Source organism: Cyprinodon tularosa, unplaced genomic scaffold, assembly GCF_016077235.1.
Source record: "Cyprinodon tularosa strain WSP-4 unplaced genomic scaffold, ASM1607723v1 ctg117, whole genome shotgun sequence".
NCBI lineage: Eukaryota > Metazoa > Chordata > Actinopteri > Cyprinodontiformes > Cyprinodontidae > Cyprinodon > Cyprinodon tularosa.
Genome location: NW_024037970.1, coordinates 986983 through 1059071, shown reverse-complemented (window position 1 = coordinate 1059071; position 72089 = coordinate 986983). Strand labels below are relative to the sequence as shown.

The 72089-nt window shown below is 37.0% G+C and overlaps 2 protein-coding genes across 4 annotated transcripts; both read left to right on the top strand.

Annotated features, from left to right (window-relative positions):
* The first annotated feature begins 14682 nt into the window (after positions 1 to 14682).
* On the top strand, positions 14683 to 28011 carry tlx2 (T cell leukemia homeobox 2). 3 transcript variants are annotated; one of them, XM_038308226.1, is made up of 5 exons: positions 14691 to 15800; positions 21380 to 21592; positions 21876 to 22113; positions 26558 to 26738; positions 27228 to 28011. In XM_038308226.1, the coding sequence occupies exons 1-5, from the start codon at positions 15347 to 15349 to the stop codon at positions 27237 to 27239; spliced, it is 1098 nt and encodes a 365-aa protein (XP_038164154.1). In that variant the 5' UTR covers positions 14691 to 15346; the 3' UTR covers positions 27240 to 28011. The 3 variants fall into 3 exon arrangements, with proteins under 3 accessions (XP_038164162.1, XP_038164148.1, XP_038164154.1); XM_038308220.1 differs by lacking the exon at positions 27228 to 28011 and having other exon boundaries at positions 14685 to 15800; positions 26558 to 26789; XM_038308234.1 differs by lacking the exons at positions 21380 to 21592; positions 27228 to 28011 and having other exon boundaries at positions 14683 to 15800; positions 26558 to 26789.
* A 10577-nt stretch (positions 28012 to 38588) lies between these two features.
* Positions 38589 to 67311, top strand: npm1b (nucleophosmin 1b). The gene is made up of 11 exons (XM_038308210.1): positions 38589 to 38689; positions 38979 to 39061; positions 40865 to 40984; positions 41151 to 41244; positions 41532 to 41623; positions 41873 to 41946; positions 42049 to 42112; positions 51443 to 51541; positions 61908 to 61997; positions 62075 to 62149; positions 66349 to 67311. The coding sequence occupies exons 1-11, from the start codon at positions 38641 to 38643 to the stop codon at positions 66400 to 66402; spliced, it is 894 nt and encodes a 297-aa protein (XP_038164138.1). The 5' UTR covers positions 38589 to 38640; the 3' UTR covers positions 66403 to 67311.
* The last annotated feature ends 4778 nt before the right edge of the window (positions 67312 to 72089 follow it).

Sequence of the window (72089 nt, the reverse complement as noted above, 5' to 3'; positions counted from 1 at the left end):
TACACTTAAGTTCAAATAAATATGATTTTGAGTCCAAAATAAATATGACATGCTGATTTTTTTACTTGCTGTCAAATGAGTGATATCCCAAATACATGCATCAACAAACAATAAAGTGGATTTCTTTGGTGTGAAAAGTGGTGCATTTAGTCCAGGGAACGCTCTTCCCTCATCATTGGCTAAGGTTCAGTTCCTCTCCTGCCCTCCCTGTTGCATTCACCACCCTCCTATAGCCTCAATAAAGAAAACGTGCATGTGAGAGGACCGGCCAACACTCTAATTAGAGGAAGAGAAGAAAAGAAGAAAAACACAAGCAGCAATTGACTAACAGCAACCTGAGATGGCAGGATCTCATCCATCACTCTGCATGCGCACAATTGCCATATGAAAACACAAACAAGCAATCAATTGTTTTGCTCACAGCTTGAGGCCTCCTAATAGAGCACATTTATTTGACGCCGCGGTGGTAGCCCCAGCAATACTTTAATTTGTGAGACATTATGTTGTGTTAATGCCTACCAGGTTGCTGTTCAACCGGGGGGACTTGGCACACTTGGCGGCGATGTAAAAGCCAGCATCATGCTGTATTGTGCAGGGGAGCTGTGATGTAAATGATCTCACCCGCTGTATTATAATGGGCTGCTGGAATGAATTTATGTGGGAATCGTTGCAGAGGAATATTGCACTGTATCACACCGTAATTAGGGAGCAAGAGGAGCACTACACTGAAGCAAGGCCTCGGCGAGGTGGCAGACTCTGGCCTTTGACCGCCTCTGTGAGCTGGATGAAGAGCGTCTGGTGGGGTGGGGGTGGGCATGGGAAGGTAGAAATGGAAAGAAAGGGAGGGGAGACGGGCTCTCTAATAATGATGTACCCTCAGGCCTAATGTGCCATCTTTCCCTCTGTGCTGGTGTAGAAAACAAACTCACACAGCAGCGGTGTACATCTCTGCCTCCTCCTCAGAGTGGTTTGATTCTAGTAAAGTCTTAATCTATTTATTAAATATATATACAAATATATAAATATGTTGTATATATAAATAATGAGTTTTAAAAATATGCATCGAAACATGTTTCGATGTATATTTTTAAAACTCATTATTTTAATCTTTTAAACAAAAACAAGAGCTGATCAGATAAAGTCAGATTTTTTTTTTTTATATCAACCAAAAATAACCATTAATCTTCTAAGATTTTTAAGCTTCGAATGTTTTGGTTTTTGGTGAGAATTCTTCTTCTTCTTTGCTGTTTCAAAAAAACTAAGCTTTAAGTTTTAACTGTATTTGTTTGTTTTGTTTTTTTTCCAGGTAATTTGTATATAATATAACATCATCACACTAATTTGCTCCCTTCCTTCTTTAGATCAGTTTTGTTTTTGTACCTAATAACATATATGGGTTTAATGTGGATTAGGAGTGGAAGAGATTGTTGAAAACTATTTTTCCTTAAACATTAAAATTTCTGCTGCCTTTATTTTTCCAGAAATTATGCTCTTGTTGTAAATTACTGAACTTTCAAACTCCGACTGTTAAGCACAATAGATTAAAAACCAATTAGGCTATTCATAATTCCACCTTTTTATAAAATGTTTTCTTCTCCAGAGTGAAAATCTGATGATACCATAAAACAGGATTATTTGTTTGAAAGCTAATAAAACATAATTGGTATACCGGTAATATGCTATATGAAAGTATGTTATCTTAACAATTTGCATTCAGATTTTCTTGCTGATGGAAATACCAGAGAGAATTAACATCATTCAAAAGCCTATCAAACTATTTGAAGTTACCAATTTTCCCTGCATCATCAACAGCCCATTTCTCTGAAGCTGTATTCTATTCTTTCAGAGCATATCATTCATATTGACTTTTATTTGGAGGCAGATGTCACACTCCACCCCTCTACCCTGTCCTCCTCCCTCTGCAGAATGGCCCCGGGGCCTCTCCTGCCCTCTGCTCGGGGAAAGAGAGGCTGTGCTCGGCCTGACAGGCGGCTGGTGGCGCTTCAATGCGGTGGAGGAAATTAAATTACAGCTCCTGTTGTCCGCTTTGTAAACAACACAAAAGCCAATGATACGGCCAATTACACTTAAATACAGCACATGTGTACATGGAGGGGCTTCAGTCCGAAGCGTTAAGGGATGCTGGAAATGATGAACTAAACCTGGGAGGAAAATTTGTCAAAATTTTTTTTTTGTCTAATGCTGACAATACACAGCAAAACATTGAAATTTAAATAAGTCATTTTTTCCTACGATAAGTGCATTTTTTCTTGAATTGGGGAGGTAAGTGAGACACTTTGCCAATGGAACAAGATAATTCACATTTAAAATAATTAAAAACAGTTGCACTGTCATATTTCAAGTGCATATTATCTAATGATCTTATTTTAAGAGTTAAAATGCTCATTCCATTGGCAAATCATCTAATTAACCTACTCAAATTAAAAGTAAATACACTTTATTTAAGACATTTTTGCTCATTTTTAGATCGTTTTTGCAGTGTAATGAAAAAATGTGCATTTAAAAAACAACTTAAATAAGAAACAATAGAAAAATCTCCTTATATCCATATCAAAATAATACAAAAATGCAATGAAATAATAATAATTTGCCAATAAACACATGCATTTTTTTAGCTTGTATTTTTAGTGCTATACAACAGATATATAAAAACATGCTTATTCATTTTTCGTTGGCTTATTAGAAATTAAAACAGGGTTTTTCTCCTTCTCAACGTGCAAAGCAGGAATTTGCTAGGTGTAAAATCAATCCTTTATGCTGCTGTTTGCTGCTGGAGATGCTGAAGAAGAGGAACTGGAGATTTCCAAATCCTGCAAAAAAAGAAAAGAAAAAAATATCAGATTATTTTCATACTACTACTATAATAATAATGATAACAGTGATAATAATGAACTTGAACAAGACAAAAATAATTGCCATGTCTCCCAATAAGAACAAACCTGCGATGAAAATGGCTATCAGAGTAAATAAAATAGATGGTCTTTATCAAAGTAAATTAGATTCACCTAAATAGTTCACCGGAGGGGCAGAGCAGTTCCTGTAATTCACTTTAAGGCTCACCAACTTACTCAATAAAGCGCAGGCTTAGAATCTAACTGATGTCTAATCGATAGGTTTATCCGAGGCAAACAGGCGAGAAGAGCGAAATGAAACGGTTTGCATTGAAAGAAAACAAGGAAAAGTCCAGAAATCTGACAACAGGTCATAAAAATCATAATAATAACAATATTAGAAATAATAAAAAATAGTAATAATTAAAATTAGAATAATAATAATGACCTTTCTTTGTCGTTAATAAAATCTTCTGTCCATCCCTCCAGTTCCAGGGCTGCATTTCATCGCGCTCTGCTCTTTTTTTTTCCAGTTTTCCTCCCCCCCCTCCTCCTCCTCCTACTCCTCCTCCTCCTCCTCCTCCTCCTCCTCCTCTCTTCTCTCCCGTTTCGAGTCGTCTGATGCGGGCAGGAGGCGCCAGGTTTTCCCCTGAGGGAGGCGAAGAGTCAAGGACTGAACCCTCCGAAAGCAGAATAATGTAATTCTACCCTCTCAATAAAAAGGGTTCCGCGGCGCGCGGCGCGGCTTGATGGGCTCCATAATTTGTTGCAGGACAGCAGCGGCTCTCCATGCAGCAAATTGGTGATTCTTCCTGAATGCTCTGCATGTTTAGAGCCTCTCATGCAGCAAACATGAACAATTGGGTCACAGTTTGACTTACAAGTGTTTAGTTTTGATTTTATGGCACAAACACCTGCCTTTTTGTTTTTCTGCTCCTTCTTGTGAATTGCAGATAAACTGTTATTTATATATTAAACTTTAAATTTGAAGTAGGCCTATATTTCTTTGACAACAAACAAACGGACGAATCCCTGTTTTGTTAAATGCACCTCTGCTAGAACTAGTGCATTTTTTTCTTCTATTTAAAATGGTTGGAGTGTGGTGGAATAACCATTAACATTAGACTGTTATTATTTACTCAGATTTTATTCACAAACCCTTTCGAAATTTAAATTATAAGAATTTAAAACATCTGTTTTATTCTGTTTTTGGATAGAAACAAACAAACAAACAAATAACACCTTTTGCGTATGGAGCATCTTGGTCTAATGGGCAATTCAATTAATTTCTTCAATAAAAAAAAACTTGGAAGAGCTTAGATAATAAAGCACAAATTATTTTGTCTGGAAACGACTTTGTTTCTACTTAGATACTTGTGTGATGTTAACATTTGAGCTGTTTTTGCCTTTCATGGGGTGATCATTACTAGATTCCTATCCTAAATTATGAATAACTTTTCAATAAATGAAATAAATGATCAAACTAAAGACATTATAGGACGCATAAGACTCTTTTATTTTATTTCTGCTCTGAAGTTTAGAGCAGATTCCAACAGGACCTGGGAGAGGAGAAGATGACAGCCTCCATCACAGTAAAATCTGACATCCTGATCCCCCCCTCCCCCATCCCCTTCAGTACTGGGATCATTTTAGCTGTCAATTTAAATGAGTGTGTTATCAGACAACTTAGCAAGTGGACATCCATTATCAGGACGTCCCTACTGTCTGGTGTAGCTTTTCCCAGGTTTTCTTTAGATCTTTGTCTTCTTAAATTTCCAGATGATTGTCTATAGGTCTGCTATATTTATTTTCGGGTGATTAAACTGTATAAAAGGTCGCATCTGTGCAGGATTGGCACATTTTTTACATCAAGTTTTCCTGTCTGATAGGGGGGCCCTCATAAGATAAACATAAAAAAACAGGTAAAATAATAATAAAAATACAACAACAACAACAATAATAATAATAATAATAATAATAACAAAAAGATGTATATACTGTATTAGGGAGAAAAAAAACCTAACCAAAATGGTGCAATGACTTCATGTTAAAACCAGAAGCTCTTTAATTGGTCTGCTGCTAATAAATTATATCACCATAAATCTTTTTTTAAATTTATTTTTATTTTAATATGTTTTATTGAATCCACATTGAGATTCTTTTAGATTTCCCTGATCAAACATCTAAATAAATACCGAATACTTTATGAGGTGTTCTATCATTTATTAGTCTGCTTAGCTCGACTGAATGCGTTTCTGCTAAATCCAAACTCTTTTTTATTATTATTGTTATTTTATCAGTGCCTGCTGTCCATCTTTAATGTAAATAAGACATTTTAACTGACTGATTCCTACTGACTGTAGTTGGACCGCTAAGTTCCAATTGCGCGTCCTGCAGAAATATGCCGCAGTGAAAGGTCACCTGGAAATGAATAATGTGGTTAGTTTGAGAGGAATGTATCTGTTTAGGCCTAGGAGGCAGCGTTTATTTAAAATAAAAATAAATGAACCTCTTCCCAAAGCTTTACCCCCGGCATAACTTTGTTCTTCTGCTTCGTTCATTTTAATTTGGTGCGCACAAACCCTCCCCTCTCTCCAGCCCTCCAAAATAAACCAAAGCTAAATCAGCCGGTAGGTCACTAATATACCGGGTGGTGGAGGAGAGGGGTTTGGTGGGGGGGGGTGTAGCTGTGACAAATTCCTTTTGTCTCCGCTTTGCTGGTACTTTATTACCCAGGCGAGTAGCATCGCCTGGAGATAACGATTCATCACGCACAGCCGGCAACCATAGACAACGCCTTTGGGCAAAGTCAGCAAGGGGCTTTCATTTGAAAACAGAGGGGGGAGTGTGCACGCGCCGCTGTGTGAGTGCACGTGTAGAGTTTGGGGGTGGGGGGGCTGTATCTTAATTGGCTACTCGTTTTTATTGCATTAGTAAAAATGCAGCAGCAGTCCTTCACTGCATCACCTTTGCTTTTCCAACCTCAGGGAGATCAAGAAGCTGGAATGATGGAAAGCCTTATCATGCTTACAGGTTCTGTAGTGGAATATTGCTAGCCATGGTGTGGGGAATGTGGGTCACATTAAGCAACAAGATGGGAGCAAGGGGTGATTGCCAAACACCCTCTATTTAGAGTTGGAGAGTTTTCAATAATCAGACAAATCGGTATGATTTATTTTATAGTTTCTTAGCTATTGCAATTCTGGTCACCTGTCAAAGATGACCAGATTTAAAACAAAGCTTCCCCATTTGGGAGTATTGGTAAGCATTATTATATTTTGCATTATACGCAACTCAGCTTGAAGCTAGAGGTGTGGGATATTGATATTATGGTATTGATTCCTTACTAAATAAGTACAGGGAAGCATCACTGATTTCGATACCAATAATTTTTCATTTGAATTTGATATATCATCCATATTCTGATGTTTAAATGGTTTGTGGTTTTACCTTTGTTCAGTATTTGGACAAATGTCACAGGTGACACCTTCATGCTGGGAAAGGGTGCAAACCTGGCTGTTGCATTTTTTGACAATACAGCATCAGTGCATGAAAGAGTGAATTTGAAACTAAAGCATCGATCAATCTCACCAGAATAGGATCGATCTGATACTGATACCAACTTGGTATTGATCTGACCTAATGATAACTAGTACTTTATGGATGAATTTGACTGGATATGTCAGCATGTGTTCACTGACACATCTATCACTAATAAGACAAAGGCTAGCTGTAGACATTTTAACTTTAACATTTAAATGTCCAGTGTGGTTCTTTAAAGCCTTCCTGAGCTCAGAAAAGAAAATGGATGCAATATTTTTTGTCATTTTAATTTTTGGATTTGAAAACATATTTAGTCTTACACTGAAAAAAAACAGATCATAAAAGTAAAAAAATATATATTGTAAGCATTTGTACACAAATTATTTAAGTAAAATTTAATGCTGTAATATCAATTAACACTCACATGCCAGTATCAGGTGAGTTTTATTTTCCATAAGACAGTTATAAAGTTATGAAGTAAAATTTACTTAATTACTTCCAATTTGTAAGTTAGATTTATCTAAACTGATTAAGAAAAGTATACTTGTTTTGCATAGGCACAAATAGCGTTTTACTCAAAAATCTAAGGCAACACAGAGACAAACAACCATTCATGAGCACACTCAACCCTTAGGATAATTTAGAGAAGCCAATTAACCTAACAGTCATGTTTTTGGACTGTGGGAGGAAGCTGGAGTACCCAGAGAGAACCCAAGCATGCAAAAGACCCAGAGCTGGGAATCAAACCCAAAACCTTCTTGCTGCAAGGCAGTAGAGACTGACACGGGAGTGGATTTTCACTCCTGTCCCATCCCACTCCCACAGAAAAAAATGGTGTCCCGTCCCGATCCCGGGCCAGAGTAGAAATCTAAATCCTGTCCCGTCCCACTCCTGGTGAAATTACTCCCACTCCCATCCCGCTCCCATTCAGAATGACTCCCGCTCCTGCACCACTCCCATTCTTGTTGTCTTTGAGCGCGGGTGAAAAACTCAGAGCGGAAGTTACTATTGGTTTGCTCCCGCTCCCGTCTGCTCCCGTTAATGTTTAATCCTGTACCGTCCCGTGATCGTTACTAATACTGACTCCCATCCCACGGGAATCCCACGGGAATCCCGTGACCCGCGGGATTCCCGAAAAAATGTCAGTCTCTACAAGGCAGCAGTGCTACCCATTGCTCCACTGAGCAGCCCTCTAGCAGGAATCATACTTTTCAAATATGCAATAGAAACTGAGAGTTCAACTTTCATTACAGAAATATACTAATATCTAAGATCAAGAATATTTAACTTACACAAATATGCTCAAAACAACTTCTGGGTGAGGGTCAATACAGAAACAGCCACCTAAACTTAAATCATTGGTGTAAAGATTATGTATGCCTCTTTTTAAATGAAAAAAAAAACATGTGCAAATATAGCATTAATAGTAAAAGTTCATTATGTTGTACTGCATCAATTTGTACCGGAAAAAAAGAAAAGGTTGCTATGACTTGTAAACAACAAATACACAGTATTTCATATACACCACACCCAACACAGATCTGGTAATACAGTCACTACTCAAATATGCGATACAAATTTTTTACAAACCTACACACTGAAACAGTGCAATTTCAATATTTAAACCAGTCATCCAGACTAGGTGACTTCTAAGAATGCAATTACAACATTAATGAAACTAAATCAACACAAGTAGAAATTAAACTGTCTAACCATTCTCAATGAAGAATAAAATCTATACTTGATATTTAAATAAAGGTATCTGTTATTTTTTTGCGAAATAACAGATACCTTATTTGTAAAAAAAATAAAGAACATTAATGACAGGGGACCTTCCCCTAAGATTAACTGGAACCCATTGCTAATTCTTGGCATTTGATGCCACATTTTCCTCCCCTAAGATGACAAAGTCATGAATGCATTCAGGAAAGCAACTTCAACTTCAAGGTTTTTACTTTTGGGGACAGTTTAAATCCAGCCAATCCCAGGAAAAGTTTTTGGGAGACTTCAAAAGTGTAGCGCAAAATGGGAGGGTATGCCAACTTCAGGGCTTATATCAGTCCCATGAGCAGCGAGCAGGCTTTTGCAGTACTGTTGCACCCTGCCAAAATCACTGTAGTCGGGACTACCTCTTGCTTTGTGTGTGAGCAGAATCAGTCCAGTCGTGAGCTACAGTGCTTGCATTCAAAACGCTACATGTAAAGTCTATGTACTATTTTTAGGTTTATGTACATACTGCTATTAAACATTTAAATAGTATAAGGAAATCTAAGTAAAAGTTAGTCTTTCCCCAAAAAATTTTATTACATAAAAAGGTTTAATTTTACTTCAAAAACTATAGTTTTCACTGAAGCTTAAAAATAGAGTAGAAATTATGACTAATACTCTAATAGAGTTTACTGCAACAAAAAGACACTTTTTTAGTGTATCTGGCTTTAATGTTAAAGAAAAATATGGATATTTTATAACTAAACTATTTCCAGAATCTGAGGCTTATTTTACAACAAATTATATATATATATATATATATATATATATATATATATATATATATATATATATATATATATATATATATATATATATATATATATATATATATATATATTGGTTTTGATATGATATGTTAACAAATAGAGATTGGTAGAGTATCCAGATATTGCATTTAAGTAAGAGTAGTGTTACCTTATTATGTTTTTACTCAAGAAAGATTAAAAAGTATCCATCAAAGGATTTAATCAAGAGTAAAAAAATATTTGGTAAAAAGGTTGCTCAAGTACTGAGTAATTCTTCATAACATGTGATATCTAGAATGATGCAATAAAACCAGACCTAAAGTTTATATTTTAAAGACAATGATACAATAATTTAAATAAATATAATTCAAGCTGCAGACAAAAGCTGTTATTAGAAAGTTTTATTAACATGAATGAAATAAGTTATTTTGCACTTGGGCCTCGGCGGAAGACTTTGATGCAATAAACCGACCTTCGCTTGGACCCTCGCTTGGATGACTAACCTAGGAAAAGGACCCACCTATAGTTACAAAAGAGCTGATATTTTCTGGGACTAAGAGAAAAACTGACTGTGAAATTCACAAAAAAGCCTGTAATTTACCGATCTGCTCCAACACAAGCAGCTTAAATTATCAAATTAGCTTTACATTATTGCACCTGCTGCACCCTAAATGCACCAGGGAGCGTTATCACAGATCCTTCCTCCCAGCAGCTGGAAGACTTTATAACCACCACTGTTCCCAACAACCTCAATATGTTGTTACATTCTGATTTTTGCACAGTTTCTACCTTAGTCAGTTAAATAACATGCTGGATCATTTTGCAAATCCCTAATGTTGCTCCTATTTTCGAACATTCATTACATAAAAAATGTCCATAGCTGTATATTGGTTATTTATTCACCATGTTCACAGTTTTATATTGTTAAAAGACTTACCGTACAGTATTTTATTGTTTATCTTTAAACTTTTCACTATTATGTTATTCTTGTAAATTTTTTCTTACGTTCACATTCATGTGACCATTTTTTCTATAACCTTTTGCTGCAATAAACACCAGAATTTCCCCATTGTGGGACAATAAAGGGATTTTCTAATCTATTCTATTCTATTATTACTCTTTATCATATTAATGTTTCCATGTATGTCATTGAGACAATGTCCTTTATGAATTCAAAGCCAGCAGAGAGGACAAAGTTGCACAACAAACTTCACAAGACTGGCTCTGGACTTGTCTGTCTGGGAACTGCTCTAAATATGAATTATTTTCTAAGACATGTCCTTAAAATTGCACATGTTGTGGTGCTTTTAAAACGATTGAATAAAATCCTCTCATCACAATCCCAAAATACCCAAATCAATACAAACACATTCACACTCATCCAGAAAGAGTCCCAGACTGCACATTAGAAATGAGATAACTTTAAAACAAATCTCTGTCATCCCCTGATACTTCCCTCCAACAGCAGACGCGGGAGCTAATCACGGCCAACAGCCTGAACTGGTGAGAATAATGAAAAGAGACACTTGGTGTCCTGATGAGGACGGATCGGCTTGTCAGCCTCAATAAAGAGATCTGTGATATTGCTCCTGTTGGTTACAGGTTTAACAGCTGCGCTCAACGTGCAAATAGACAAACATCCGGCTGCCGAGCTGACTCATAAAATGGATTTTGTTAGAATTTCAGTTTTTCAAACAAAATAATTTAACATAAAAGTATGCTTAGCAAGAGCCTGTTCAAGGTTTGATGGGGCATTAAGCAGAAATTAATTAGAGGCCCAAACTGCTGTTAAATTCATCATAATAGTTGCTTCTGGCACATCGATTGCAAATCATTAATACTTTCAAGGGTTTTATCTATTTACTTGAGTTGCTGTGTTAGAATTTTATTTTTTAATCCTAAATTAGATGTTTTAATCTGCAAGTTAATGTTTTCTGTAAACTACATAAGAAAGATCCATCTAAATTACTGAAAAATTAAAATCCAACTAATCAAAGCTTAATTCTTGATTCTTCCTTCATGTATAAAACAAAATATGCATGATACTGATATTGAAGCCAACAGGCGTAGCATTTACTCCCATCTTAGTAAACCAATAACACCTGTTCATGTCTACCAACATGACAGCTGTTAGAAAATCTTATAAATAACATTATTTATCTTAGTTAAAATACTAAGCTGGTGATTATTCATTATCTGTGGTAAAATAATGTATATGATCTGACCCAATAAAGTGACATAATAACATTTTTTTAATGTTACAGTCATCTTAAAATCTTTGAATATGTTAAGAAAGCTTGTTTTTAAGGAAAAAAATGTATTTTGGGATTTTAGTTTTCCATTTTTTATTGGTTCATATATCTTAAAAGATTATTGGTTATTTACCAGTGTAGATTTAATGCTTACATGGCGACTTTAATGCAAAAATGCAGCAAAATAATTTGAATAATTGGAAATTTATTAATGGATTTTTTTAACCAATGATTATAAACTGCAGATGAGAAAGCTTTCAATATTAGAGGAGGCAAACGTCCTTGGATAAAGTGTCACCTTTATAAAAAACAGCAAGTTCAAATAGAGAATGTTCACTTTGATTTGCTAAGGGTTACTTGTGGTGTATCACAAGTCTCAGGACTTGGTCCCACATCTTTGTGAATAAACGGTATATAGTGTATCAAATATTCACAAACACTGTTTAAGTTTTGAATAACTTCTGGATCAGGAGGTTTGTTATATATTAAGGGATTTATATGGTTATAAATTAATTATATAAACCATGAAATTGCAAAATTAAACAATGAGTAAAGATAAAAAGTGTATTTATGAATAATATAATAATTATATCAGATTGTATTTGACTGGTCATTAACAATAGGTCTAAAATGCACTGCTATTGCTTTATTTGCCTAGAAAACCAAAGTGACTTTGACTAATTCCATGAAGTGTGAGGTAACATGAACTAAAACTTTTATGTGTTATAGAAAAAAGAAAAACAAATGTTCTTATAAACTGTTTGGAACTAAAGAAATAAAACGGATTAAAATAAATATTTAAAGCATGTACTGACAAAGGTATAATTAAACTGCTTTTGCCTTGGGTCGGGTATAGGCTATTTGTAATAATAATAATTTAAAAAAACCTGGATTAATCCGCAGACAAAGGTGCACCTCATTAAATGCATATTTATTAATTGTGGACCAATTTATTGTAATATAGACCTACAAATCAGTTTAGACTAAATACAGATTTTCTCCCATTTTTTTTTGACTGTTGCTTACTTCTTCCAGGTGTGAAAGGGAAACCCTGCTCCTTCCTTCATGCGTGGGTTTGCAATGGCAGACGTCACATATCTGCAGCTGCATCAGCCGAAAGAGGGATAGTTTACGGACCAGTAGACTATCAAACACTGTTTTCCCTCCTCCTGCCCATAGATCTTCCTGTTTTTGCATAAACGGCCAATTACCTCCCCAGTAAGCTGATCTGATGCTCCGTGAATCCTCTCCTCCCTGTTCAATTCATTTCCCTGTGACGCGCAAACATAAACAGGCCGAGCAGCGGCGATGTTTTCCTCCGCAGCCGTTCATCGTGCGCGCACCCCGTTATTGATATGGCCTCAGCATCCACACAATTGATTTTTATGCTTCCCTCTAGCCACCTTGTGCAGTTGAGAGATATCTTTATTCGCACGGAAAGTGAAATAAGTGCGTAATAAAACGGTGATATATTAAATTCGTTTTTCCCCGTGTCGCGCTTTTATTATGAGCCATTTTTCATCTTTATTGAATTGAGACCCCGGCGATCAACGTCGTCGCTTCAGGCGGAGAAAGGTTAAATAATCTGTGCAAATCAGATGGACCACTTTTCACAGCGGCTTGCATATGTTTAACATCTATCTATCTATCTATCTATCTATCTATCTATCTATCTATCTATCTATCTATCTATCTATCTATCTATCTATCTATCTATCTATCTATCTATCTATCTATCTATCTATCTATCTATCTATCTATCTATCTATCTATCTATCTATCTATCTATCTATCTATCTATCTATCTATCTATCTATCTATCTATCTATCTATCTATCTATCTATCTATCTATCTATCTATCTATCTATCATGTAGTGAAATGAGCCCATCAGTGCCTTTTAAGCAGACCTATATGTGCTGCACACTTCCCGACAATGGCAGCTAATTTATGGCTTCATTCTCCCTCAAAGTGCAACAAATTATTGCTTCAACCCGCCTAACTCGCATAAATCTGCCCACTGCGTTGTAGCGCAAGCACCGCGCTAAATGCATTGGTGCAAACGTGCAGGGCTCCAAACAATCTTGGTCTGGTCATGATAAAATGCCCTGTTGGCCTCGTTGGACTTTGTATGTGCTGGTTTTCCTTTTTTTGTGCAGCTTTCTTTATACTATATTATAATTTATGCTGGATTATCATTATCTCGATTTTGAATGGAAAACATGCAAAGTGGGTCATGATCTTTAAAAAAGTATCTGCCCTTAAGTTTCCAAAAACAAATGCAGCGGCTTATGCCTTCAGGTATCCAAATACTTCAGTGACCCTTGCTCCCTTCAGTCTGGTGACCCAGTTACTGAACCACACAGATCAGTGTTCCTGAAATGAATTTATATAATGTTGATACTGATGGAAAAAAGGAGAAGAAAAAGGGTTTGTTTGTTTTAATATATTTATTTACTGCAAATGTTCTATGGAGCTCCAAAAGTGTCACAGTATCTATAATGTTCATATTAAATGATAGCTGAAATGTTTCTATAATAATAATAATAATAATAATAATAATTTTAAAATCAATTTTGAGATAATACTTAAACATATCTTGCATCTGCTTAGTTGGGCATATGAGGGATTGAAGATGCTCTAGTGAAGATCAAAGGTGGGAAGTGAACTGCTTTTGCAAATTAACCAAACAGAATCACGCTGTTGTTGTTATTTTAAAACAAAATTAACAAAAATATCTCAAATTTTCAGTCAGTTAGTTCAAATTTTAATAAATGGCTTCATTTTTAATTTTAGAGTGAGAATTCATTTAATTTTTTTTATATATATATTCTGAATGCATTCAAATTAGTGTTTATTTCTTTGTTCATTTTGGGATGAAATGTCTAACTTACAGTAACTTATTTATTCAGGAAACCTTTAAATTATTGAACGTACACATAGAAAATTTGAGTTCAATTTTTTTTTCTTTTATTAAAATGGAGTATTTCAATTCAGTGATGCACTAGGCAGGCTTTTCATGGTCAATGTTATTTTTAGCCAAAATCAATTCACTTTTGACTTAATCTTTTTATCATTCTAAGCACTATAAAATATTTTAGAAGAAAAGGGTGTTTCAGGTTATTTCATACATGCAGTAAGTTTAAATCAAGCTAAAAATGAAGGGGTAACATATTTATCCTTGTTTATGCTGTGCAAGAACATTATCCAACAATAAGCGCACGCATTTTGTGATGCATGCAGAGGGAGACAACCCTACTATTTTTATGGGTTGACCCATTTATCCATAAAGACAGAAATCCAATTTTGATCTACCGAAATACTGATCTTCAGATTGCGTCTCAGTTTCAATTTGAACGCGCAATAATGTTGAATTATAATGCGCAAATCATTAAACACCCGAAATGCTGCACAAATACATGCTGCGGCCTCTTTAAGACATCCTAGCAAAACAACTATCCTGATGGTGGAGGAAGGAGGAGGAAGAGGAGGAGGAGATGGAGGGAGGGCTGCTTGGAGGACCGAATGGCTGCCTTTTACGCTGTTACGCAGAGGGCAGTCTCACCTGCTGAAACGCTTGCGAGCGCACTTCGCCATTCAGCACCACAGAGCCCTCTTTCAGCGCTCACTTCCAATTAATACCCAAGCCTGCGAGGTCAGCGCTTTATTATTATTGTTGTTGTTGTTGTTTTCATCTGTTCTTCCCTTCCTTCTGGTGTCAGCCAGTTGTTTCTGTTTTTGAGGAACTCGATTATTTTGCCATGTCTCCTGCGTATGGATTGCCTCTGCCAGAGTAGGCGAACAAAGCGCATCAAGTCTCTCCAGAGAGCTGCTTCATCTCAGAATCGCGGATTTTGGTCAGTGAGTAAACTTCTCTGGATATTCGTCACCCATCGACGACGGGTTTTCCTCGCTTCCCTGCTTTGTAATTCACTTGGATAGGGAGCGCTGTTAAAGATGGATAGGCTCAGATTTTTCTCAGCCAGACGGATTGGCATTTAATTTAGGAAACACCCGATCCAACTGCTGGACAGAAATAATGGCATGATTTCGGACAGCATTGGACGCGTTGTTGGTTTCCTTGGAGTTTAATTAAACAGAACAATCCTGTAAGAGCGCCTGTTTTATTTCCCAAGACTCATAAAAAATACTACTTCTAGCGAGGTCATCGTTGAAATAAAGGTATGGAGCAGACTGGGATCGAGGAGGTGAACCAAACGCACCAGGAGCAGCATGAGCCCATCAGCTTCGGAATTGACCAAATCCTCAACAGCTCGGACCAGTCCAGCGGCTGCATGCTGCCCAACCGGACTGGAGACCCGGATTACGCGCTGGCCCCCAACGTCTACAGCAACGGCTACAACAGCGTCTACAACCCGGCCTGCTCCTACAACGTCAACATGAACATGAACGTCAGCATGAACATGAACGTGAATGTGAACTCCGGGAACTCGGGCGGGGTGATCCGTGTGCCGGCGCACAGACCCATGCCGCCTCCGCCTCCACCGTCAGCGGCCGCCGCGCCTCATCCACCCCCCGGAATCCCCGCGGTGGCCGGGATGGGGATGGGGAATCCGGCCAACTTCACCTTTCCGTGGATGGAGAGCAGTAGGAGGTTTGCCAAGGACAGACTAACAGGTAAAAAAAAAAAAAAAAAAAAAAAGATTTATGATGATTTTGCTATATGTATATATATTTCATTCCTGTAAAATTCAGTTTTACGCACTGACTATAATAAATATCAAATGAGAGATCAGTAGCGCAGGCTTGGAGAGGATCTCACTAAAGCGTAGCGGGTGTTTTAATCTTTAGGTTTTAATCTATATGGAATCATACAGACGCTCAGAGAATCACTTTTATTATGCTGGAAGGACAGCCTGATGAACGAGAGCAGAAATTGACACAGACGTGCTGATGAATCAGTATTGGACAATCACTCTCCATTTACTGCGGATGACTGATAGCGGCGCTCCTCCGTTTTTTTCTTTTATGAGGATGATTTTTTTTCTTCCTCTAAATAAATTAGAGAAGGCAGAAGCATGAGTCGTAGAAATAATAATCTGTGATTAAAACTGTTATTTCATTCATAATATTTTAGATATAAACGGATTCAATATTTTACGGCATTTTTTTCTGTGTGACGACACATTTTAAATACAACTATTTATGTATTTTCACTTGTTTCTAAATTGTAGACTAAATAAATTATATTTAAAAAAATAATATTTCTAATTTTGCAAAATTATAAAACTTTAATGTATTTCTTATTTTCTATATATTTTTTTTTTAACAAAAAAATACACTGAAAAAATGTAACCTTTTTTTTCATTTACTTAATCAGTTACTTTAACAGAATTGTTCATGTTACCAGAGTAGGACATAAAATATGATTGAGTAAATGCCAAAGAAAAAAAAATGGTTAGAACTGTACATTTACAGTCATTGTTACTATTTTTCAAGGCTGCCCTTTTAAAAAAAAAAGAAATTGTCCAGTGAGCTGTTTCCAAACAAAATTTCTTTTTGTTTTACACTTTTGTAAACAAAATGAAAAACAAAATCTGTCTAAAGTCTAAAGTCTAAAAACGGTTGCAGATTATTTTTCAGTGTAATATAATTTTCCAAATGAAAGTCATTTTCTACATTTTATGTCTAACGTTATGATTTAATTTATTTCTATGTCACACAGAGCGCTTTCTTTTACAAATAAAACTAAAGTCTGAGTAAAATATCCAAAGAATGTTTCATTCATATATATATAAATTTTACTCTCTAACTATAAATACAAACAAAGCGCTATCAGATCTGAAACTTGTAGGAAAATATTTAAACAAATGAGATAAGCGTTTATCATAAAATTCCACAAGTCGATTTTTATTTTTTTTTTAATAAGCTCTTGATTTTTCGAATGAAACATCCTGGAAATGCGCCCTACTCTACATGCATTAAATATTCATATTTCACCTCCTTCTACCTGATTAATTATTCAGTACTGGTGGACGATATGTCATCTGCAAAAAGATACAGTGTAAATAGACTTATCAGTTTTACTCATAGTCACAGAGGGCCCCTCGTTTAATTTCTCCTGGCTTTGTGTAATTATTTCCCTGCATCTATCCTTCCCTCTGTATTGATCAGCAGAAGATCCGCACCATCGCCCCGTGATCCTCTCTCCAACAGGACATAGAAACATCTCAGTGTTTGTTTTAAAAACCCTATAAATCATCCCTCTGCTTGGTGGGTTTTACTGTTTCTGCTCACCCCCCCCCCCCTCCTCCACCATCGCCCCTCCAAGGTGAAACTGGAGGAGACAAAGTGCGCTCCAGCGCGGCTCAATCATTGCGCCTTTTGGGCTGCAAGTCTGGCGCTCATTGGAGCTGCTTTTGCAGGGATGTAAACGAAACCCGCTAAACTGCGAAGCAGATTCTCGTTTTTCACCTTATATGGGACAGAAATTCAGTACCGTTCATTACGGTGGCCAACGCAGTCAGCCAGACCCAAAAAAAAAAAGAAAAAGAAAAAAAAGAAATGAAGATGTATAGGACGTTATAAGCCCAAGTAATGCGCCTGTAAAATGGGCTGAGAGTTATAATCTAATACCCAATCAGTCAGAGCTGATTTATGTCCTATTTTACGTTTATTTTCCATGGATATGATCAATTCATCCCCTAATGTGAAATAAAACGTGTCTTTTTAAAAATTGAGTTTAAATCTTGAAGTTATTGTTTCCTTATTATCTCATTCTGGAAAATGCGCACCTGCTTAATATTAAATTGGACCAAATAATTATAGAAAGCAGGAATAAATAAATAAATAAATAAATCAAGAGAAGTCTAAATATTTTTTTAATAGTCAGTCCACATTTTTCATTAAGCTAAATTAAAAACGTGAATTTAAACATCAATAAAAAAGGAAAAGTTATATGATATATATATGTTTTCATTTTAATATACAATAAAAAATGTATATCCAATAAAAAAGGTTAAAAATCTTAATAATTCCAAGCAAAATTTAAATAATCCAGGAAATGAGCATTTTTTTATCTTCACATCCGCTAATAATAATAATGTTTTTGACTTTCATGCATCAATAATGTGGATTATTGACGCATTTCAGTGTGAGGATCCAGATGAGCAGCTCCATAATTCACCCAGCAGCAATAAAGCATAATTACAGCATTTCTCTCTGCAGTAAATTTCTGCTTCAGAGCTGCATAACTCCTCCCTGCGCTGCTTGTTTTTCCATCAGTGTGACGGAAAACAGAGTCCTCTCCTTTTTGTTCCGTGTTGTGTAATAAATAGCAATGTATGTTCACGTTATATTTCAATATCCCCCCTTAGAATCCTTCGCGGATATATTTATTAGATTGCTGCAGAGGTAATATCCGCAGTGGGGAAGGGAGGCGCTGTCACCGAGAAGTGTTATTAAGTATAAGTGGTTTTATTATGGGAAACATATTCTCCACGGTGGCATTTTATTTTTTCGATAATGCGTATGCTAAATTGTGTTACAGAGGAAGGAGATTTTCTTTTTTCCAACGCATTTCTTTTTTTTCCTTAATTTTTCGATTTTTAATTTGATAAAAGAGTGAAAGTGAAATCGATCTGCAGAATTTCTATTATTTGCTTTTACATTGAAGGGTTTTAATGTGATCCTTCCTAATCATCAGCTCCATAGACTCATTACTGAGCTGTTAAAGTGATTAGATGATCTTATGTCGGCGCTATTAAATAAGTAATTATGAGATAAAATAGCTAAAAGCTTTTATTACTATTAGAATAATATTTATTTTATACATTACTGTTTGTGGTCATAGTTCTTTACTGAGACCTACTTTAAAATAGCATTTTATGTGATTTTGAATAATACTCAAAGGCAAATGGTAAAAAAAAAGACCTTATTATCCTTATAAAAAAAATGTGTTTTGGATATTAGATTTCCATTTTATTTTAATATACTCATATTCTTCAGATTATACCACCTTTTACATCTGGCTCATACATCACAACAGCACACATGTAAAACAAGTTCAGCTGCGTTTCAGACGCTGTAAAGTAATGCCTTGCTGCAGTTGGCATCCCCAAAAGAGCCTGCAGCTTGTTTGGTTGCCTCTGAACGTGCTCGTATGCGCCTGGCCCATTAGTTAGGCCGCAGATGGCCTGAAATAGCCTCCTAATGCAGGATTATTTGGCCAGACCTGCTGCTGGGAGCAACAGCAGGCCTCCTCTGTGCTCTCCCTCCATGACCTGCAAGGCATCAAGCTGATTTAGGCAACAATTTCTCTAAAAGTCAGTCATTATGACTGTAAAGGTGTTGCAAACCACTTCCAGTGAAGTTAAAGAAATAAAAGTGTTTATTTTCGTTTTGTTTATGTAAAGTTTTGATTGGATACAGGAGAGGGTTTTGCATGCCCCAAAAGGTGCATCAGTTGGGTGCAATTGCAATTTTATTATTACTGACCGCTTATCAATGTAGACGTAATGTGAAGCTGTATTATGATCCAATAAAAATATAATAGAACATTAAAAATATAAGAGAAGTGAGCAGAGAGGTCAGGGTTAGGCTGGCTGCAAGTGTGCAGCTCTCCATGTCATATCCCCAGCGTGTGTTGCTTATTTACGTAACGTTGATGTAAACTTTATGTGACCCACCGTTAGAGCAGAATCTAGTTGCTCATCTTTTCTTTACAAATCATTCGCTGGTGTGTGCCTCAATTTGCCAATCGTGTTCAGCACCACCAGGGGACTCTGGCAGCTCCTTGGAAATGACTGCAGAGCGGGTAATAGCTTCATGTTCCATTTCCCATCCAAATTGTCATTGTGTCTGTGGGCAAATGAATTTTTAGCTCGCTGAAACTCTGGTAGCAGCACGCAGCCCCGGGGGGGACACCTATGCAGATGTTTTCATATTCATTTCTGCTCCTGGTGAGCTTCTCTGACAAAACAAATAAACACCCTGTAAGCAAGATAGCAAACAGCTTGCCGGGAAAGAACGACACAAACATCCGCAGCTTTTAAAAAAAAATAGCATTTAAATTTTCATTTACTTTTGACTTTCCATTCAGAAGGAGACTGTAGCTGCAGAGTGGATCTTTGGCCAACGATCTCGTTACATTTATCGATCATCTGTTTACCCAGGGCTGACAAAATAGACAGGATTCATAGATATTTTATGATGCAGGGGATATGTTGTCATTAATAACCAGCATGTGAAAACGCAGAAAAGAAAAACACCAACTGTAAGATCTTTATTTTATCATTTTAAAGGGATGCACATGGAGAAAAAGAAACTGAAAGTTGTGTTTCTCTTAATTTAGGCCAGGCTTTAATCCCTAAAATGGAAATTAAAAGGCTTAAAGCAAAATAAGGCTTTTCTGCATCTTGAAGTGTATTTAAAATAACCCAGTTCATGTGTGACCAGTAGATGGATTTACGCTTTTGAACCAGAACTGATTTTTATTTTTATAGCTCCAGTTTACAGCTGAAACAGTCTCCAAAACCATAGAACGTATTAAAAAACCTTTTAAACAGGGGCATGTTCCAAGCTGTGAATTAGATTCCTTTAAGCCTCATTGCATAGCTGCAATCTGCAGCCGTATATTTATTAACTCTGACCAGCATCTCACCATTTACCGGACATGCAAAACAGCAATTGAAAAGTTCTCGTTGGCGTAATGGATAAATAGTTGTCCATTACACCCTGCAGGAAGTGTGCCCTGGGTTGTTAGCCATATCACCCATATCAAAAACCACCACATCAGACCTGCGGTGGAAATCTGAAGCATATGCATGTTTGGAAAAGATGTAACCACTTAAGAGCTTAATGACGTAATTCATGTTTGTGCAAATACTGAGTTTGTTTTTAATCAGTTATTATGTATTTTGTTGAAGGACAATCTGCTCCTAGCTTCTGTATTTCATTAGTTTTTCATTCTAACATTAAAAGCTCATTCAAAGTTCTTTTTATAGACAGCCTGTTTGTGTTTGATTTATCTTTATAACCCTGTAAGTCCTCTCTCGTTTTTCTCTGAATGAGACATATCTCATTTTGTGGTTATAAAGACCAACTTTTAGAGAGCAGCAGTAAATGTCATTAAAGTAGAGTCTGTTCATCATTTAGGCCTCCTTCATATGATTAGCTGCTATGGGTCGGTGCCAGCCCGGCTGCTGCTGCTGCTGTACTCCAGATGTGGGACCTGACTGTGTCTCCCTTTCCTTTAGGGGAGGAGGCAGAGGAGAACCGAGCTGGGGAGGCCACAGGGGGGCCGGAGGCTGCCGGGTCCCTCTGTCCTCTCCCCAAGGCAGACATCGGGAGGGTCCCTGTCTGGAGCACGGTGGAGACATTAGCTAAATGCTATTATCCTGAGCTTGCTCACCTGAGAGACAGCAATGGTCTTCTGGCAGACTATCCTTTTCCAAAGGGGGCTTGCCCAGGTGAGTCACCCCCAACCACTAAATAACCATGTTTCACTCTTTCAGCTGATCTGTTTTAAAGCATTACATTGCCTTTGCTAATTTTGTGGAATCAGTCATAAATATTCATCTACATTTTGTATTAGAACATTTTCAGCATTCAGACAAAACAGGCATTAGAAAATAGCTTTTTATATTTTGTGTCTGTGACTTTCTACTAATCAAGTTTCAGAAACAAATGAAATGATCAAGCTGAATTTTGTGAAAGTCAAACCTTTTTTTTTTTTCCCGCCCAATTTTCCAGCCGCCCTCTCACCTTTCTCTGTGACCCGCCGCATCGGCCACCCGTACCAGAACCGGACGCCGCCCAAGAGAAAAAAGCCCCGCACCTCTTTCAGCCGGGTGCAGATCTGCGAGTTGGAGAAACGCTTCCATCGACAGAAGTACCTGGCGTCAGCTGAGCGTGCCACTCTGGCAAAAGCCCTGAAGATGACGGATGCACAAGTCAAGACCTGGTTTCAGAACAGGCGGACAAAATGGCGGTAAGACTGCAGCGAGGGGGGAAGAAGTTTTCCTCCACTGTGGAATTGAAGCATGTTCATTGTCTTTTTCAAGTGCTACATTGTGTTTTTTTGTCCTTGGATCAAATTCCTTAAAGCAAAACTAAAAGATTGAAGTCAATTTAACCAGCAAGGGAATCACATCTTATTCTTGTCTTAAACTGGCAGCTCAGGATGTCACCTTTTAAACTGATCTGTAACATTTTACCCTACCTAAAGACAAATTATTGAAGGGCTTGTAAAACAAAACACCTATTCTGCTTAGCTTAGCTGCCTGTCCAGGTCAGTTTACTTGACCAAGCACAATTACTGGTGAGCCTCCTGAAAGGCCTTTTAGAAACCTGCTGTCCAAAGCAATACTGAAACACTCACAGGAGGAGCCGTCTGCCAAATCCACACACAGACACACACTTTCTCATCATTCTTACTGTTGTTTATAGCCAATCGGAGGTAAACGAGTAGATAATCAAATTATAATGCCCTGCCTATTGTTAAAGGAGCAGGACGTATATTTCATAAGCAAATTACAGAGAGCTAAATTACCTTAAGTCATTACCTTAAGAGTTTTTATGCTTAAATGAGCTTAATGCGTTTTAAATGTTTTTCATGGTGATCACAGATCGAAAAACAGTAAAAAGGTTTTTGCATGTTGGAGTAAATTTATTGGCGGTATAAATACAGTGCCTTATGATAACAACAATAGTTTTTTTTTGTCACATTACATCAAGTAAATAATTTCTTGGGATTTTATATGACAGATAACAGAAAGAATTGTTTAAATGTGTCAAAGAAGGGAAATTATAAACATAATCTGAATGTCTTATTTAATATCAATTTATATTACTGGTAAATGTATCATAGCGGATTTTAACAAATTATTTGGAAAGACTTGCCCTCTCTGCTTAAAAAAAAAAAGCTTTTGCACAACCCTGAACCCGCTGGAGAGGGAACACCTTATAGAAGTGTGTAAGAGCGTGCACAAGCCCATTCCTCCTCGTGCACGCTCTGTTTAAAACTCGCTGTTTACATCGCTTATACAAGATTACTTTCCAAAAGAAGATTTGCAATTATTCCACTATGTCAGACTCCCCACCAGTAAGTGAAAATGGGGGCAAGCACGTAGGACGGCCTTACGTTAACATATCACCAGCATGATTGACAATTAGGAGGACCACTTATTTTGATGATCCACCCGGAAAAAGATCATCCTCCACAATATCTTTAAGTCACGTTTTTTTGTTGTTGCAATAATTCAAAGTGTTTTGGGTTATCATCTCATCTGGAGCTCTGTTTTCTGCTGGAGGGTAAACTAAGCTTCCTCCCCAGCCTCATCTATCTCTCAGCCACTAATAGCTTTTATTCCAGGTTTGCTTCAAAAAGCATCCCAAAAAAATGATGCTGTAGCCGTTATGTATCACTGTGGGGATGGTGGAACCAGCATCTTGGTTTTCTGCTTACTTCATGATCACATTACACACCTTTAGAGAGAGTTAAAATGAAATAGATATAACATCAAATAACCGTGTTTAAATGCATAACAAAACAAATAAACATATAATTAAATAATAATTAGATTTACAATTAAATAAATAAATAACATTAAATAACTTTGATTACTGTGCAACTTCAGCCTCCTTATGACCAGTTTGGCCCCAAAAAATGTTAACAGAGAACGTGAGCTGGTGTCACTCAGTGGGCGGGACTTATGTTGATTCTGCTGAATTGTGTGGCAGCTCCCACTATGCCAGACAACAGCAAGCTATCTCAAAAGCTTATTATATATTATTTGGATCAAGTTATTCATGTAGAGGCTGGAGTTTCTCAACAAATGTGCAAAAAATAAATTCCAACACGTTTTTTAAATTTATGTCCAACTCTTTAAGAAATATTAAAGATATTAAATTTAGAGTAAAACAAAAGAAGGGAAGAATTGGTCTTGTCCTGTTTAGTGAAAAGCAGCCAATCAGACGGCTGAGTCTCTCTAGTCCCGCCCTCTGAATTTAATGGAGGAAGCAGACGTTTGAAATAATTTAATTAGAAGACGCCATAGAATAAATAAATAGAGTAAAAATATTAAATGTTTGCTAGTGAATTTATTTTTTTAAAGGACATTTAATGATTTAATTATTTAATGTCAAAATTTAACAGTCATATTTAATTTATTGATGACCAATGTAATTATTTAATATTAAATTTAATATTTTAATGGTACATTTAAGTATGCTAATGTATGAATTAACTAAATGGTACATTTAATAATTAAATAGTACAGTTTGTTATTTCATAATATATTTACATCTGTTTATTTCATTCTATATTTATTAGTTTTATTTTGAACCCTTTAACCCTCCATACAGCTGCATGTCCTATTAAGGGGATTTCTACAGAATATTGCATTTCTCTGATATGTATATGCAGAAAAGAGAGAAAAGTCATCTCAATAGCCATGCTTTCCCCAATCAAAATGATCACTAGTTATATTATTTATAGGCTATATATCAGACTTATTATTTTTTGTACTGTATGGATACTTTTTGAAATAAATTAAAATACCTGCTTTAAAAAAAGAAAGGAAAAAACATCCAACTCTTACATCATCCTTGTGAGATTGCAGGTTGTAATAAAACGAGTCTGCTCATAATCAAACGGCAGCAAAGCGAATCCTGACTGAGCTGCATGTCACAAGTGTACCAGGGGAATTGGTTTAACTGGTTTTCCTGATTTCCTACTTTTGCTAAGATTTATGCCACGGTCCCCCCCCTGTTAGTCCTGCATCTGATCGGATGAGCGTGAGGGATGTCTTTGCGTGACGACCATGCTGGTAACAAGACGATGATCGAATCAACAGCCGGGGAATCGGATTATGATAATGCTGTTAACAATAATGTGTGGCTAATGGATGGAGGTTGGTGTGCATGAAGCAGGGGGTGTGCAGAGGTGTGCTCCTGCTTCTGCATCTTACCTGTCATTCAGTCTCCCCTGCTCATTTTCATAAGATTGGCTGGTATTTGTACAGACATCATGAAACGAGCATAAAGATTGATCTGATTATTATATTTACATCTTTAATCATATAAATGGTGAATAAAATTGAAATTTCATTTGGAAATGGAGGCATCATTTGGGACTCAAATAATCCACATCAGGATAAACTCTTCAATTAATGGACGTACCGGATATACAGGATAAGCAGGATATGCTTTACTGGTGTCGCTCTGAAACAAACAGTAAAGCAGATGTGAGTTTTCTCCTTGAGGCAGAATCCCCCCCCCAACCACACACACACACACACACCTCTGTCAGCTGCCGCTTTTCACCACACCAACTCCTGTCACACATGTCAGTCAGCAGCCGTCGTGGCCTGGGGCTAAATCCTGCTGCACAGGAGCTGAATAAATATTCTGATGCAGCAAAGAAGTTTGCTATTAGCAGCTTCTCACCTGCAGCATGTTTCCCTCAGCTTTCCCATCCTTGCTCTAAGCATGGCATCAGACCCATTTTCAGAAAGCCATCAATAATCATCTAATTGGGAATTTACATATAGGATGCACCATTTCTGTGTTTTTCTTTTTCATTCACAGCATCAGCACGGACAGAAACTTAAAGCTATTATATATTTAGGTTTCAGCTCTGTGATGTAAGGATTTAGGGGTTGTTGACAATTTTCAACACTTTATGGTAAATCCCTCCCCAAAAAATGTACAAAAAATGCTGACTCCCCCCCCCCCCCCCCCCCATTTCTATCTTATTATCGCTGAAAAAAAGAATTATTAGAAACTAAAATAATTGTTACTGATAAAATAAGAAAAATATAAAATAAAACAACCAATTGAATATTAATTTAAATGCATTAAATGTATGTTTTGTACACTTGTAAAAATTATCTAAACTTTGGACAACCCCTTAGGTTTATATTTGAATAAGTACTAAAAACGCATACTTCTTATTTCTTGTTTAGAGTTAATTACATTAAGTATTTAAAACTAAAACATTTTTAAAAGAAGATGTATTCTTTTAATAAATGTTACTTAAATCTTATTCTATCATTTTGGTCTTTTTTATTGGAAAAAATGTGTATGAATCTCTTTTTTAATTTTTGCAAAAAATATATATTTTTCATTTTTTAAGAATATATTTAAGACGTACATTTTAAGAGAAAAATATCTGAAATGTTCTTATACTTTTCCCTTATTCTTAAACTAATAATTTCAAGACCTAACTACAAAACAACTACAGAATTATTTACGTATGTTTACATGTTTTGTATTTTATTTGATTTTTATTTTTAAAAAGTAAAAAAAATACATTAAATGACATTGCTGTTACATAATAGTTTTTTTGTTTTTTGTGCATGCCTAACAAACCTAAACATCATTTAGTTTTTTTAATGCTTCTCCTCACATCATCCATCTCCTTCTTCCCAAAGGAGACAAACTGCTGAGGAAAGAGAGGCAGAGAGGCAGCAGGCCAACCGGCTGATGTTGCAGCTTCAGCAGGAAGCTTTCCAGAAGACGTTGAGCCAGCCGCTGCAGCCAGATCCCCTCTGCCTGCATAATTCCTCCCTCTACGCTCTGCAGAACTTGCAGCCTTGGGCAGAAGACAATAAGGTGACCTCCGTCACCTCTGTGGCTTCTGTTGTGTGACCGTGTGGGTGTGAATGTGTGTCTGGAAAAGAAACAGGGAGGGAGGGGAAAGGGACAAAGTTTGGAATGAAATGCCTGTATTCCAAGAGCCGTCAGTATTAAAAGGACAAAAAGTGAGGAATTTCCTAAATTTCTCCTAAAATCTTCTCACTTACCTGGGAGATCTTAGACAGAGGAAAAAGGTGCTTGCTTTGCAGGGAGAGACTGGGTTGACAATGTCCTTCCTCACTCATTGATCACCACCAGCAACATGTTGGGGGGAGCGAACATAGACAGAGACGGCTAAATGTTACTGTCAGGAGCTACAAATAACACCGTGCGGACCTCAGAACACAGGAGCCGCACTTAGATGCTGTTTGTCAAAAATTAAGCAAGTCTGCAAGTGTTATCTAAGAAATCTAAAGTCTGTTGAGTCATATCCTGCCTTACACCAAGTTTCCGCTTTTCCTTCAGCTGTCGGTCTAACAGAGAAGAGGGCACTTTCCCCACTAAGTGCCAGGAAACAAACGGACATCTCTGTACATGCCCAACTACCAAGACTGCCCCTCCCCCCAACACTCCTGTACAAGGCGGCAGGAGGCTCATTGCCATTGATGGAACATATACAGCCTCCGATTTTTTTCTTCTTTTTTTTTCGCTTATGACTTTATACAATGTAGTAAAATGCATGTTTCAATCCTTTTCTGTGTGCACTCAGAGGAACCGCTGAAGTCAGCTGCGGTCGAGGTGGACCTCCTCCCCAGCTGCAGTGCTCGAGTGGTAGTGGATTGGCCCCGATAATGGATTCCTCATTATGTTAAAAACAAAAGTGTTTTATATTAAAAGATATTGTGACTTTTTTGAAACAATGACGAACATCTCTCCTTCTCTCGCCTCTCTGTCATTTGTTGGGTTATTTCAGCGATTGGCTGTTTGTTTATTTGTGGCCATTATGAAAAAAGATGCAATAATGCTTTATGATTTTAGGGAGCAGCTTTTCTCATGGGGTTTCCTTGTGATTACGCATTAAAGTTTCAAACCACCCAAAGGTAAGATGCCACAGACCTGCATCTGAGAGGGAGCACGGTAGCTATTTTTTAATCCATAAAAACTGATGACTACAGCTCCCATGTGTGCACGTGGAGCAGGGCGGTGCCAAACGACAGTATGAAGAACCCTCCATGGATGAATTAAAGTTTGAAATCAATACCAGCACAAGCTAAGACACGGGCCTACAAAAAAAAAAAAAAAAAAAAAAGTAGTTTTACTTCTCTATTGTAAAGGTTTGATATGAAGAAACCTGGATTTGTTCTGCTGTTTCTGCACTTTTAAAGGAAGATTCATTCAGCATCATACCACTTTCCACATGGATCATCACTTACAGTCGTGTCACACTTTCTTTTTATCCTGTTTGCCTTGTCTCATAAACGCTATAAGTGAAAACAAATATTTGATTTTCCATGGCTATTTGACATGCAAGAAAAAACTTATATATTTTGTTTTTATATTAGGTCAACCTACTTTGTTTGCAATGTTATAGAAATCGTTTTCTGTTTTACAGATTTTTCTTTCTTCCTATACTATCAGACAAAGGTAACAAAAAATAAGATAAGATAAAAATAAGATTTTCGAAAATATGACTTCCTTCAGTGATCATAACAGCTTCTAAACCAACATGGATCACAGCGTAAAATAAATATACATTTAAATATACAAATCAAAAAACTAATTTAATTATCCAAACTAACTGATTTCTGCAAGCCAAGTAAAATCATTAAATCATTGAAATAAAACTAAAAGATTTCAATTATCAAAAAGAAAATTAAAATATAATTTACTGTGGAAAGGATTAAAAAGTCAGGACAGCAAACAGACTGGGCAAAGGTGAAAACCATTGATGACCGCTACGGAAAAATAAGAATCTAAGACATGCAAAATAAAAAGAACATCTATCTAAAAGAGTCTTGGTAAAAAAATATGTTGTATATTGATGAGGTTAAAATAAAATCTGTTGCAAGTTCGGTATCTTGTAATATCCAGGATTAAACCAAGATTTTAGAAAACAAACATCAGTCTGGCAGCCAAACACAGTGGCTGTAGAGTGATGCTGTGGGGGAGTTTTGCTGCTTTAGGCATCAGTTTTATAACCAATTCATGCTTAATGGCAGCAACTGTTCCCAAGTAAATAGATATAAGAGTGAGGACTCCAGCCTCTCTGTGTCTTTCAGGTGAAGAGGGGTGGCTGAACCTGCTGTTCTCCTTCTATTTACCGTAAGCTCACTCTGCCCTCACCTAGCAGACAGCACAGGGTTTCAGCTTTGCTCTGATCCAGATTCACCTTGAGTTCAGCCTGTTTTTACCGAACCTCATAAACTGGGCTGTAGCCTAAAGTTTAGGAGCAATTCATTCGGTTTTGAAAGCTTTTTTCTACTAAGAAATAATATCATGTGTTAAAAGCTACTCTTTGTCCGTATTCTGTTTATTTTTTTTCTGATTTGTTTGCTCATCTGAAATATTTAGAGGAAAAAAAGTAAAAAAAAAAAAAAAAAAAACTGTATGGGGTGCACTTTCACAGAACTGGATCTTAAGAAAATAAGCAATTATCTAATCTTTATCAGGTTCTAGGATGATTCAAATAGAATTTAATGCGATAATAAAATTTTGTTCTATTAGATTACCTTGTTTACCGGCTCAAATTAGGGTAAAATAGACTTAAAGATATTCAAACTTTTTTTTTTGTCCGTTTTTGCAGTGAGGACATAAAATAACTTTCCAAATAACTTTTACTACAGCTCTTCATTGGAGTGGATTTCCTGGAAAATGTATCACATCTCCCAGGCCTTAATTTGATCTGTCAATTGAATGAGAATTTTTACCCTTAAAATAAATATGATTTGATATTATGTCCTTTATATGTAGTCTCTGAGTCATCCTTAAATTAATCTATCCTGTCTTTTTATTCAACAGCTGATGATAAAGGCTTCATGCTAGCAATTAAACAGTATTGCATAAAAAGCATCTTAGAGACTGATAAAGGCTATGGAAATTGTCAAGTTACTAAACCTGCACTGCAAAAATGACCTAGAAATAAGCAATTTTTTTTAAATCAAATGTATTTACTCTTAATCTCAGTAGGTAAATAAAATGTTATGCCAATGGAATCAGTATTTTTACTCTTACTAATAAGATAAATGGGTAATATGCACTTGAAATAAGACAATGCAATTGTTTTGTCTTATTTTAAATGTAAAATGTCTTCTTCCATTTGCAACACGTCTCACTTACTTCCTCAATCTAAGAACAAATGCACATATTTTAAGAAAAAATTACTTATTTTAAGGAAAAATGACTCATTTAGATTTCAATTTTTTCTGTGTGTGTTTTGAGGCATCTTACTATTGGCTCTGTTCTTGTTGCATTAGTAATGACAGTGTGGAGTCTGTTTAAAGTTGGTTATAGAAATAGTTTTAGGATCTGCTAAAGAAAACATAATTCTTCTTTTTCACATAAAAAAGCCTTTGGTTAAATCAGGGTGTAGCCTATTACTCTCTGCCATGATTGTTATGTGTGTGTGTGAGCTATAAGCAGGATGATATCAACTCATAGGCTTTAAACTCAGCTGCATTCTTCTAGGAAAACAATCATTCCTGTTTTGTAGCTTTACTCCCCGCTCTTTTTTTTTTTTCTTTTTTTTTTTTAGGTCTCTTTGTTGTCCTTGTGAATCCTCGCCACCTACACATCAGACAGTCATAAACAGTTGGCTATCTTCGCATCCAGTTTATCGTGGAAGTGTTTATCATTTCAGTCATAACAAAAAACAGCCTGTTTAGAGGAGCAGTAAACATATCATTCAGGTTTCCTGCCTGTAAATGAGCCATCATAGCCGCAAACGTCACAGGAAATGCTCCCTGCTGTGCTTCGTCTCTTCTTCATCGCACCGAATTTCTTGTTTCCACTGAACTGTGAGCACAAAGCTGGCCTCCTGTTAGTCTTGGCTGTACCTGCAGCTCCTGCTGACAAATACTGCATTTCACAGAGGCGTGGTTTTCCCAAACCTTAACGGAAACACCCAGATGACTGGCATCTGTCTGCGTAAGCCATATCTGCTCAGAGCAATTTAATGACCTGGTTGGAAACAGCTGTCTGCAGAGGCAGTCATCCCCAGCAACCCGACACAGTGCCAGTGGAAGTCAGTTTTTCAGGGCGTCTTGCCTGGTTAGGATCCTGTCAATAAGCAGGCAGCTCTCCAGGTGACGCCTCCTCAACCCCCATTTCCTCTACTCCATCTTGCTTTCATCTTTCAGCCTTACAGGCCTTGAAGACGTGACTTGGCCCATTTTAGAAAAATTCCTTTCTTTGCTGTTTTCCTATCTATGCATTGTGTTTTCATACAGGTGCTTAACATTTTTTTGTGCCTCCTCGATCTGTTTCTGCCCTCCACCAAAGCTCTGTGTCCTTATCCAATAAAATGTCACCACAAGAGATGATCAAACACACAAGGCTCCAGGTCTATCAAGCTTCCTATCAAGCACTATTCTTTGCCTGCCACACTCTCTTTACGCTCAATGGAGTCAACATTTAAGGCAGCTACTGAATCTTCTAAAGATTTTTAACTGAAAACAAAGAAAGTCTTAATTCAATCACTTTGTAAAATACTCCAGTTTCATGGTAATAACAAAAGAAAAAACAGCAATGAAATCCATACGCCCCTTTAAAAACCTCCTTATGCTAACAGATAATAAATAATTTTGTGACCTTATCTTCTTTCTAACTAACAAATGTAATAATATCGCTCTGTGATCCTTATAACCAGTTTTATGCTCCAGCAGCTGCTTGATTTCAGAGGAAAGCAAACACTTTTAGAAAGTGCCAAAGTGTATTAGCTCACTGCTAATGTGCTGACATACGAGGCTTTGTTGACAAAAGCCTTCATGGTCCTTGACGATGAAATCCTGCCACGGTCCGTTAGCTTGAGTCACTTGGAAAATAAAAAAAAAGTTGATATTTATAAGGAATCATGCTGAAGACAAACATGGGCGCTGTGGTTCTTTGCAGCAGCAAAGCGATGCATGTGTGAAAGAGTCCTGTATTCATATTATATTTGGCCAGAGATAGTGTAAAATTATCTTTAATTGAATATTTTAAAAATACTTTTCTAAAGTAAGTTAAAGTGGGAAATATTAGGAACAAATTTAAATTTCTTTCCTGCTGCAAATTCTTAATAATCTATAGAAAATTGTGACTTAAAAGATTGCTTATAGTTAGTGTTTGAAAACTATTAGCAGAAAAAAGAAGAAACAAATTCCTTATTTCATCAGGTTTATTACCCTAAACGTGGGTCAGGTTAAAGGTTTGAGTGAGTATTTTTCAGAAAGTAGCATATTTAGTATATAGTTAATATTGCCAGGCCTTAAGGTCACCAAATAACAGGTAAAGAAGAAAAAGCAGGACTACTTTAGAATAGATGAAGCTTGATGTTTATCTCTAGCAGTCAAGGAGGGGTCCTGCAGCAGGTTAGGAGTTCATCACAGGGCATTGCAGAGTTACAAAGAGATAAACATGCATGGACATACATCCACCAAAGGGCTTCTTTTTTTTTTGCACCTTTGTTACCTGACATAAATGCTTTGGGACTAGGGTAGGGGCCCAGAATACCAGGAGAAATAGACACACGGAAAACAAGCAAAGTCCTTCACAGCAGTGACAATGGCTACGTCTAAAATGGATGCAGGTGTTTTATGCATGTCAGCTCTGATGCAAACCATTCTAAGAGTGTAAAGTTTATAAATTAACGTTAAACTGCAAAAATTATTAATGTATATACTATTAAAAAAAGGAATAAAGAGATTCCTTCATATTGCTTCACTTATGAGTAACCTTCACTTTTCTCACTGTGTTTCACAGTAGCATAAGAAAACTCCTGAAATCCCACTGTATCTTTGGTTTGATCCCACAAAGGGTGTAACTAGATGGGGGGCCAGGGGTGACCAGGCTACACTTAGCCAATCATTGGCAACCCTACAAGGTAATTTGTTGTTACCTTGTGCATGTAATACATCACCTTTGGAAATAGCAGTTCCCCAGTTAACCAGAAGGTGGCAGCAGTAATGGTCCCAAGTGGAATGTCCTAACTAAGTTCCCATTTTACCTGTATGTGTAATAACATAAACTTTCTACAAAAATACGGTGATGGTTTTCCAATCAACATACTAACATAAAATATGACAAATGCAGAATTTCAGCTTTTTTTCACATCTAGTTTTTAGGTGTAATGGAACAGAGAGCAAAGTTATGTGTAACTAAGTAAGTAAGTCATCCAGGAGTTTTATAGGTAAAAACCAATTGAACCTGTTAATGTATGTATCAAGGTATGTTTATAGTAATTTGTTGCAGAGCAATAATTTAATGATGGAATATTACATGATTTTTCTAGAAATTGTTAGGTTTATTCTTTATACATCATTTAGCAGCATTATTAGTTTGTTAGCCAGATTAGACAGAGTAGAAGGCCTTCCTTCACATGGTGGATGTCACTGTGTGTACGGTCATCTAATCAGGACAGCCTTTGTGTCTTTAAAAATACACAGGATATGGGCACATCTTGGAGCTGGACTTATAAAGGAGGGCTATTTGTTATTCTGGGGTAAAGAGGCAAGATGCATAAAGGTCAAGGCATGGATGGCGTGTCAGTTTCTGATACAGACAGTGAAGCATCCACCTGATGCAGCACATGGATTCATGGGGTATAAGAAGGAGGGAATGACCTTGTGCGGGGCTCAATCTTTGCCGGACGTTCACTGACGTTTTTTGAGCCCACAGCTGTACCAACTCCAAGCAATTTCTCTGTACTGTAACAACCTGACCTGGAATAAATGCTGTTACTTTTTTACTTCTGTTTTATAGTCCTTTTTATATGGTTTTACCCAGTTTGAGTTAAGAGTAGTAAATAACTTGCTCCCAGGAAAAGAACCGGTAGGGAAGTTCTGAGGCGCAGCTGCCTTCAGGGGGACCAAACTTCCATATTTAACTAAATTTACTTAAGAAATACCCAAGTCACTTTTGGAGAAACTGCACATTTATAAGGCAATCCTACCAGCTACCGCCATCATGTGAGAGAATCTCCCCAATACTCTCTAGATTGATTTCCTCCTTCTAAGACCTTCATTTTCATTTTAAAATTGTACGAATTTTTTTTTTTCATGCGACTCTTAACCATTTTCAAAGTATATAGTGAGAGGCGTGGAGCTACAACCATGCACAGCAAGAACACATGTTGGTGCAAGGAAAGCACTTTACAAAGGCTGTCATGAGAGACAACCCGTAGATAAGAAATTCCCCCTGAGGACTTGAAAGAAGTCCATCCACCCTACCTTTGATTAAGACATTATATATGTGTAATTATTAGTAAGGGTTTAGGAAAATCTGATGTTCTTCAGTGATTTATTTGGAAAATACAGATATTATACTTGTTTATTTCCTGTTAGTATAGTGTGATTAGTGTAGATTGACCCTGAACTGTTTTGTGTATCTATATATTTTGAAAGTCCTCTGTGCACAACTCTCTCGTTTTGCAAAAAAAGAAAAAAAAATTCTAACTAAATTACTAATTCCCACCCCAAAGTTATCCATGGCCTCTACATTGGCCTGCCTTTGAAAACCCTCAAGGATCGTCTGTACTTCATGCAAAGCAACAATGTTGTCTCCTTTGTGAAGCCCTGAAGGATTTTCACTGCCAGCTGGAATCTACCTTGAAAATCACATTGGTATAAGTAAAACTTTCCACATATTGTTTATATTTATCCTGTGCAATTCAAGTAAAAATAAATGCAAATAACAACAGAAAGCATCTTTTACAGTTACTTTTGTAAAGGTTTAAATAATAGTTAGGCTAAAGACAAGTTAGTATTCTGTACATCATTTCACCATCCTATCTCATTTTTTCTCTGCCAGAATTGATAAAGCTCCTTTCGGTATCTTTTCTGGGACTCTCCTACTTGACCCCAATGAATGAATTTCTCTCTTAACACACAGTATAGCTGATATATAGCTGACAGCATCAGTAGCAGGCAGATACTGACTCCTGCTTGGATCATCATTTCATGGATTTTTTTTGACAGAAATATATATTTTCAAATAATCTGTTGGAAATAATCTTTATCATATATAAAAAAAGTACTTGTTCAAACTTGAACGACTCAGGTTGTTAAATATGATAGACATGTATACTTCTATATTAATTACGTATAATTTTTCCTAGGTTTTTTCCGAAGCCACAGCGCACCTAGATTAGGCACTCGCTGATTACGCTCCCTGTCAGATAAGACCCAGTAGGTTAAGCAATAATATACATATGTCGTATGAGGAAGTGTAACCAAGGTTATATAAATCTAATGTGTTCACGATGCTCTTTGTCATGTGGCACTTATTTCTGTAACCTTTTCTTTTCTTTGCTTAGAATAACAGTTCAGTTCTGTCTCAGAGTTTCCCCTTTTAGAAGATGTTGTTATCACTGTGGATTGATTCTCTGTGAAAATATCTGTGACGACTTTTTTCTTTTATAATTTCTTAGAATCAAATTTATGTTTAACTTAGCATCAGTAAATTCATCAGACATTCTGGCGATCCTTCACCAAAGCTCAAAGGCTTTGTAAAGGCCTCTCTAAGGCACTGACTCTATTTTCCTTGAATCTTGATTCATATCAGTAGCTTCACTGTCCATTTGGAGGAACCCATATGTGCCCAAAATATCACTTATTGGCTTAAGACCTTGGTTTAATATTACACTTAGTAAACTTCTGTCATGTTGCATTTATGTTGTACATTGCACCAGTCCCTTCCACATCCAAACAACTTGTAAGTCGTCCCTTTTACCTCCAAATGTAACAGTGAGTATGGTTGCATATCAACTCTGTATTAATTGAATTAGACAAAGGAAATATTGTTTAGAAGAAGTTTAATCTACCATGAAATCAGGTGCCTAATATATTTTTTAAGGAGTTATGGCTTCTTCTTAACAGAGTGGCTTTTCAGGCTATTTAGTATAGGGACTTGCTCCTTTGTGACCAATGACCTTTTACCATCTCAAGTCATCCTTAAGATGTATTTTATTTTTTCTGAGGTTGATATGCACTAGCCTCGTGAGACCATCCTGATCTCGCGAGCTTTCAAGGAAAATTTGGAGCCGTTCACCAAACGAACGTCCAATCAGCGTTGGCTTTGAGGCGGGTTGAGGTGTGACGCAACGAGAAGCGAGACAGTTCAGTCTAAAGAACATGGCGGCTTCAGCCGATGAAACTAGCGTTAGCGTGGCTATCGAGCAAGTTTTATCGGAATTACAGAGTATTTCTTCACTGAAAGAAAAGCAAAACACAGTTCTGGAGGCTTTCCTCAGAGGAAAAGATGTTTTTGCTCTTCTCCCGACTGGTTTTGGCAAGAGTAGCCTGGCTTGTGGTTGTGTTTTTGTCGTCGCCCTGTTAGTACGTCATATGCTTCGTTGATCTGATTGGTTTATTTGGCCCGTCTATCACCAACATAGGCCAATCAGCTAACCAGTATTTTCGCCCCTTCCTAAAATTACTTCAACGGAAGGTTTCCAGATGGATATGCGGAGCAAATCCATCTGGCGGAGTCAGGTTAGATATGCACAGGAAGAGCAGCACAATGGCATAAATAACTACTAAAAGCACAAATGCTAATTACTGGAAGATGAATCAATCCAGACAATAAAAGGCTGAAAATGAAACATGGTATAACATTTTTAATTAATGATATGCGCCAAGAGATAACATAAACAACATTCAACATGTTTAACAAATTAATTATGTCAAAAAATAAAACAAATAACAAAATAGGGAATTAAATGTTGTTATCCTACTTTAAAGAAATATTTCTTGAGTAAACTTTCAAAATAATCAACAGCTATTAGCCGCGGCAGCAGGAAACTGTACGAACAGGCAGCTCTTTTTTAAATGTGTAATTAGCTTTTTTTCCCCCTGTATTATTATTCTTTTTTGGCTTTTAGAATCAGGAATTATAAAGTCAGGTACATTTATTTCACACTGACATATATATAATAAGGTGATAAAATGGGTTACTCATTCTAGTGCCTCTGAGCACAACAATAAATGCTATAAAAAAGCTACACCCTTATGTCTTAACAATGACAAATACTTCAACGTAACTGTAAAATGTAAAAATGTAATAGATAAATATGTTATTTTAATTACATAAACAGGGATATTTGTAACTTTGAACTTGGATGGTTTTACACATAAAATAGTTTTGTATAGTAATTTTAATTTGTATAGTAAACATTCTAGTTAGATTTCATTTATATGGCTGTTTTATATTGATTACTTAAAGCACTAAACGCAAGGGGACATCATCAGGTGATAGGATGAACCTGGAAATAAAACTACAGTGTTTGGACTTCATGATGTCAGCTCTTCCCACTGATGGACCAATATCAACAGTAGTAGCTCTGCCAATCTAGAAAAAGTTGCATGTCCTGCGAAAATGCAGTGTGAATGCTGTACGCTAAAAATGGCAGAAACAAAGAGAAACTGACGCAAACATGGCTGAAATTGTATGAAATAGCAAACCACAGACTGATTAACTTCTTTCCTGAAACTAGTGGTGCCACCAGGGGGTTGCAAGGTGTGGCCACAGCCCACTCGCCAATCTCAGGGTACTACCATCATCAGTTTAGCATTTCATCCCATTATGCATCGCCAGTTATGTAACATTAACAATCACACAATAAACCAAGATATGAGTAGGTGTTTAGGGTTTCTACAGGCAGATTTACCACAATAATAGATTCAAACCTTGAAATTATTGCTTTTAGTTTCAGTGTGCCACCCCAAGATTTTTAGTGGCCCCATCTGGCCACCCCTTTGAAACACTTCTGGAGGCACCACTGCCTGAATAGTAGCAGAAGCAAGCTGATATCACCACCAGACACATGGCTGAAATGTGATGAATTGGTAAGAAACAGAAAAAGCTTAATGACTGGAAAGATGGAAAGAATCCTGCCAAGTTGAAAATATAAAACCTGCTGAGATCTAATCAATTAGAAACAGTAGAAAAACTATTATGTAGAAACTGGAATCTCATTTGGTTAAAGAAAAAAATATATTGGCTTAAGGATAGTGACTGAAATGTTGAAGAATATGGTATTGAGCTTAGTGTGACGTCGTTTGTGCAAAACTTAAGAAGTGGCATAACTGTTGGAAATAAATACAAAAGTCTTAGTTGATAAAAATATAGAAAAAAGTTCAAGTATCTAATTAACACTCAAATAACTTGGCAAAAAAAGTTATTTTAAACAGCATTTTTTGTTACGTTGCTCATTAAAACTTGATGAAAACTCAAAATGTTAACTCATTATTTAGGTGCAACTATGAAATATTTCAGCAAAATTTGAATGGCATTAAATACTTTTTTTTGCACTATCAAGTTGATCTTGCATAATTTCTAGCACTGGACTTGGCACACAGTAAGCACTAAGGAATGTTTCAGGTAATAAACCTGGTACACATAATGGCCATTAACCGTTATAAACTTCTCACCCCTTATTTTCTACCCCAATTATCCACTAGCTTTATTTTTTTTTATAAAATTCCCTAACTATACACCAGGTAAACATAACGTAAAGTCTCGTTTAATATCACAATGGGAATCGCCATGCGTCTTATCGCTCTCCAATATGTGCAACGATAGCCCCATCTGCTGTTTTGACGAGTCCTCGCGCTGATTTTCCACATGTCCCGCCCCTTCTTCGCTCCAATTGGCTGCTATTTTCCGCCATACGTCCCACGTTCTGCTTCCCTATTGGCTCCCTAAGCTGTCCGTCACAGTTTAGTTTGTTACTCCGCCCACTGCAAAGATGGAGGACGATATGTCAGATTTTAGCAGACCTCAGATGTATTTATTTGGTGAGCTTATTCCCCTATGATAAATATTATTTTTATAGGACGCAAAGTCAAATTTAGTAACATATTAATCATTATAAATGGCGTTTAAACGAGAATGGAAGCTTAAAGTTACCGCAATAAGTCGCTACTCTGGTTTCCCTACTCGCGCCAATCAGCTCTTTGTTAGCTAGCTCTGCAGGGCTGCTAGAGTAGAAACACTTCCAATAGCTGATAATGTATTTTCTACTGTGCATGCTTTATAAATGCAGCTCTAACAATCATGGTAATTACAAGTTTTTCCCCTTCCTAGGTTGTACTCTGAGGTCGGATAAACGGGAATTCAAAGTTGACCTAGATGACGAAGATACAGAACAACAACTGTCCCTCAAAGCAGTAAGACATTTAGACGTTATTATTGTGTTATTATACATTATATCATGTCTAAACTAAATTTTAAATAGGAATTTTAAAAAAATAAAATATATGTAATTCTAATTTAACTAGTCTATAAATAAGTACTTGATATCTGTGATTATATTTGTACCAACAGAAATATATTTTAGATGTCAAGAATTGTATTTCTAGATATCTGTAATGTTATATTCATTTTTGATATCCTAAATAGTAATTATGACTGCCAGTAACTATATTGTGGAGATCTGAAATTCGAGTTCATCTTAGTCACAATTCATTTTAGATAGGAAGAATGTTTTTTTTAGATATCTCCAAGTAAAAGCCCAATGCACATGAATTGGAAACGTGAGGTCATTTGTACTAGCAAGAATTACATTTCAGATATCGGAAATGTGTATTTTAGATAGGAGGAATGTTATTTTAGATATATGAAATGTTCATTTTGACTAGGAAGAAATGTATTTGAGACATCTGGAATATATATTCAGTCAAGCTAATAAATGTCAAAATAGCCTGCCATACATGTTTTATCCTTTAAATGCCCCTTAAATGATTCTGAGCTTATGCATCTAAACTATAAATTAAACTGTAGCAGGATTTTAAATCTCTAACTGTCGTATACCTCCAATAGAATTTTCACTGTAAAAGAACTGCTGTTAAAAAATAAGTAAATAATTGATTTTTCTTTTGTAACAATCTGCCTTTTATTGTCAGAAGTTTAAATGTCATTTAATTGACATGTAGTTTTAATTAGCCTAAAAGTTACCCTACATTTTGTAAAATGTATATACATTACACCTGTATTGTGAAAGAATTGTAGATATATTTGCATACTGTCATTTTATTTATTACATTAGTTGACATTTATATATTTCAAGGAATGATATTAAAATAATTTATTGGAAAAGATCTTCATCCTATGTTTTATTCCCACCAAAGGACAGATATAAGTTAACAGGAACAAAATAATTGAATACATACATACATACATGTTTATGCATTTAGCAGAGGCTTTTATCCAAAGCGACTTACAAAGTAGACACAATGTTAAAGTTATCATCAGTATGACGATAAGTTCTCTAGAGGGAAATCCAGCAAAGAGAGAGAGGGAAGTACAGAAAGAGAAGTAGAGGGGTACAGAGCTATGGGTAAGAATTAGGATAGGAGATGCTCTTTACTTACATAACATTTGTGATACGTCAAACACAGATTTTTCAAACCACCTTTCAATATTTAGATGGTGAGAATAAATCTCAGTACCATATCAGAATGGGAGGGCAGTGCCTATGTTTTCTTACACAGTAAAAAACACAGTAACACATTTTCTCTTTGACATATATGTGTTAGGGACAGCATTTAGTAGCCTTCTGTAAATACTGCTGCAGCTTTCATCAGCTCATATACTTGAACTTTTGCCACAATGATCAATTTAGGTAATAATAAAATTTCTTAGTATGAAAATTCACAGTAATTAACACCAGCAAAAAATCTATTTAGGCTTGATGTAATGTTTTTTTTTTTCCATTAAACAATTAAACCAACCAAACAAAGCATAACAAGACAAATGTTCCTTCTTCCTATATAGTGTTTTTAACTGCAGCCATAGGTATTCTTAAAAGAAAATTTGATAGATCTAGTGCTTTCTTTTCTGCAAAATTTCTGCAAAAATCTGGTCAGTGGTTGACTCAAATAAAACTTAGTGTAGTGGACCTTAACCTTGACAGACAAATTTATTTGTGGACTGATCTCTGCTGAGGAGACAATAAATCTCTGCTGTTCCAGGTGTGTCTGGGAGCCGAGGCGGAGGACAAGTTCCATATGGTGGAAGTGGAAGGGCTTGCATACGATGCAAAAATCGTCAAAGCGCCCATAGCGGTCCTGAAACCGTCTGTCTTGCCGTCTGTGAGTCAACATCTATAAGAACTAAAAAAAAAAAAAGAAAACTACACATTCATCTGTTTTATTCTGTTTAGACCTGCAAGAATACGAAGGAAATGAAAGCAAATAAATACTGTAGCAAATAAATGGACATTTAGCTATTTTTTAATGGTGGCTTTTGTTTATCCAGATGAATTTAGGTGGATTTGAGATTTCTCCTCCCGTTACCTTCCGTCTTGTTTCTGGTTCTGGTCCGGTTCACATCAGTGGACAGCATTTTGTCAGTAAGTAATATCACAGAAACCCTAATGTTAATGCAAATGTAAATCGGTTTCCAGGTGTTAGGATAACTTCTTTAACAAAGGCCACATCATAGCCAAGACTAGAACAACCAGATGCTTTAATAAGAGTGTTGTTGTGAACAGTTTGTCCTTTTCAGGAATTTAAGGACTCCTTGTGTTAGTCTGGAAAACAATTTCATGCTTTACTTAGTATTTTATGCAATGGATGTGTAAGTAAATATTTATTGCTGTGTTGATTCAACTGTTCTTAATAGTATTTTTTTATTTAGGTGTAAAAGATTCTGACGATGAAGAGGAAGAAAACAACACGTCTCCTGTAAAACGGCCTGCAAGCCTTTCCTTAGTAAAGAAGCCTCCGCAGGTGGTCATCATTCTTTATTTCTTTCTTTTTCTTTTGCCTGCAGCTCTTCTATTAGCTGAGCAGCAAAAGTCTCCCAGCTCTCTTTGAAAGTTTTTTTTCTGTAAAGGGTGTAAACGCAAAATGCCAATTAGTCACATTACTAAATTTAATAAAATAAAAAATGACCACTGATGAGGTTTATAACCTGATATGCAAATGTAGATTAGAATTAGAAATGCCTTGTCCTAATTAGTGTCGTATTTTTGGCAGAAAAAAATAAAAATGGATTCTGATGACGACGATGAGGATGATGAGGAAGAGGACAGTGATGAAGATGATGACGAGTATGATTTTCTTTTGTTTAAATAAACATTTATTTGAAAAGTAAAAACCTCTTCAGATTGAGCTGTCAGGTGAACTGAGATGTCTTCTTTCTTTCCTTCTAGTGATGATGAGAGCGATGAAGAGGATGTGAAGCCTCAAAAGAACCTGGCAAAAGCTTTCAAAAAAGTAAGTCGGGTCTGTTTTCATTTTTCTCATAGAGACAAAAAAGTTTTGTACAACTTTCAAAACTCATTAAAGTGGAACCTGTGAAAATATTCAACTATTTTTTAATCCTCTGATGAGAATAAAGGAGATTATCAAGCTGATATGAAGCATGGAATAAGTCAGCACGCCTTTTTATTCCAGCGCAGCTTGATGTTTGTAAATGCCCAACTTTGGCATTGGTATCACATCAGTTTCTCTTTATCATTTATATTAAACTTTCTTCCTACAGGGTGCAGCAATAATCTTGCACATTAAAGCAGAAAACAAATATGTATAGTTTAATTGTCGTTTATATTTTCTGTACTCTAAACAGGGTCATTATACAAACACTGCAACATAAATGCACTAATATTTAGTTTACTGTCCTTAAGCACTTTTCACCTAACCACATCTCCATGTAGCCATCTAGAAGCTTCTGGATGGAGACTTAACTATTCGTCTTGGCAGGATTGGAGTAGAATTGCTGGCAGCAATGAGTTTGGGGTCATTGCCCTTTTGGAAGAACTACATTTGCTGGAATTTAAACCCTTTGTTTGCTGATTGGAAATTCGTTTAGACCTACTAGTTACGTATGATGTTTACATAATGCTCGGTTCTCAGGCTTAAAGGCTTTAACATGAATCATTGAACATACGTGTTTTCTTTCATGTCGGATAAGCTCATGCTTCTCTTGTGTGTCCTTAAAAAAACCCCAAAAACATTGCTTTGGAGAGTGACGGACATTTTTCAGCTTTTTCAAGTTCATACCAAGATTAAGACTTTATGGATCCAGGATTTTTTTTCTGATCTTCTTTGTAAGGGAGAGGGTAAAGTTTATGGATACAACCCCCCCACCCACCCCCACCCCCCACCCCCCCCCCAAAAAAAATAAATAAATAAATAAACAAAAAACAGGACAACGATCTCTAATGCACATTAATACTGATTTTGAAATGGTTAAATTAAAAAAGATCTGCCTCAAGTACTGACTTTAACTTTTTGAAAATGTGAGGAATATATTTTTAAAACTAGGAAACTTACCACTTCTTTCTGGAAAAACGACAAATATTCACCCAGAACCATCCCAGACGTTTAACCAGCTTTTAGGAACTTCATTAGATGTTATATTGAATTAGATATGTAGAATGGAATAGAAAAGAAAATCCCTTTATTGTCCCACACTGGGGAAATTGTGGCATTACAGCAGCTAAAGCATTACAGCAAAAGTGTTCACACAAATGTGGACCTTAAAGGTTTATAAAAATAACAGAATAAGTGGCAGTTAAAAAAGAAACAGAATCAAATACAGTACTGTACTGTGTATTTACAAATATAAATACTGTGCCATTACCCAAATAATAAGTAATCAATATACAGCTTTTGGACATTTTTACAGCAGCGGATTTGAGAGGCATGTGTAAGATTTTAGCGATAAGAGCAAATTTACCTTGTATTCACTTCTTGTTTTTAAGATTCATTAAAATGTTTGTTAAAAAATAGTTTAGACTCTAAAAATCGAACATTCAAAAAGATCATTTAAAGTACATCACCATGAGAATCATGTGGATGTAAACATAGCACTGGGACTTTGTTAAGATGCTTGTCTAACATAGCGCATCAATCCTAAATAATGCTTTGTTTTGGCTGTAGGCTGCTATACTAGGTTTAAAGATATAAAATATATATTTCTAGGTTTTATTTTCCGATTTTAATGCCATTTTTAGCTTTTCCTGACTGTTTTTCTGCCATCAAATAAATCCACTAATATTCTCGTATAATTAAGTCTCCTAAAAAACTTATCAATCCTTTTAGTACAGATTCAATCCATTGAAAGGGAAGATTTTTATCTACATTAAAAATACAGGAAATTTATATATATATATATATATATATATATATATATATATATATATATATATATAGTCATGGGTACTTGTTGATCGCATCAAAATGATTTCTAATAGCATTAAAGAGCATTAAATTAAATTAGAGTTACTCATTCCTGTATCAACCCTGTGTTAAAAGGTTTATGTGAAACCCAATAGTATGATTATTTTATTATGAACATTTTCATAAGTGTTCTATTAACTAAATAAACAATATAAATAATAAAGTTGACTTATCTTTCAGAAACAACGAAAGACTAAGATCTTTCATGTAAATTCATTTCAATTAAACTATTTTTTGGTCCCCTAAGGGCAATTTAATGGTACAGTGAAGCAAATATGTTCACAGACACAATGAAAAGTCATCATATTAAGTTGATTAATGTGAAAGACATTTTTTTTCTCTTTCAAGTTAAATCTAGTTTAGTATCCAAACACTGTTGTTCATCTGTAGAACTTGAACCTAAAATGCTGTATTTTAAAATGTAATACAGCATAAAGACATTTAGACTACCTTGATAAATATATATGAACTATATACACTCTTTATATTGTCTACTGTATTTTTTTAAAATCTTTAATGGCATCTTGCTTTAACTCTTTTTACCCTATATAAGCTACTTGAACCAGAATTTCCCTGAAAGAGAAATAAAGTTGAGTCCAAATCAAAATAGTTTTGGATCACATTTTTATTTGGTTTGTTTTATTTATTTATTTGCTAGATAATTTGTGAATGTTAAGCGTTTTGTTGGTAAGACCTCACATAATTACAACAGTTGTTTATACATCTTTAAATAGAAATGCCAGAGAAAAGTTTTTTTTTTTAAATACGTGCATTGGCCTCGGATTGAGGAGGTAAACGAGACATTTTGCCAATGGAACAAGACAATTTACACTTAAATAAAAGAAACACAATTGCATTGTCTTATTTTGGTGCATTTTATCTAATTATCTAAGAGTAAAAATACTCATTCCATTGGCAAACTATCTCATTTACCTACTCAAATTAAGGATAAATACACTTAATTGAAGACATTTTACTTATTTCTAGATGGTTTTCCCAGTGTATCATCTGGAAGCTTATGCAGTAACTAGGGGTGGGTATTGGCAAAGAAGTCACGATTCGATTCGAATCACGATTCACATGCCACGATGCGATTCTATCACGATGCATCACGATACTTGAAATATTGCGATGCATTGGGATATTTTCACTGAACACTGTAAGAAAAAGATACAGCCCTTACCAGTGGCTGACTGGCTGGGTGTGATCTGGATAGTGTCTTCAATTGATACATAACTGAAAGCAACTGAATTCATACATAGCTGTATTTATTGAAATTACTTTTGGAGGTGTTGCCATGAAAACAAATACTGGACAGAAATATTACTATTACTGGCGTGGACACACTGACAAAAAGATCTTAGGATTCATCAAACTTAAAATAACAAAATGAGGATAATCAGTCCGGACATGCTTATGACACAAAGCAGCAGGCGTCAACACATCCGCAGCGACATCTGCTGGACTGGAAGTTGTATTCCACTTGGTTTGATTGATGTGCGCCAACCAGTAATGTATTTTATTTGTTCATTTTTTTTTTTTAATAATCGATTCTTGCCTTCAAGAATCGATTCAGTAGATCACAAAAATTAGAATCACGATGCATCGATTTGACGATTATTTTGCACACCCTTAGCAGTAACCATCTATGTCTGTCTGCGTCTATCTCTAAAAACTTCATAGAAGGATTTTGTGATTCCTTTAATGTCCAGTAGGTGTCAGGCTAGCTAAATGCATGGCCAAAGTTATTTTGTTGTAGAAGGAATTTCTCTCTGGTGCTGCTTTCTCTCCCCGCCTTTCTCTTCCACATCTTTCAGCCTTTTCTACAGACTATGTGCATCGGCATCTCATTTCAGCAAAGCCCAGCCTTCCCCTGCACCCGCTGACCGTCCAGCTCTTCGCATCAGACAAAAACCTGGAACTTTTTCATCCTGTGCGCTCACGTACCCACCTGTTTTCAGAGAGTAAAATACAGGGTTTGTGCGGTGTAATGATCGGATTTCTCCTCTGTAATCTGCACAGATTCTCACCCTTCACCAACAACACTGTGCTGCTCACACAAACACGGCCTTTCTTTCTTAAAGGTTCGAACTATAGAGCCGCGCATTTAAAGGTGTGTTTATGCACCGATGCACATCAAGAATACACGTGTAGTTTAAGCTGAAAAGCACAAACTGTTTGCTTTTAAACACACACACTGCTCAGTTATGGGAAACATCCCTGACCCCTTTTTTCTAAGGCACTGCATATCTTTGTCCCTCTGTCATCCCACTGTTAATATGATTGCTCCTTTTTATCTTTTCTCATGCCATTTCAGCTTTGCACCTGGCGTTTGCCTTTGAACGCTTGTTTTGCATGTTACCACAATCGCTTACAAGTGTGTGGGAGCATGTGTGTATCTGCCTCGGTTTTTACCTCAGTGTCTGTTTGTAATTTTTTTTTTCTTAAGCACGCCTTCCGCGTGCAAACTGTGCCAGGCGAAAGATCAAAGCGAGGCAGATGCACATACCTGCGACGTGAGCACCGATCCTTGCCTCAGGGTCAGATGACAGCTGAGCATTTCTGTCACCTGTTGATCTGTTCTGTTGTCGTCTGATCCACGTCCTAATGCCCCCCCTATCCTTAGCTCCATAGTTACCGCATCCCCTTTATTAATGACTTCAAAATAAGCAGGCTGGGAGCAATTATTCTTTTGTTCAGCTGTTTCAGTGAAAATGTTTTTCTTTTTTTGTCAAACTTCAACACAGTCAGTGATATACAGAACTGGGTATCAGGAAGGACATCAAGAAGCTCTGCATTGTTTAAAAAAATGGATTTCTTTCTATTTAAATATCTTTGATCAAATGTTTTGGTTTAATTTGCTTTGAAGGAAGCTACTAGAGTCTCTGATTGGCTTAAGCCGGGCATGCACTGTACGATTTTTTTGACCCTTTCGGGCCGATTATTGAGTCTTGCGAGAATTTTTCGATCGGGCGACTTTCAGCCTGATCATGCATTGTGTTGTGTGCAGGGGGTAATAAGGGGCCTCTCACGACCACTTGCTGATCAGGAATCGTAAGGTCGGGAGAAAATCAAACATGATGGAAATTCAGTCTGCCATTGTAAGGTCGCATCAGAGCGTTGGGCTGCACAGTGTAAGAACATGCATCGTGAGCTGTGAACTTTTAAACCATGCAGTTTTGTCGTACAGTTTGAATTGTAGAAACTTGAGGGGGGGTCATACCGTCACAGGTCACTTAACTACAATGCTGCAGCCACTTATTTTTCCTCAGAGATGTTACTTTCACAGCCCCACCAAAAGCCATAATAAATACTTCAGCTCTCTTTCTCCTCGTCTGCTGTGTCATCCGGCTACTTCTTCTGCTTAGCAGCTTTAAATCCATCCTCAGACACAGACTTCTGACACGTCTTGTATTGTTCTTCTGCACATGCGGGTCACTTCAGAGACACGATTTGAGACGGTCTTGTGAACAGCCACTCCAAAAAAAGTTGGAACTGACAAAAAATTAAGGAATTGAGCATTTAGACCTGTAGAGTGAACGTAGCCTAAATGTTTTTTTAGAAATACTTAAACGAATTATAATTGGTACTGATTTTTCATTTGAAGTTATTATTCCATCCTTTTAGATAAGATCTGCTGCTGTTTTGGATGCTATGTGGGTTTTAGTTATATCGAATGATAAGACCTAAATTACCATTCTAAATTGTTATCCTAACTGTTTCTAAAGACCTTTTTTTTTAACCAATACAAAAGTTTTGTCTTAATTTTTTTTTTACAACGTGGAATCCCTACTTTATCTGCCCAGTTTTGCAACAGTTCTAGCTGTAGGTTTTAATGGGTGTCTGAACCATCTTTCCACAATTAATAACTAGATTTCTGGCCTGTTTCTGTTTTTGAAATCGCTCCTGCTTTGTCAGACTGGATAGAGGACTTAGTTAATAAGTCTCAGATTTTCAGTTGGATTTAAATCTGTACTTTGGCTAGGCCATTCCATTGGACTTTTGCATGTTTAGCTCCCTTTTCTTGCTTACAGGGGAACCTCTGCCATAGTCTCAAGGCTAATGCCGCCTTTAACGATTGTTCATCCAGGTTTGGCTTGTTTTCAGTTTTCTCTTTCTGCGTTTCAGCCCCTAATAGATTAACCGTCCATCATCCCCACTGCCTGATTCTAGCACCACAACGTTCCCCATTGGTGTCGATATCAGGGCCTAGTACAGCGATGGTTTTCTGATACATTGAGTATTGTGTACCTTGACCAGGAAATGTGAAAGGCGTACTTCAAACATGGCTTCTCATATTAAGCTTTTTTTAAAGGTGATTTCCCCCAAGCTTCGAATATCTTTAGCTTCTCTTGAGTTAGCATGGGCCTCTTCTCCATTTCTGGATTGAATGCTGATCTTGAATCATTTGTTTATATGGGAAAATGTTTTTTAATAGGTTAACAGGTTTGTCATATCTTCTTCATTATTCTGATGATAGATTGAAAACAGCTTTGTTAGAGATTGAGTGTTTTTTTTTGTGTTTTTTTACCTATCCACACTTTGAAATGTTTGCCTACGTTCTCTAATAAACATCTAAAACCTTAACAGATCAACAGGAAAAACACGGTGAATGAACATCAGCTCCTACTGCTGAGTGATGGCAAAAGTAAATATCAAGCAACATTTTGTAATTCAGCCAATAAACATTACTACGATTAACAGATTGTGAAATTACTGTCACTCTTGGATGACACAGGGAAGCTTTAAAAAAGTTGGAAAGCTGTGTTTTCTACTTCCTCATGTAGTGTGGTGTTGGAATCAATAAGGGTGCTATACACACCACCGTTATGGCCAGAATATTTGGTAGAGGGATAAGAGCTGCAGATGTAGTGCTCATGTGTCTCATTTTCATCACCCTAAGAGACAAACTCTTATTACTAATTAGCTGACTTCTCAATTAGTTGCACTGGATCTGTCCTCTGACTGAATGAGGTTGAACGTGTACAAATAAAACATGTTTCAGCTTGTATTCAATATTCAGGTTAACGCCCAGAAGGGATGATAAGAAGAAAAACATTTTTTTAAGGTAATTAATGACTTTGGTCATCATGAAAATAAATGGAGAAGAAAGGAACAATTAATCAGATTTTGTATTAAAAAGAAAGATTTTATTTTTACGCCATATCACCCAGACCTAGATCCATTTGCAAAAACTAAAAGATCAGCCTAATTGCTAATTGATTAATCTCTAGCTTATTTTTTCAACTCATGGATTAATAATCGGATAGCAAACAATGCTTTAATCCAATTTAAACCGGGTGGAACTACAACTATGACACTTGCGTACTAGGGATGAGACAATTTATGAAAACCGTCAGAATCGTTTGGTTCGACTGTCTCGGTTCGGTTCGCGTGTGTTTCGTTCGGTTCATGCGCTGCTCCTTTTTCTCATAGAGGAAGCGATTACACTCCAGAGCAGAAGGTGGCGGTACTGCGACCAAAGCCAACCGCCAGTAGTAAACAAGAAGAAGAAGAAGCAAAGCAGCTTAGCCGGGTGTAGCAGGGAAAAAAATCAGTTGTTGTGGAGAATTGTGTCGGACTGGCGAGTGGGAAAGAACTGGAGTTGGAAGACGCGCCAGCAGCACTTTATAGGTCTGCTGTATGGGAGCACTTTGCATTTAGAGTGACCTACGATGACGGCGGAAAGAAAGTTGTGGATAAAAGTGCAACAGTGTGCAAGCATTGTGCAACATGTTTTGTTTATGCTAACAGCAACATGTCATGCTAACCCCGAAATCCCTCATACTCCGTCAGCAACCACTGCTCCGCCCCGCTGCGCTCCAGACCGGCTGCTCAAAGCAAAGCCTACAGCCTCCACTGTGGCTTTGTCCGCTCCCCTCTGAGTTCCTTGGAGATGGTAGAGAGCATGTAACCTGACAACAGCCAGATGCATGCATCTGGCTGTTGTCAGGTTAAGGAGCATGCGCCAGATGATTAAATTAAAAGCAGCAAAACATACGGAAATGATCCAGGGTTTCCGCGGATCATTTAAAATAATTAAAATCCATTATTTTTGGGGGGATTTTTTCATTAATTTCATAATTTTTTATGGAATTTCGGTGTAACAATCAACATGTATCGAATCGAACCGAAAACCGTGACCAGAAACCATGAATCGAACCGAACCGTGGATTTTGTGAATCGTTCCACCCCTATTGCGTACAGGGAGGAACATACTCAGACATTTTTATTTTCATCTAAAATGACAAATCTTTATATTATTTTTTTTTTACAATATTGGCATAATTTCTGCTGTGGGTGGATTTCTCTTTTAGCTAATGGCATGTGTTAAAGTCTGTATACTACCCTTAATGTTTTATGGACTACTAAATTAGTGGACGATTATTTAAATAACCAGTTAAACACTATTAATTAGATTATTTTGTTTCTGGCCTAACCTGCAGCTTGTGCCCTTTTTGGTTGCTCTGAGATTACAGATAACTAACCAGCCATCTAGACAATATTCTTCTCTCCATTTGCTGCAAATATCTAAACTTGAATGTAAAAAATTAATAGAAATAAGTTCTTCATTTAGCCAATTCCAGCGTGAGATTCTGCCCTTTAAATATTTTTGTTGCCTCCTAGCAAATCAGTCATTGCAGGGAATTACACTAGTCTGCTCTGAGGTGAACACATGTAATTGGCAGACAGCGGTTGGTGCTTAGGAAATGCAGGTACTTGCCTTGGCTGTTACAAGGTAATTACACAGCAGTGTAAACCTGACTGGAAGGCCTGTATAGCCGAGAACAATGATGGGTTATTGAGTTACTAAGTAGCTGATCACAGAGAGCATACAAAGTGTTATCTGTTCTGTTTTAATCTGCTTTCGCAAATTTTCTGCATAGCTACTAACTGAGCTCCTGTCTGAAAGTTTATTTGTGGAATGTTTAAATCTACAGATTTGACGTGAGTGTGATCTTTCAAGGAAGGAATGAGGGAAAATGCAGTACTTAGGTCCTGACAAAAGTGCAAGATTAGCAAATGCAAACAAGCCTTTATATTTGCTTACATGCCAATTTATGTTGTTTGCCTTAAGAATGTTTATAATCAGTCTGTATAATTCAGTTAAATCATGCAATGATATGTAAGGAGGAATGGTAGATAATGTAGAAGGTAAAGTACTTCTGACCGTTATAAAAAAAAAAAAGACAGCTACTGTTCGAGATTACAGCCTCAGCGTCCAGTTTTTCCTCGTAACATCGCCTTTCATATCTGTTTTTTTTTCATCATGGTCATTTGGGGAAAGCGTTGGCAAACGTTAGCAGGTTTAAGATCCAAGATGTCTGCAAGATGTGTTACTTGAGATGTTTGTTTTTCTAGAGTCCAGAGTCTACGCCTAAAAAATCCAACAAGATGCCTGTGAAGCAAAATGGACCTGCAGAAAAATCCTCCGCATCTGCAGCAAAACCCCAGAATAAGGTATGAAAAAGCTCCATTGTCTTTTATTTTCTCTTTCTTTAATTTTGGCTGCAAACAATTTAGTTACTGTATTTGACATTTTTGTTGTATGTAATTGAACGTTTGTTACAGTATAGGAACAAACAATGATCTATGCTTGGAAGAAAAAACAGGAAAACAAATTTTTGTATTCTTGAGTTTATTTAAAGGAGACATTTAAAACACCAGCTTAGCATTTCAGTGGTTTACACTAGGATTAGCTTAAGATCTACTGGTGTTTGATCAGACCACACCTGTTTCCTGAATAAAAGGCATCAGCGTTATATCAAGGCAATAGAGTTGATTAAAAATAAGCCCTTTCATTTCTTTCAGATAGGCCCACCACCCTGTTGTGTAAATTTGGGATATTATGATGTGATCTAGATTTTAGCAATAAAAAACTTTCAATATTTTATGAAAGGTACAAAAAATAATAAACACTTTTAAATTCAGTGAGACAAAGAGTATACCTAGTTAAATGATTCAATATTTAGAAGAATATAGTTGTGACTAAATAGCATTTTGTGATGAATATTGAAATCATGCTTTACAGAAACCATTTTTTGTGCCCATATTTGCAGCTCTAGTAGGATTACTATCGCAATGGTAATAATTTTAAAACTGAGAAAACCCTTAATGCAAATTGAATAGCTTTGCAACTTTTTTGTTGAAGTCGAATAAAAAGTAAAGCAAGTAGAATAAGTTGCATGTTTTCCTTCACAAACTCCTTATTTGGCTGCATGTCACATTCAGTAGTTTCAGTCCTACTTTGCACCACACACGCTGTGTTGTTGGGCCAAGTCAGTCTAACATGTAGGGTAACCCTTCCTGGCTGTAAAATTAATAATTTACCTATGAATAAAAACCTATTTTTCTTTAGCACTAAAAAAAAAAATACTAATTACAAGAGATATCGATTTGGCTTTCATATACGAAACTACCCTGTCTGTATAATCTATTTTACATTACATTTTTAAATAAATGTGTAATGCTTGAAATAGGAAAGCAGTTAAAAACTGGAACCTTTCTTGTTTCTTGCGTGTTTTTTGGTCTCTAATGAAGCAGTAATCGTAAATGCACCAATTCAGTAGTACGATAAATTGAAACCTGGAACCATCATACAGGATTCACTCAAAATAAAATGTTCATTGTTTTTTTTTTGTTTAGCTTTTACAGTCTTCAGTATGAAGACAATTCCGTAAAAAAAAAAATAGAAAGTACTATAAGCACAAGATTGTTGCGCCTTTGCGCATCTAGCAGTTTTTGACTGTACTGCATAAAGTAAGGTTTTAATAGCAGTTGAAATAAATACCCTACGCATACCTTGTTACATGAAAGTGGCTTTATGTGCCTGCAAGTTTATTGTACACCGATAGCAAAGTTATTGACTTTTATTTCACCACATGCTGGCTAAGTGTTTCTATACAAAACTCAGGAATGTGGGGGGGCATCCTCACCCACTGCTGCTCCTCTCTACAACTAGCCATTCTACCCTATGTCATTTTCCTCATTTAACATTCGAGGGGGCTAATGTCTACTCCCAGACTTCCTAGACATCGCCATCAACCAAAGAACTCCAAAATCACTAAGTTCATGTCAAACAACTGATGTCCAGTCATTCTACTATACCTATGTGAAGCTGCTCGGGATAATGTGGGATTTTAATCAGACTGAATTATCTTGTATATTGGAAGATGGTACATCTTCACCATAAAACACCAACACTGGAGGAAAGAGCAAGGAGTTGGCTTTCAAACACAGTTGGATGTTTTTTGATGCTGCATTTTCTTTTGCCGTACCCCTTAAAAATGGAGTCCCCCACGTCCCTCAGTGAGGTCTGGAAGCGCAAGACTTTTATAGTCATTTTGGAATTTGACCAATTAAATGAGCCCTTGTATAATATGTTACCTGCTGTGAATTAAGTTGAAAAGGTTACGTTAGGTTAGAAAGATATAAAGCTAAATAAAAAAGTGAAAAAACTAATTGAAAATTTTAAAAGTTAATAAAGCGAAAAAGTTTAAAAGCATTTTGAAAAGTTAAAAAGTACAGTTAATAATCTAAGAAAGTAAAACATGTCTGTTTCAGCATTGGTCCTCTAAGGTTTTTTTTTCTAACATATTAGGGTAAGCGAGCATTTGTTGTTATTACACTGATCTTGATTTTTTTTCCATTAAAATGTACATATTACAGTATTACAGGTCTTACCCTGTCTTCCAATAACACCCCTAGTTTCAAAGTATTTCAGAATTAAAGAAAAACAGTATGTCATATTTAATATATTTTACTAGGTCTTCTTTACAGGTGTAATTTTGTGCATATAAATGCATCAGGGCCCTTTTTTCCACAAAATCATTTATGGTAAAAATAAAAATTTAATGTTTGCATTATTGGGTTAAAAATTACTCAGATTCAAGTTTTAAAGAATGCAGAGTGCAACAAAAAAAGAAAAAGAAAAGAAAACTTGGCTGGCCTTTCCATTCCAAAAGAGAGGAATGTGATAAATGCACGTTGCAATTAGTTCAACCTGATAGTTAATTTCTTGGATAGAATGTCTCAGACACCCTCTTCTTCAAACAAAAAGCTTGAACTTTGTCTCTGTTTGAGCAAACACACATGACCTCTAAACAAGTTAGTTTCCCCGGGCAAGATTTAAACCTGTGACCCCTTGGCTTGACCCCGCTGTGTTGGGTCGCAGCCACCTTTCATGCTCTTTACCCCTCTTCAGCTCACATGCACATCAGCAAAAACAAATTAAGATTTTCCTGCTTGTTTAAACATTTCACCAGTCATGTTACAGTGGAGGGAGAAAAAAAGACTTGGACAGAGACTGTTTAGATAAAATGTTATGCGTTGCCATGCCGATGCCAACACATAACACATCATAACACATAGCTGTGTCTTTGATAAGGCACCTAAGAAGAAATATGCAACATCTTTAGCTTGCATGCACACTTGTTGCACAAAAAGAAACTGATGTGTTTTCAGAGTTTGTGCAAGATGATTTTGGGTTTGTTGTCATGATAAATGCTCAGGCACACTGTTACTAAACCCCTGAGGCCAAAGTGAGATTCCTGCCATAGAGGTGAGGGAAGCTAACTTTGCACACCTTTATTTTCCCAACTTTCGGAGTCTTTGGCCGATTTGTGACCTAACTTGCCAAAACTTTCCTGCCGTCTTCATTTTGCAGTGCTTTTAGAACCCTTATCCCCTCTCGACTACTTCACAAGCGTTCTTGCTCTACAACCTCTTCACACCCCTCACTTCCTGGACACACCCTCTCCCAATTGCTCTCATTACCCGTGTTTGATGTCTGGTGCAGCTTGTGCTTCCAGATGCCCCTGAGGAGCAAGGAAGCGGGCGTGGGTGTCTGTTTTTTTTTCTCCCTAAATGCAGGTGACTGGTCATTAGATTGGCTTTTCAGATCTGTTGCCAGCAACGCAGTTCTCGCCTCTCGCAGCTCAGCATGTAGCGGCACCTTTCCTGTGAAACCAGCTCAGCATGAGAACCAGCTAACTCGAGTTCTGTTGATTTGAGGCAACCTAATCTTACAGCTGGTCTTTTGTGGGTTTTGAGAAGCTGATGCCTTCAAGCACACGTCATGGTCGTAAAGTTGCTAATCACTTCACTTAGCCTTATCCCAGAAGGGAGTGAGTCATTGTTCCAGCAAATGATTGACATGCACTTGTAGCAGGTGCATTATGTATTTCTTTCACAGTATGCTTCTCCTGTGTTTCAATGGTAAACTTATAAATTTGCATATGCAAAGCCTTAAAATATCAATGCCCCTTCAAGTCAGCTGCATTTTTTGATGCATTAGTAATAAACATTAATGCAGTTTAATAGGTTTATGTGACATACCAGCAAAAAGCAGTCCAGACTGTTCAAGATCTTAAACGAAACAAAAAACTTCAAGATCTGGTTTCCATGTCCATTTAGCAATCATTGTTTACTCAACACGCTTAAATAAAATCCAGGGCAGCTAGTTTACTTCAGAATTCACCAGCTTAAGTAAATGGATTATGTATGCTTGCATCTGTATTCAGTCTCACTTCAAGACCTTTTGCTGCAATTAAAGCCTTTTGGGATTTGCGTCTACAGTAGGGAAAATTCTTGTTAACAACTAACAAGTTGTTAACAAATTTACTTACTTTGAAGGATCAGAATTCTATAATTTCCATCTTAGGTATACTTTAACTATGACAAAATCAGATAAAAATAATCTGGAAAACTGGGTTGTAGTATTTTTAAAGAACTTGTATTGCTGAAAGTATTTCGTAATATAAAAAGTTACTTCTAATACTATGTTGCCAAACCCTTGTTGGCAGGGACAAGTCTTACTCAGGTTTACTCTCAGTAGCTGGTACTTGGTCAGTTCCTCCAAGCAGGTCTCCTCTAGAGCAGTAATGTTCTTGGGCTGTTGACTGGCAACACAGACTTTCAACCCCTTGTATAAATGTTCTTTGAGTTTGAGGTCTGGAACAAGGCAAGGCCACTCTAGGGCCTTGAATTCCTTTAATGGAGTCACCCCTTCCTTGCCCCTTTGGTGTGTGCTGGAAGACCCAGCCACGTTCCATCTCCAACGCTCTCACTGATGGAAGGAGGTTTTAACTTAAAGTCTCACCATACATGGCCATGTTCATTCTTCCCTTAACACATTATGTGTGGTAAGAAGTGTCGTCTTCTACACCGTGGTGTGCTGGGGGAGCAGCACATCCAAGAAGGACACCTCCAGACTGCACAAACTGGTTAGGCGAGCCACCTTTGTGATTGGCAAGAAGCTGGAGTCTCTGGGGACGCAGGCAGAGACAAAGACACTAAACAAACTGCTGGACATTATGGACAATGCCAGCCACTCTCTGTACACTGTCTTCACCACTCAAAGGACCCTGTTCAGTGGGAGATTGCTCCTCCCCAAATGCAGGACCAACAGACTTCTGAACTCTTGCTTGTTGCTCAAGCCATCAAGCTTTACAACTCCTCACTTGGGGGGAAGAGGAGGTGTAGTCTATGTAAATTGTTTTTACTTATTTATAAGGTCAGTACATCTCTGCAGTGCACGTGCTATAGTCCAAGTCAACTACTGTGTTGTTTTTCCTTAGCTGTCTACAATGCAGATACTGTTATATCTTTAATGCTCTTTTGTATGACATGCACTCTTTTTATATTGTATGGTTATCATTAATGGCATCTTGCTTTAACGCTGCCTTTTGTACTACATATAAGTTACTGCAACAAGAATTTCCCTGAAGAAGTAATCCCAAGGGATAAATAAAGTTAAGTCTAATGGCTGATTTATACGTCGAAGCTAGGCCGTCTGCGTAGGTGTCGCAGTGAACAAAAGAAGTCCCCGCCCCCTCTGCAGACACTCTGCTGTACTTCTCCCAAATTGTAGCTGACCCCAGATAGTGCAGCAGACAGGAGGTCGGCTTGTTTTGTTTTTGTGACCGAAATTGCGGAAAACAACTTGTGAAGTTGCGTGAAAACGCTGGTACCCTTTTTCCACTTTGATCCCCGCTATTTTTTGCCATCATGTCCCTCTGTTGTCGGACAAACTCGCCCCCACTTCCTTACTGCCTTGCCCATATCTAGACCCACAGCTTATAGCACAGACCACGCTTCAATACTGGGCATAAATCAAAAATGTCTGCATCGAGCTCACTGCGACACATTGCTGCAGGAGTATAACAGGGTTCCCGCGGGTCCTTAAAAAGTCTTAAAAGGCATTGAATTCTTCAAAATAAAACTAAGGCCTTAATTGAATTAAATCAGTCTTTCGTAGGTCTTAATTTTTAAAACATCATAAATAGGATTATTTTTATTATGATTTATTTTTGTAATCTAAATAAAACATAAAAATTGACTTTTTTATAAAAAAAAAAAACAATGGCTCGCAATTATTGGTTCCATTCCGATAGCGGAACCAATAAAAGCGTTGTTGCGGCCGCGACATTTGGGAGATATACCATTTACTTTTTGTCTGGAAAGTATGAGCAAGTGTAAATGTAACAAAAATTGGTTATCCAGCCAAGAGTTTTCTCCATGGCTAAAACCAGTACCAGGGAACATACATGAGGCACAGTGTATTTTGTGCAAGAAGTCATTCAAGAACGGAACGATGGGAATTAAGGCAGTGGAGTCACATGCGAAGCGTGAAACACAAAGCGTCAACATCGAGTTACCGAGAAACAGCCGGTCCCTGCAACGCTTCCTCTTATCACCAAATCAAACATATTAAGAAAACGATACAAAGAAAAATAGCTGCAAAAAAGACTTAGCACTGGTTATGTTGTGGCTTTAAAACTGATTTGTTTTGTTCCCTGCTAAAACAAAGTTTATGAATTCAGTTAAACAATTGTTAAAATAGATCTGTCATTTGTGTGTTTTTAGCTTTCTTCCTGTATGGGAAGCTTTTCAAAATTTAAAACATTGGTGCAGTGGTTTATGTAAAAAAAAACCTTTGGGTTAAGTTGTCGCAAGCGGGTTTTTCTTTTGTTTCTTGTGAATTTGGTCTTAAATTTTTATTTCAAGTGGCATTAAAAAGTCTTGAATTTAACTTGCCTTATGCTGTAGGAACCCTGTATAACCAGCCCTTAAGTCTATTAGCCGTCCTGTCCTTTCCAAGATATTTCCACCACTATGCTTCATAGTAGGTATGGTTTTCTTCAGCATTCCTCTTCCTCCAAACATACAGTTTGTGCCAGAAAGCTCTTTCTTGGTCTCAATTGACCTCCTGATACTCTCCCAGTCGTCTTTTTCACACCAGCCTGTTTGCCTATAGTGGATTCACTCTTCCCAGCCTGGTGCAGGTCTGCAATTTTCTTTCAGGTGTCCTTCAGCAGCTCTTTTGTCTTGGCCAAGGTTGAGTTTGGAGTCTGACCGTTTGAGGCTGTGGACAGATGTCTTTTATACAGATAACAAACAAACAGGTGCCATTAAAAGTGATGAGTGGAGGACAGAAGAGCTTCTTAAAAAAGTTCTTACAGGTCCAAGAGGGCCAGATATCTTACTTTTTTTGTTGGTGAGCAAAACATTTTTTTGTAAACCATAATTTCTAAATAAATTCTTTAAAAACCCTACATATTATTTCCTGATTTTTTTTCTCATTTTGTCTATCATATTTAAAGTGTACCCATGATGAAAATGATCTATATATAAATTATTTTCTTTCTAGAGCTGCAGCACTTAATCGGATTAATCGTAATTAACCATCAACTAATTTAGCAATTGATTGTTAACTGAAGTATAAAGACTTTAAAACATGCCTTTAGCTGACAGAGCAACCGACTTAGAGCAATAATTATTCCAAGATTGTAAAACATAAACATTTTGCATTTAAAAAAAAAAAAAAAAACTGTCTGTTAATATGAACTCCTCAAGCGGAAAAGTTTTTGTTTTACCTGATTAAATTTCGTAAAAGGTCTTCTGTAAGGAACCTTTTGCTGTTGAATTATTAATCGAAAAAATAATCAACAGATTAATCGAGTTGCAAAATAAGCATTAGTTGCAGACCTAGTTCTTTCCACTTACGCAATATGGCCCCAACAATGCTCAGTGGAATATTCAGAAGTTTAGCTCTAACTAATGCCATCATTATGTTTTGCAATAAGGTTGCTAAGTTCCTGAGAAAGTTCTTTACTTTTACCCATCATGAATTTTTTTTCTCTGTAATACCAGAGACATCTAGGCCATTATTTGGGACAGAACTAGCTGATATTAATTTACACTGACAAGGGGCAGTATTGCTTTATAATTACTGAACGATTTTGACTGGTGTCTGGGCTTTCCATGATTTCTATTGTGTTCAATACTTTTTCTATTTCATTTGAGTACACATAATTATAATTAAAACCCTGTGATAAAACAACAGTAATGCCAAGTGCCAAAAAAAAAAAACACATTTTAAAAGTAAGAACTCAATTTTTGACATCAGTATGCAATCATTTGTGATTAAAAGAAAGTTTTTTGTGATGTGAGTCTTTCTCCAATCAACACATTCTGAGAGAAAAATGACAAATACCATCCCTGGACAGACTTGATGAGCAAATTTGTCACAACCATGTGCTTGCACTGGATTGAAGACCAGAGATTGCATCAAATGATGGCGTGCTTGTGATTAAGCTCCATGTCTTGTGCCATCTGTAATCAGCGTCTGGGCCAGATGAAAAAGCTTGCCGGCTTCGAGTGTTTATCAGCTGTTTCAGGTCCACAGCTGTCCTTTGGAAGTAGAGAGCTGCCCGTAAATAATAAATATGTGGTGCATTTGTTTGGCCTGGAGCCAGTAACATATGTCTGCATGTTTTTTTTTTTTTAAGTGAAGTGTGGTGTGTTTGTGTCAAAGGTCATTTACACCTTTGATCTGGGCTGTAAAAAAGCCGATTTTTTTAAGGGACAGATTGTTGCATTTTTTTAACTAGAGGTAGACTGTTTTTTTTAATTATTGCATCTGTGTTTTATTTTAAGTCCCAGCCATAAGATTTTGCCTCAAGAGTTTTTTTTTTTAAACAATTAGAATAAAATGAAAGGACATTCCCTGTCAGTTACGCATCAGGTGTTTATTATTAGGACATGAAAAGCAGCAAGTCCCCGCCAGATCTTTCTAGTAACACGAAATATTACCATGTTTACTCGATGCTTTGAAGTGGCATTCTGTTGAGAGGTAATGACTAATAGATTGAAAGCGTAGGTAACAGGTTAATAGGAATTCCAGCATGAAAACCGTAAAAGAGCAGTCGTTAGGCACAAAACATTTTGGTGAAGAACAGGATTTTTGACTCTAAAAGCCAGAATCACAGTATAGCAGGAATCCAGGGATATGCTAATTGCACGTATGGATGTGTTTTGTTGTGTGATTTGCTGTATAAATGGTCACCCTGAACTCTGCATCTGTTGCCGTCGCTTCCAATCAATGAAACCCTGCAATTTCACAGGATTCCGAACTGGTTTTACATGCGCAGGCAAGCTCTGTGTCTTGTTTAAGGTACAGTCCAACCATATGGTGTGTGTGAGTGTCACAGTGAGACGCTTACTAATTGAGGACCCCTGGGCCTTTAGCTGTCCAGAACTTCACACACCCACAGGCCTTAAAGTGCTGCTCTTAGCTCTGCTGTCATCCTCCCAAACACAGGGGAGTGATCTAGTTGGGAAGAAGCACTTCTAATGTAGCTGAAAGATACAGAAAAGCTGCTGGTCTTTTCAGTCTGTGGATCATTTATGCCTGGTTAACAGAAATAAGTGATTTGACATGACAAAAGTACATGAACTGTAAATCCATTTTTTTTTTTTATCACATTTTTCCTTCAACAGAGAGAGATTTTTAAAGATAAGAACTTAATTATTACCTGATGCAATATTAGAAAAGAGAACATGCAGTTTGGCTGGAAGCTTTCATCGTCTTCCAGCTGCAAAGCAAAGCCCAGCCTGTAAAAACAGACCCAGACTAATCAGGTCACAAAGAGGCTCATAGAAAGAACAGCTCATTGGTCAGCAGGATAGGGATTGTTGGGAACATGTCACAAAAAACATTAAAGTAATGTAGAACTGGTCAATTAATTGAAATTTCAATATAATTGCAATTTTAGAAAACAAATTTTTTAAATCACAGAGGTACTAATTTTTGGTCACATTACATTGATCAACAAAGAGACACTAACTGTATCACCTCACCCCTTTAGGTAGTGATAATTCTTTAGTGCAAAGGAAATAAATATAGAATCTGAATCACAACTTTAGTTAAATAAAAACAAAACTACAGGATTTTGATTGATTACACACGTGCAAATCAGCTGATGGTATGTATCGGGCTTCCAGTACAGATCGGGTAGAGACAGATGCCAACCAAACAGAGGAACAAAGACATTCCCTTCATTATAAAAGCTTGGTAATTGTATGTAGGCATGGAATGAAATTAGTCTTATTTTTTACCACATTTGATGTATTATGCTATCCTTTTTTTTATACCGTCTTTGTTACATTTATCAGCACAGATCAGGCTTTTATGCACTGTTACTTATTCTCTGTTTCCTTTGAGGTCCAACCTTTTTATGCTGATTTTGGCCATTCTCTTTTTCTTTCTAAAAAGTATAAAACATGAATTTTGTAGTAATTTAACAGTTAAACTTGACTGTCAGAGAATAAAGGTATTCTATCCTATTCTGTTCACTAGTATAAATAAAAGCCTAGAGTTAAAACGGATGTTTTTGTGTGTTACACAGCAATATTTGCTGTTTTTATTGTTGGTACATTTGATAAACAGCTGATCCAGCACAAACTCTGCCTGCTGATTGATGTGTTGCTCCCCATGTAACGTAACAACCAGCCTTTCTCATCTAACTGACATGTTTTTTTTCAGACTCCTGGAAAAGACAAACCCCAGGCCGGTCCTTCTAAAACTTTAACTCTGCCTGAAATTAAGAACAAGTTATCATCAGCAGCCAAGGAGGTAGGCCTTCTTCTTTTGCCTATTATCTCTCCTCTTTGGCTTTTTAAGTTATGACCTAGCAGATATGTCTTCTTTAGGGGAAGCCACTACCGAAGACGGAGCAGAAGTTTGAGAATTTCGTAAGGACATCTTACAAAGTCACCGACAAAAAGGTAAATAAAGGTTACCTGTGAAATCAAGCTTTCTTAATGCTCAGAATCTGAGGTCGTTCTTCTCATCATCACCACAATTATTGTTTTTGTGTCTGATATCAAACCAGCACTTTATAAATATCAATGCCTCAGCTTCATAAGCCAAGGGAAGGTTTTTGATGTCAGATTAAAAACAGATATCAGTGTTGTGTATCTATGCACAAAGTCACTTGTACACAAATCTTATTATAAGTATCATTGAGAGTGAGGCCTTTTCAAAATAAGTTCATGCTGTTTCTATGAGCTTTTATGAGATTGAATGGAGTAGAGCTGTCAAGAGAAGTTGGCTCCAACTAATATTCTGTTTTCAGTCTTAGTAGCTCTAATGAGGGGACTGGTTTTATCTGAATGCTACTATTCAAGGAGCTGTAATCTTTTTTTATGCTGTCTGTGGGATGAAAAACACAATTTCCCTGCACTTTAACTTGATTTAATCCTATAATACACTGAGTGTATAAGATTGTAATGCTGTGGCGTTGTTTAGAAAACACCTCTGCCCCTTAAACCTTTTCTGTATTTCTTCAAATTGCAACCATAGATGGCAATCTGTTGTAAGTAAGTAGCTTTTTACATCGCAAAATGCTTCACTAGAATAAAAAGAAATATAAAATAATTTATAAAAACATCTCATTAAGTAAAGGCCTGTCATTTAAAGCCTGGCTGTTTGCAGATATGGTTAAATGCACAAAGTGTTTTACTGAAATGTAACTCCTAAATACTCCTACTTGTCCACTTTCTCTTACTCGTCACTGCGTAAGAGAGATGATGTCCTCAGCAACGGTGGCTCAGGAGGTCAAGGTTCATCCTGTAACTCCTCCTCACCAGCTAAGAGGCATAGCTCCACATGCTGGGTTCCCTGGGCCCCCTCCCGGTGGAACACCAGAGATGCATGAGCCACCTCAGCTACTTCTCTCTATTTCAGATCCTGTTTTTTTCAATCCATACCCAAATATGAAGGCAATAAGGTGAGGCCGATATGCAAGCCAACAGTTAAATTCAAAGCTTAACCTTTTTGAGTCAGTTTCCTCCTCACCACTACAGACCGATGCATTGTTCATATTACAGCAGGGCCTTTTTCTTTGTTTTCGTATTTTTGAAATAACTGCAGAGTATACTCACAACTGTCACTTTTGGCCGACTTGAATAGACCCCTTTGGTCCCCACCGTCTGAGCATGTTTTAAATAAAGACCAACAAACTCTGGTATGGACCAAACAACTGGACCAAGATCCACTTTTTTAAAATGGTCTCGGTCCACCTCTAAAACAGACCTTGATCCAGTTTGCGCCAGGTAGGAACACAAACCGGCCTTGGTCCGACCCAAATGCTGAGGGTATACTTCACTTTGGACTTAGCAGGCCACCACAGTAGTAAACCTAGTATCAAATTCACACCTATTATGCTGTTGCTTAGCAACGCTACCGCAAGCAAGTGGTGGATCCCCCTCCGATGGAATGACGAATGCATGGGTTTACTGTGAGATGTAGCTAATTTTTAAAAAGGACAATTTTGAATGAAAAAAAAAATAGAACTAATGAAAAAATGCAGCCTGCTTTGAATTAATAAGGTCTGAAAGGAAATTAAAGATGAAGTCCCTGTTTAGTTTTTTCCATAAGCCAAATAAAGACATGGATAGAATATGGAATACAATGCTATGGTCATACCTTCCTTCCTGTAAAACGTGGTGGAGGCATCTTAATGATGTGGTGGCAAGCTAAGGGAAACTAGTTGGAGTTGATAATGATGATTGGAGCTAAATGCAATCCTTAAGAAATAGCCAAAAGCTTCAAGGACATTGTCTCTAAAAAGTCAGAGAATCATAAAGAATAATAATGTTTTAATGGCTTTTCAAAAGTCCATATCTAAACTGGATTGGGAATATGTGGCAACAGACACTTTCCATCCAATGGGACTGAAGAGAAAGGAAGAAGCAATTTTGGAAAACCTGTTAGATGCTTCTGTGCGGCTTTGAACACCAATCTTAAGCTCTTCAAGGCTGTTTCAGCTCACGTGTTTGATTATCACAAGGAAAGCTTTTATTCAGTGACATTTCTTTTTTATATTATGACTGGCTTGTGCCTGCGTTGGTCTGTCCTGAAACGAGATCTCAGATGTTTAGGGTTGCAACTAACTAATTTATTAATTCATAATCAGATAGCAAAATGTTCCTTAAAGAAGATTTGTTATACAGAAAAACCAGGTGAAATTGAATATTGAATTATTTTAATAAACAATTATTCATGATTTATCTGATTGTTTCAGAGTTAGTGATGTTTGAAAGGACCCGGTTGAGGCTCCTGTTTTCATTTTTACAAGGCGCTGACAGATCTATCATTGCCCAGTAGAAGCGTATCCCTCAAACCACAATTACTCATTTTGGATGCAACCAGTTTGGATTTTAACAGACCAAAATACTGACACACCAATTTAACAAGGAGAGGCATTGATCTAATCAAACAAGTTCTCATCAATAAAACTCTAATTCTGGTTAGATAAATGACTAACAGGAAACTACAAAAGACTCCACTCAGCAGAGCAACATTTCATAGTCTAAATATCTTTTCACTTAACAACAGCCCTTCAGTGTAATAATGTTTTTCCTTCCCCTTTAAGCTGCGTCAGAAATAATTTGATTATTTAAAATCCCAACAAATTGTATCCACACTGAGTAATCTGATGCGTCTGTTTTTGCCTTTTGCTTGTTTAATGCTGGTTGCTGAACCGTCTTCAAGTGGGTTACAGTCAACTGGTCAGGACAGTAACAGCTTCATCAGTTGTACTCGTACATTTGCGATCATTCGTACTCATTTGCCCCATTGAGTACAAATGTGACTACCCCTCTTAAACCGTGCTAAGATTGGTCCAAGCATGCGAACCAAGATACCTGTTGAATGTAAATGGCACGCAAACTGAACCGGACCACGGCAGACACAACCGAACCATTTTAAATCTAGTAATACGTAGTTCAACAGTACGGCTTGGTTCAGTTGAGGCTCGGTTCTCAGATAACAAAGAGCACACCGGCGGACAAGCGCTCCTTACAGTCAGCCTCTGTAATCATCAGCGTCTGTTGTTTCCTGCGTCTGTAAGCCCTGATTAGACTATCTTTTGTCGTATCTACTTCCCTGAAGCTCTGTCAAGTAAATTCAGAGAAAAGAGAGAGCAGTAGTACCGTAGATTGTCACTAGGAGGCGAGGAACCGTGCTAACGCAATGTGTAAATGATCGTAAGGAACCAAGCTCGGCACAGTTAACTGATCCAAGCTTGGTCTGAAAGCGGCACGGATCGGATTCACATGTTAGTGTAAGTGGTGCTATATTTGGGCAAAGTTGTAACTTTGTATCAGTGTTTCAAAACTTCCAATCATATTTTCTAACGGATGGAGCATTTAGTGTCTCGTGTACTAAGGAGCTGACAAAGAAACTTACAAATCTTAAAATTTTGTTACCTTTATTGATTCCTTAATTTAGGTTTATTGACATTTGCAAATTTGGACTCCTACACATATGTTTTATTGACATTCATCTTACCCCATACCGTTGTGTTTTTTTTGTTTTGTTTTGTTTTTTTGTATGTAGAATCTTGAGTTTGGCAGCTGAGGTCCTTTAGAAGTTTGAATAATTGGAAGTTAAATAAAAATGTTCTCCTTCCTGCCACCTCAAGAGCAGGAACAAATTTATTGGTTGCAATAAGCTTAAGGTTGTTGTGGGGTTTTGGGATGATGAGTTAGAGAGCCGCTCTCTTGGATACTGATCCCTCTAAACACACTGTGTAAACGCTCTGTTGTTCTCTGTGGCTGTGTCAGAATGTGAAAATCGTTGTTAAGGGAGCAGGTGGAAGCCTTTTGAGCGACGGAGGGCTGGGTGGACGAGGCAGAAAGAGGGGGTGGAGTCGGGTCTGGGAGAGCTTGTTGTTCCCAGTGTGTAGAAACATCTGTGGAAGTGCTTTGGTTTCAACAGCCAAGGCTGAGATCTGTCAGACCTGGAGCACCTAGTCATATACTCTGGTATGTAGAGCTGCCCCCACCCAAGCCCTCGTTGTTCCCCAGCATTCCCATCCAAGCATGGCGTTCCCACAGGCAAGAAGCACAAAAATCCTGTTGTTGTAGTAAATGTGATTGAATTATTTCTAATTCTTTATCTCTCCTCTCACCTTCCTCAGGTGGTCAAGGATCTTTGGAGTTTTTTGCAAACACTGAAGACTGAGAAGAAGTAACGGGAGGAATTTGTAGGTTTTCCTTTGAGACGTTTAAAGGCACAGTCTGCAATGTTTCCTACTTAGCCTCAGATAAAGACTGCAGTCTGTGGGGATTGCAGATTCTCAGTAAAGATGAAGATTATTTCCATATGTTTTGATTTTTTTTGGATTCAAAGCACCCATCAAGTTATTCTTCTGATTAATTTTTTGAAGTTTTACATAATTTATCACGTTTATTAGTTATTCTATAAATGAATAAGGCCCTGTTCCATCTGAAAACAAATGTGGCTCTTATCAGTTTTATATATTTTTAAAGTCATATTTAAGCCTCCTCCAGATGTGATTCTGAGTCAGACTCTTTTTTTTTTTTTTTTTTCATTGACTCCAGTGAGAAAAAAGCAAAGCGCATTTGATACGACTTTAACATCACCATCCATCAGTTTGTCACAACTTGACATGAGCAGCACCCAGAAGTGATAGCAGTTAGCATGGTGGACGGCAGCTGAGACTGCAACGCTCAGTGGGAGGGCAGGCAGATGTTGGGCCTCTAATAGATGGAGTGGGCCAGATTGGAAGGCACAGGTTGTACAGATTAATGTACATGCTGCAAAAAGAGGACTGCATGAGGCGGTTTCCCAGCATCTGGTAATCTGCTCCAATACATTGGATTGCAACTTATGCCTTGGCTTAAGAGTGGAGAAGAAAGATGCTAAGCACCCCCTCAGACACAATAGATGGTTTTCTTTTGATTCTTAAAACTTCTTCCATGTTTCCTGGACCTAAACATGCTTGGTGTGTCGACACCTGTTCTTGTTCTTTTACGAATGCTGGTTAGTTTGGAAACACTAACCGTGTTAAAAGTAATGTGAATAACCGTCATAAATGAGAATCAAGACATGCAGTGAGAACAAAGTCTTAGTGATGATATAAATAATAATACATAAAGGGAGCTAAGCTATATATCTGTGAAGATTCTCAGTCACCTAGGTCATAGTCAAGCTTGAAAAAGCTACGTTTAGGCAACTGGATTGAAGTTTCCTAGAAGACGTTTCTCCTCTCATCCAAGAGGCTTCTTCAGTTCTAACTAGTGGAGGGGAGCACTGAGATTAATACACTGAGAGCTAAGCTGAAGGACCCAGCAAGTATGAACCATCTACTACAATTCTGTGTAGAACAGCTTGGTTTGGGTGCTTTGGACCTCCTGACACTATGCGTCCGTCTTTAATAAAAGATGCAAAAGGAAAAATTGGACATTGTGCCTTTTAAATGCTTCATTTTCAGCTAGATTGAAATCTAAAGTAGTATTTGAACCTGTTAAAGCAAAGAAAGTTTGATCCTTTTCTGTCGTTACTCGCTGACATTTATTTTTTGTTTGTTTCTGTTCATTTTATACGCTTTTTATTGTAAAGATAATAAATAACTATGTTTGTTAGTATGCTTTCCTACAAAAATACTGTACCACCTTTTATCTGTAAAAGGTATTTGTTCAGTTAAAACAAAGCCCACCGTTTTCTTTAAAAATCCCTCTACTAACCCGAAGGGCTTCTCTTTCATCCATACCACAAAAAAATTGAAAAATTTTTTGGGAAACATAATTCAATCCAGAACTCGTAAAATCCGTACATCTGTGGTAATGTGTGCAGCTCTAAGCTAATAAAGAGCTGAAAGCTTCTTTCAGGATGTTTTCAGCAGAAACAGATTAGACATTTAGGTTTGTCCTTCAGATATTTTTTTTGTACTTTGATATTTAACCCTTAACACGTGTTTAATCAGTTGTTTCTGAATCAAACTGTGATCACAGCTGAATATCATAGATTCCAATAAAATGTCTTAGCCAATACGGCCAAGTGTTGAATCAATATCCAATAAGATATACAGCTTTAGGCCTAAGATCATATCTAATGCTACTCCAGAATATTTCTTGTCTGATTTGCAATCATTTTTCTGTACTTGCATAGTTTTCAGTTTAATATTTCTTAATAAATTTCATTCTGTCTGATTTATGTGATTTCATTTACTTTGATAACTAAACAGAAATGAGGTTCAAATGTTTCCTTGTTACTGTAAAACACTTTTTTAAAACTCCTGTTGTTTATAATCAGGGTAATCAGAATTAATCAACATTGTTTTATTCTGTAAATTGATCTCTTTTTATTTACAAATCCGGCAGCTGAACTGTTTTGTTTGCTTTCCAAAAACATACATGAAACTGCTTGTGCTCCTTATTTGAAGTCATATTGCAGTTTGGTATAAAAGTGTTTAACTTGTAAACCCTTCTTTTATGTTTTATAGCTGTCCTGTTCATTTCTAATCTTTCCCTTTTTTGTATGCCATGATTAATTTTTTGAGTGATGCTGTAATATGTTCAAATAAAGTACAAAGAGCCTCCTTCTGAAAACCTGAGTTTCATTCATCAATTTTAAAAATTCAGCCTATAAATGCAGTTTCACATTATCAAAAGTTGTTTTTTTTTACTTTCTGAGCTATATTAGAAATAAAGCATTTTTCCTCTTTGAAGCCCATTTAACATCGGAAATATCTCTCTCTCTCTCTAAAAACTTGCAAATACCCATAGTCAGAGTTTTAAATAACCAAGCTGAGTGGCAACATGGGTAAATTTTTTATCACATACAGTGGAAAGGATGGTAATTGAGGTAAAACAGGTAAAATGTTTAGTAGTGAACGACTGCTGTTTTTCAAAAAAGTAAAAAAAAAATCAACACCTTACCTTTTCAGATCTTTTTCCTTTTCTACGTTGTCCTCTAAGTGAGGCATCCCCAACCTCGGCCCTCGAGGCCCGCTGTCCTGCAGGTTTTAGAGGTTTCCCTGCTTTAGCACAGGTGACTAAAATGAGTGCACTAGACCAAAAGCCTGTTAATCAGCTTTCAATTAAAATCAGCTGTGCTGGAGCAAGGAAACCTCTAAAACCTTCAGGACAGCGGGCCTCGAGGACCAAGGTTGGGGATGCCTGCTCTAAGCGATCCTGCCAGGTGATGCTGGTCCACCATGTACATGTTTTGGACTCCATTGCCCCACAGTATTGTCTTATTTTATACAGTGACTGAGCTATTATCTGTCTAACCCTCAAATAGGTAAGCTCTGAATATCTCAAATATCTTTTGTAAAAGTTAATTCAACAAGTTTGATTTGAGGAACTTGATCAGCAATGCAGCTAAATTCTAAACATCACTGAGGATATGATGATAAGAATCTGAAGTGACAACTATGCAATTAAATCCTAAGAAGAAGGAGACAAAATTAGCTGTGTTCTGCATGTTTCCAAATTTTGTGTTTTCAGTATTCATCCTTGTTACCAATAGAAGGCGCTAAAGTCCTGGTGTTAATCATACCTTGTTATGAGTTCAATTTATATATTACCTGAACTGTGAGTCAACAATTACTTCACTCTTAGCTGAAGGCTTTTATTTCTGCCCTGTGGCCACGATGAAGTGAGCGGATGCATCCATGGCATGACGCACGACTTTATATTCCAGGCAGGAGGACTCTGAGGCAGGTGGAAATCCCCCCTCTGCGGCTGACTTGAATTCCAGTCCAGGGTTTGACTGAGCCAGCCTGGAGGTATTGGCACGCACCAAATCTCAAAGTACATACACATTACGAAAGAATGGAGAGCATGCTGCTTTAAGCCTTGTTCCTGTGAGAAATATGAATATTCACTGAATATCACCTACATGTGTTCAGTATCACATATTTTGCTTTCGCATAATTTCATGCTGCATCAGGCAAAAGATAAAATTAATTCATTCAGTTTTCTTTACTCTTCCTTTTTTACCACTTCTGCTTGTGCTAAAAGAGAAATGCATATTCCGGTGCCCATCTCATACAAGCCAGCATAAAATCACACACTTAGGGAAATATTACTCTTTAATCTGGTTGTAATATGATATGGGACGGGACTCTCAGAGGGTCTGTTCTTAGACTTCCATTGGTCCACCTGTGAGACTGGACCGAGCCAGTTTTAATTTGTTTAGGACCTGCTGGTGTAACAACATTGAGAGGCAAGGGTCTGTGGGTGCTTTTGTTCAACTTCTTTCATCTGCAAGCATGGATCATTTTGCTGAGGGGGTTTTAAGCTCACGCAAAACACGATTTGCATGTTGAAAAAAGTATGAAAATGTGAAGCTCAAGAGACAATTGTCCACATGTTCAATTGGTTCGGTTCTTAATCGAGGACAGGGAAATAACGTGTCTGGTTTCTTTTATGCTTTCCAATAATTTGAGGCATATAAAAAATGGAGCCACTCCTAGTCCCTTTGAGTGATTAAAAAAAAAAAAAAAACTTGAAACCTCTGGAAGCAAGAAGTTAAACACAGTAAACAATTATATTTGATAAACTGCTGAGAGGTCTTCATGGTTATAAGATTAAAACATCCACACATTGAGTGTTTTTACTCCTAATATAATTCCTTCACTGTTGAGGCTGTTCATTGACAACATATTACTGGTTTAACAGACTATTTGAAGGCTTTGAAGTGAAGACCCAGATCTTTAATGCTTAAAAAACCTGTTGGGGTAGATTTCTGGTAAAACAATTCCAATGTTAATTTCCCTTTCACATAAATTGCCTTCTGACCGTTTCCCTAGACTTACCTTTACACTGGTTCATCCATCCATCCATCCATCCATCCATCCATCCTTTAAGCAGGGCATGGCACAATGTTCTGTCTCAAAGGACATTGATCTGCTGGGATTTTAAGACATGTCTTGATTGGTCTAAAAAAAATTTAAGATGTTCAATAATTGGAAGTGTTGTGGACAAAAATGTCTTCTTGACATCAGAAGAATATAATTAGATTGGTTTAATATGATAGAAAGACAACACCAGCTGCAGTAACCAGCTGTTGCTAGATGTTGCAACCAAGGTATACTGAGGACCATCTCTTAACACATGGAACCTTAATTTAGGTGTGTTAAATGTGATGAAGAACACACCAAATGACCAAATGACTAGACCTCAGACTACATTTCACATAGGTGTGAGAAAATGGGGCCAAAGAGATTGGAAAATCCTTGCCTTGTCTAATGTAGCTTTGTTTAATTCCAGATGTTCAGGTAATGCCACCAAATGATGGCATTACCTGACACCAAGCCGTTGTTGCTGCAATGGTGTAAGAAATATCTTCTTAGTAATGTTTGGGCCTCCAACTACAAACTGAGCATTGCTTAAACTCTACAGCCTACGTGAATATTGTTTCTGGCCACGTCGATCCAGACGAACTGAAAAAGGTCCACATTGGTCCCAATGGGAAAAGGTGTCATCGTCACTGTTGGACAGACATGGACAATGTGGAGTCAACAAGTCATCTCCATGTCATGTATTTAATCTACCCTGCCAATTAACCAGGTGAGTCCAATCTGCACAGGTTAATTCATGGTGAAGATTGGACTCACCTGCTTCAGTGGCTGGGTAGAACAAATACATGACATGGAGATGACTTGTTGACCCCACATTGCCCATGTCTGCTGTTGGATTCCTAAATCCGCCCTAATCCCATTTTTATTTGGCCCGTTTGCAATGCATTGCAACCAAGTCATTTGTCGATTTTCTCCCAGCTAAAACAAATAGCCACCATTACTGTATTTTATGTGAAAATACAGAATTTTAAAGAACATATTTGCATTTATATATATGAAAACATACATGCGTATTTTAAATAACCTTTATAATAATAAGTTGTCTACCT

What these genes read in the sequence shown, in the direction of transcription:
- tlx2 (XM_038308220.1), top strand. Translation starts at nt 15,347, where the DNA reads ATGGAGCAGACTGGGATCGAGGAGGTGAACCAAACGCACCAGGAGCAG. An exon ending in TCCAAAGGGGGCTTGCCCAG is followed by an intron (nt 21,593 to 21,875) that starts GTGAGTCACCCC and finishes CCAATTTTCCAG; the next exon opens with CCGCCCTCTCACCTTTCTCT. An exon ending in AACAGGCGGACAAAATGGCG is followed by an intron (nt 22,114 to 26,557) that starts GTAAGACTGCAG and finishes TTCTTCCCAAAG; the next exon opens with GAGACAAACTGCTGAGGAAA.
- npm1b (XM_038308210.1), top strand. Translation starts at nt 38,641, where the DNA reads ATGGAGGACGATATGTCAGATTTTAGCAGACCTCAGATGTATTTATTT. An exon ending in ACCTCAGATGTATTTATTTG is followed by an intron (nt 38,690 to 38,978) that starts GTGAGCTTATTC and finishes TCCCCTTCCTAG; the next exon opens with GTTGTACTCTGAGGTCGGAT. An exon ending in ACAAAGTCACCGACAAAAAG is followed by an intron (nt 62,150 to 66,348) that starts GTAAATAAAGGT and finishes CACCTTCCTCAG; the next exon opens with GTGGTCAAGGATCTTTGGAG.